This window comes from Lolium perenne, chromosome 5, assembly GCF_019359855.2.
Source record: "Lolium perenne isolate Kyuss_39 chromosome 5, Kyuss_2.0, whole genome shotgun sequence".
Lineage (NCBI taxonomy): Eukaryota > Viridiplantae > Streptophyta > Magnoliopsida > Poales > Poaceae > Lolium > Lolium perenne.
Genome location: NC_067248.2, coordinates 57,691,006 through 57,762,169, shown reverse-complemented (window position 1 = coordinate 57,762,169; position 71,164 = coordinate 57,691,006). Strand labels below are relative to the sequence as shown.

At 44.5% G+C, this 71,164-nt stretch overlaps 4 protein-coding genes across 5 annotated transcripts; 1 reads left to right on the top strand and 3 right to left on the bottom strand.

Moving 5' to 3' along the window:
• The first annotated feature begins 12,513 nt into the window (after positions 1-12,513).
• Positions 12,514-14,858, top strand: LOC127303350 (chaperone protein ClpB1-like). Its single transcript, XM_071820582.1, has 7 exons — positions 12,514-12,802; positions 12,851-13,226; positions 13,316-13,467; positions 13,550-13,887; positions 13,997-14,261; positions 14,342-14,539; positions 14,628-14,858. Exons 1-7 carry the CDS (start codon positions 12,524-12,526, stop codon positions 14,811-14,813), a joined length of 1,794 nt encoding a protein of 597 aa, XP_071676683.1. The 5' UTR covers positions 12,514-12,523; the 3' UTR covers positions 14,814-14,858.
• A 1,167-nt stretch (positions 14,859-16,025) lies between these two features.
• Positions 16,026-19,163, bottom strand: LOC127299239 (uncharacterized). Its single transcript, XM_051329179.2, has 3 exons — positions 19,006-19,163; positions 17,476-17,907; positions 16,026-16,530 (listed from the first exon to the last, which is right to left on the bottom strand). The coding sequence occupies exons 1-3, from the start codon at positions 19,155-19,157 to the stop codon at positions 16,161-16,163; spliced, it is 954 nt and encodes a 317-aa protein (XP_051185139.1). The 5' UTR covers positions 19,158-19,163; the 3' UTR covers positions 16,026-16,160.
• A 1,416-nt stretch (positions 19,164-20,579) lies between these two features.
• On the bottom strand, positions 20,580-27,857 carry LOC127299237 (uncharacterized). Its single transcript, XM_051329178.2, has 13 exons — positions 26,960-27,857; positions 26,227-26,647; positions 25,487-26,093; positions 24,614-24,654; positions 24,456-24,524; positions 23,992-24,092; positions 22,995-23,073; positions 22,705-22,803; positions 22,557-22,625; positions 22,385-22,434; positions 22,208-22,289; positions 21,328-21,422; positions 20,580-21,227 (listed from the first exon to the last, which is right to left on the bottom strand). The coding sequence occupies exons 1-13, from the start codon at positions 27,373-27,375 to the stop codon at positions 21,092-21,094; spliced, it is 2,265 nt and encodes a 754-aa protein (XP_051185138.1). The 5' UTR covers positions 27,376-27,857; the 3' UTR covers positions 20,580-21,091.
• A 2,051-nt stretch (positions 27,858-29,908) lies between these two features.
• Positions 29,909-34,812, bottom strand: LOC127299236 (uncharacterized). Of its 2 annotated transcripts, XM_051329177.2 has the most exons (5): positions 32,813-34,812; positions 31,884-32,097; positions 31,101-31,285; positions 30,671-30,974; positions 29,909-30,557 (listed from the first exon to the last, which is right to left on the bottom strand). In XM_051329177.2, exons 1-4 carry the CDS (start codon positions 34,714-34,716, stop codon positions 30,710-30,712), a joined length of 2,568 nt encoding a protein of 855 aa, XP_051185137.1. In that variant the 5' UTR covers positions 34,717-34,812; the 3' UTR covers positions 29,909-30,557; positions 30,671-30,709. The 2 variants fall into 2 exon arrangements, with proteins under 2 accessions (XP_051185137.1, XP_051185136.1); XM_051329176.2 differs by having other exon boundaries at positions 29,960-30,974.
• Positions 34,813-71,164: the final 36,352 nt, after the last annotated feature.

Below are 71,164 nucleotides of genomic sequence, written 5' to 3'. Positions count from 1 at the left end.
GAGCCTTCCGGGGGCACTTCCCCGTCCTGGCGGCGTGCCGGAACAGAGACTTCTGTCCCCCAGATCTTGCCTTCGCGATGGCGGCGGCTCTGGAAGGTTTCGCGTACCGTGGCTTATTTGTCTCGGGGTTTTAGGTCAGGGAGCTTATATAGGCGAAAGGGGAGCCTCGGAGGGGCTACGGGGGGCCCACACACTAAGGCGGCGCCCCCCCCCCTCTGGCCGCGCCGGCCACATGTGTGGGGCCCCTGGGCCTCCCCTCTGGCAGCTCTCGGGTGTTCTGGAAGCTTCCGGTGAAAATAGGGTACTGGGCGTTGATTTCGTCCGATTCCGAGAATATTTCCTTACTAGGATTTCTGAAACCAAAAACAGCAGAAAACAGCAATGGCCCTTCGGCATCTCGTCAATAGGTTAGTTCCGGAAAACGCATAAATATGACATAAAGTATGCATAAAACATGTAGATATCATCAATAAAGTAGCATGGAACATAAGAAATTATAGATACGTTGGAGACGTATCAGGGCTCAAAAAGGTAACAAAAACAGGTGCAAGTTGTGTGAGGAACTTGGGCATAGAATTGGTTCCCCAAAATGTCGTTACACTCCTGTACAACCAAAGTATGTTAATGTTAATTCTCCAATTTATGTACCTTGTTTCATCTGCTTATTTCAGTATCTAATTTATATCTTTGTTCCAATTTCTATGCTTTTTTAAGGAGGAAGCGTGGAGAAAAAGGCCCACCTCTTGTTGTTGAACAGTGCTGGCCAATGAAAAAGCCAAGACTCAATGGCTATAGAAAGAAAAGAAGCAGTTTGGTCAATGCACCAGTGCCAGATGAACCTGTTTCAGAGCTACTTCTGTTGCCTCAACCAGATTTGACTATTGAGTTGCCAGATGAACCTGTTCTGGAGGTTATGATGAATTCTGAACCTGTTCTAGAGGTTGTGCTGAATTCTGAACCTGTTCTGGAGGTTGTGCTGAATTCTGAAGCTCAGGAGGTTATGCCTATGCCAGATGTGCCTGTGGGTGATGTGCTTTTGCCTGTGCCTGCTGATGTGCTTGTGCTTGTGGCTGATGTGCCAGATGTGCAAAAGATGAGGGGGCCTAGTGGTTGCGGCAAAAAGTTCAGGAGTATGAACAAACTATGCTATGGTACTGCAATGAGAAGTGGTAGGAACAAGCAGAAGAAATAGTTTGATGTAATGGTTTTAAACTTATGTGCTATGATGTGGAAACTTATCATTTGTAATTTGAATAAATTTCAAATTTGAACCAATTTCAAATTTGAACCAAATTTGAAAGTTGACATCATTTTTTGATGTTGCAATGCTATTTGAATGTTCTGCACTAGTTTGTTATAACTTGTTAATCAATTGGAACAATTTTGTGGAGTAAACTCATTTTCATCACTTTAATGAAAGATGTGTTCAAGAACAGCCTCCGGGTGAGGGTAAACGACCCCATTTCTAAGTAACTTTTTTTTCAACCTTGTCTAAATCATCTTATGTTACTTGAGTTGTTGCTACATGACATAAGAAGACAATGTGAGCAGGTTTCATATTTTTTTGAATTTTTTTGAATTTTTTATCCTCATTTCAAATCTGGTCAAAGCTATGGTTTGACTAGCATTTGAACAAGTTCAAAACACAAATTTGAGAAATGAAGCATGGATCCTTCTTACTTACACCAAAATGAACCTATTTCCAAGTTTTGGTTCCATTCCATGATTCAAAGTTCAAACCCTTCTCTCAAATCCTCGACTTCGTACGGCAGAGTTCAAGATATCACATTGTACACATGATTTTTTCTTTACAATGTATCTAGACCATGTTTATCAACTTGAGTTGTTGCTACATAACATAAGAAGACATTGTGAGCAGGTTTCATATTTTTTTGATTTTTTTGAATTTTTTATCCTCATTTCAAATCTGGTCAAAGCTATGGTTTGACTAGCATTTGAACAAGTTCAAAACACAAATTTGAGAAATTAAGCATGGATCCTTCTTACTTACACCAAAATGAACCTATTTCCAAGTTTTGGTTCCATTCCATGATTCAAAGTTCAAACCCTTCTCTCAAATCCTCGACTTCGTACGGCAGAGTTCAAGATATCACATTGTACACATGATTTTTTCGTTACAATGTATCTAGACCATGTTTATCAACTTGAGTTGTTGCTACATGACATAAGAAGACATTGTGAGCAGGTTTCATATTTTTTTGAATTTTTTTTGAATTTTTTATCCTCATTTCAAATCTGGTCAAAGCTATGGTTTGACTAGCATTTGAACAAGTTCAAAACAAAAATTTGAGAAATGAAGCATGGATCCTTCTTACTTACACCAAAATGAACCTATTTCCAAGTTTTGGTTCCATTCCATGATTCAAAGTTCAAACCCTTCTCTCAAATCCTCGACTTAAATGCAGAGTTCAAGATATCACATTGTACACATGATTTTTTCGTTACAATGTATCTAGACCATGTTTATCAACTTGAGTTGTTGCTACATGACATAAGAAGACATTGTGAGCAGGTTTCATATTTTTTTGAATTTTTTTGAATTTTTTATCCTCATTTCAAATCTGGTCAAAGCTATGGTTTGACTAGCATTTGAACAAGTTCAAAACACAAATTTGAGAAATGAAGGATGGATCCTTCTTACTTACACCAAAATGAACCTATTTCCAAGTTTTGGTTCCATTCCATGATTCAAAGTTCAAACCCTTCTCTCAAATCCTCGACTTCGTACGGCAGAGTTCAAGATATCACATTGTACACATGATTTTTTCGTTACAATGTATCTAGACCATGTTTATCAACTTGAGTTGTTGCTACATGACATAAGAAGACATTGTGAGCAGGTTTCATATTTTTTTGAATTTTTTATCCTCATTTCAAATTTGCTGGCCAGCTAACCCTAACGGCAAATCTGGACCGTCAGCTAACCCTAAGGACCAACCGCATTCGTCCGATCTGTGCTTCTAGAAGGATTCCGCGGGCTGGCGAGCGTGATCTGTGGGAGGACTAGTTCTCGAATCTGATTGGCCGCCATCTTTTCTCCCTTTGGGCTGAGCTCACATCCTTTTGTCCGCTGGGCCGAAACGTGTCGCCTCCCGGAGAGCCTGCGCGCCCGACCCAGCCATCGAGCAGAACGCCCACGTCGGCATGCATGCCCCATGCAGCGTCGCAGCAGAGCTATTGTGTTGTAGAGTGCAGCGTCCTCGTCTCAGCCTTGCCACTCCTTTTAAAGCTACACATAAAATACGGGGCCCTAAAATACGAGGCCGGGCAGTGTGTGTCGTCTGTCATTGGCATCTAGAGGAGCAACGGTAAAACCAACGGTAACAAAACTTCTTTATTTTATTCAACAAAACTGATTTTGTGTGCCAAATACAAGAATAACATACTTAGTTTTTGAAAATCAAAATCATGCTTGTGTGTCATTGCCAAATCCAAACATAACATACTCATTTTGATTTATTCAACTCATTTTCTTGTGTCTTTGCCAAATACAAGAATAACATACTTAGTTTTTGAAAATCAAAATCATGCTTGTGTGTCATTGCCAAATCCAAACATAACATACTCATTTTGATTTATTCAACTCATTTTCTTGTGTCTTTGCCAAATACAAGAATAACATACTTAGTTTCTTCAAAATCAAATCATGCTTGTGTGTCATTGCCAAATCCAAACATAACATACTCATTTTGATTTATTCAACTCATTTTCGTGTGTCTTTGCCAAATACAAGAATAACATACTTAGTTTCTTCAAAATCAAATCATGCTTGTGTGTCATTGCCAAATCCAAACATAGCAAAACTCATTTTGATTTTTTCAACACATTTTCATGTGTCTTTCTCAAATCCAAGCATAACAAAACTCATTTTCTTTTATTCAACTCATTTTTCGTGTGTGTTTGCCAAATACAAGCATAACATAGTTTCTTTAAATCAACTCATTTTCGTGTCTATTTTACAAACTCATTTTATTTTAGTCGATTCATTTTCTTAATACTCTACTTTAAGTTCAAACGGTCATGTACAAACATACACAAGCAAATCAGAAGGGCATCTTTTTTCAGCCCTGCCGCGTAGTACGGGAGCTATTTATTGCGTCTCAGGCCCGTGTCGCAGTGCGGGGGGCGGCGTGCTCTCTTTTAAAGTTTTGGTTGTGTGGGGCCCCTGGGCCTCCCCTCTGGCGGCTCTCGGGTGTTCTGGAAGCTTCCGGTGAAAATAGGGTACTGGGCGTTGATTTCGTCCGATTCCGAGAATATTTCCTTACTAGGATTTCTGAAACCAAAAACAGCAGAAAACAGCAATGGCCCTTCGGCATCTCGTCAATAGGTTAGTTCCGGAAAACGCATAAATATGACATAAAGTATGCATAAAACATGTAGATATCATCAATAAAGTAGCATGGAACATAAGAAATTATAGATACGTTGGAGACGTATCAGGGCTCAAAAAGGTAACAAAAACAGGTGCAAGTTGTGTGAGGAACTTGGGCATAGAATTGGTTCCCCAAAATGTCGTTACACTCCTGTACAACCAAAGTATGTTAATGTTAATTCTCCAATTTATGTACCTTGTTTCATCTGCTTATTTCAGTATCTAATTTATATCTTTGTTCCAATTTCTATGCTTTTTTAAGGAGGAAGCGTGGAGAAAAAGGCCCACCTCTTGTTGTTGAACAGTGCTGGCCAATGAAAAAGCCAAGACTCAATGGCTATAGAAAGAAAAGAAGCAGTTTGGTCAATGCACTAGTGCCAGATGAACCTGTTTCAGAGCTACTTCTGTTGCCTCAACCAGATTTGACTATTGAGTTGCCAGATGAACCTGTTCTGGAGGTTATGATGAATTCTGAACCTGTTCTAGAGGTTGTGCTGAATTCTGAACCTGTTCTGGAGGTTGTGCTGAATTCTGAAGCTCAGGAGGTTATGCCTATGCCAGATGTGCCTGTGGGTGATGTGCTTTTGCCTGTGCCTGCTGATGTGCTTGTGCTTGTGGCTGATGTGCCAGATGTGCAAAAGATGAGGGGGCCTAGTGGTTGCGGCAAAAAGTTCAGGAGTATGAACAAACTATGCTATGGTACTGCAATGAGAAGTGGTAGGAACAAGCAGAAGAAATAGTTTGATGTAATGGTTTTAAACTTATGTGCTATGATGTGGAAACTTATCATTTGTAATTTGAATAAATTTCAAATTTGAACCAATTTCAAATTTGAACCAAATTTGAAAGTTGACATCATTTTTTGATGTTGCAATGCTATTTGAATGTTCTGCACTAGTTTGTTATAACTTGTTAATCAATTGGAACAATTTTGTGGAGTAAACTCATTTTCATCACTTTAATGAAAGATGTGTTCAAGAACAGCCTCCGGGTGAGGGTAAACGACCCCATTTCTAAGTAACTTTTTTTTCAACCTTGTCTAAATCATCTTATGTTACTTGAGTTGTTGCTACATGACATAAGAAGACAATGTGAGCAGGTTTCATATTTTTTTGAATTTTTTTGAATTTTTTATCCTCATTTCAAATCTGGTCAAAGCTATGGTTTGACTAGCATTTGAACAAGTTCAAAACACAAATTTGAGAAATGAAGCATGGATCCTTCTTACTTACACCAAAATGAACCTATTTCCAAGTTTTGGTTCCATTCCATGATTCAAAGTTCAAACCCTTCTCTCAAATCCTCGACTTCGTACGGCAGAGTTCAAGATATCACATTGTACACATGATTTTTTCTTTACAATGTATCTAGACCATTTTTATCAACTTGAGTTGTTGCTACATGACATAAGAAGACATTGTGAGCAGGTTTCGTATTTTTTTGAATTTTTTTGAATTTTTTATCCTTATTTCAAATCTGGTCAAAGCTATGGTTTGACTAGCATTTGAACAAGTTCAAAACACAAATTTGAGAAATGAAGCATGGATCCTTCTTACTTACACCAAAATGAACCTATTTCCAAGTTTTGGTTCCATTCCATGATTCAAAGTTCAAACCCTTCTCTCAAATCCTCGACTTCGTACGGCAGAGTTCAAGATATCACATTGTACACATGATTTTTTTGTTACAATGTATCTAGACCATGTTTATCAACTTGAGTTGTTGCTACATGACATAAGAAGACATTGTGAGCAGGTTTCATATTTTTTTGAATTTTTTTGAATTTTTTATCATCATTTCAAATCTGGTCAAAGCTATGGTTTGACTAGCATTTGAACAAGTTCAAAACAAAAATTTGAGAAATGAAGCATGGATCCTTCTTACTTACACCAAAATGAACCTATTTCCAAGTTTTGGTTCCATTCCATGATTCAAAGTTCAAACCCTTCTCTCAAATCCTCGACTTCGTACGGCAGAGTTCAAGATATCACATTGTACACATGATTTTTTCGTTACAATGTATCTAGACCATGTTTATCAACTTGAGTTGTTGCTACATGACATAAGAAGACATTGTGAGCAGGTTTCATATTTTTTTGAATTTTTTTGAATTTTTTATCCTCATTTCAAATCTGGTCAAAGCTATGGTTTGACTAGCATTTGAACAAGTTCAAAACACAAATTTGAGAAATGAAGGATGGATCCTTCTTACTTACACCAAAATGAACCTATTTCCAAGTTTTGGTTCCATTCCATGATTCAAAGTTCAAACCCTTCTCTCAAATCCTCGACTTCGTGCAGCGAGTTCAAGATATCACATTGTACACATGATTTTTTCGTTACAATGTATCTAGACCATGTTTATCAACTTGAGTTGTTGCTACATGACATAAGAAGACATTGTGAGCAGGTTTCATATTTTTTTGAATTTTTTATCCTCATTTCAAATTTGCTGGCCAGCTAACCCTAACGGCAAATCTGGACCGTCAGCTAACCCTGAGGACCAACCGCATTCGTCCGATCTGTGCTTCTAGAAGGATTCCGCGGGCTGGCGAGCGTGATCTGTGGGAGGACTAGTTCTCGAATCTGATTGGCCGCCATCTTTTCTCCCTTTGGGCTGAGCTCACATCCTTTTGTCCGCTGGGCCGAAACGTGTCGCCTCCCGGAGAGCCTGCGCGCCCGACCCAGCCATCGAGCAGAACGTCCACGTCGGCATGCATGCCCCATGCAGCGTCGCAGCAGAGTTATTGTGTTGTAGAGTGCAGCGTCCTCGTCTCAGCCTTGCCACTCCTTTTAAAGCTACACATAAAATACGGGGCCCTAAAATACGAGGCCGGGCAGTGTGTGTCGTCTGTCATTGGCATCTAGAGGAGCAACGGTAAAACCAACGGTAACAAAACTTCTTTATTTTATTCAACAAAACTGATTTTGTGTGCCAAATACAAGAATAACATACTTAGTTTTTGAAAATCAAAATCATGCTTGTGTGTCATTGCCAAATCCAAACATAACATACTCATTTTGATTTATTCAACTCATTTTCTTGTGTCTTTGCCAAATACAAGAATAACATACTTAGTTTTTGAAAATCAAAATCATGCTTGTGTGTCATTGCCAAATCCAAACATAACATACTCATTTTGATTTATTCAACTCATTTTCTTGTGTCTTTGCCAAATACAAGAATAACATACTTAGTTTCTTCAAAATCAAATCATGCTTGTGTGTCATTGCCAAATCCAAACATAACATACTCATTTTGATTTATTCAACTCATTTTCGTGTGTCTTTGCCAAATACAAGAATAACATACTTAGTTTCTTCAAAATCAAATCATGCTTGTGTGTCATTGCCAAATCCAAACATAGCAAAACTCATTTTGATTTTTTCAACACATTTTCATGTGTCTTTCTCAAATCCAAGCATAACAAAACTCATTTTCTTTTATTCAACTCATTTTTCGTGTGTGTTTGCCAAATACAAGCATAACATAGTTTCTTTAAATCAACTCATTTTCGTGTCTATTTTACAAACTCATTTTATTTTAGTCGATTCATTTTCTTAATACTCTACTTTAAGTTCAAACGGTCATGTACAAACATACACAAGCAAATCAGAAGGGCATCTTTTTTCAGCCCTGCCGCGTAGTACCGGAGCTATTTATTGCGTCTCAGGCCCGTGTCGCAGTGCGGGGGGCGGCGTGCTCTCTTTTCAGCCATGGAGCAGCTCACATTGGCGGGCGGGCAGTGCAGACGTGCCATCATTTCAGGAAACGCGGGCATGCAAACGAACACGGGTCATGCTCATCCATTTAAGGGCCCTCCATTTTAATTTTCTCACACGCCCCCTCCCCTTCTCCTTCTCTTTCACACGATGCCCCCGTCCACTCCCATTCTTCCTCTGGCTATTTAAGGGCACCCATCCCCTTCCTTTTCACCACTCACCACTACTGTCCTTCTCTCAAGCCGCAACCGTCCCATCCGTGCCCTAGCCACCATCACCAAGCCCATGGTGTTCACCCACCCAACGTACCGTCTCCCTGCGACCGTCCCAGAGCGCGAGTTCCCGGCGGGAGTGATTGTGGAGAACCAACTCCGTGTGTGGACCATTTCTAGGTGGAGGACTGGTAGGGAACTTGCGGAGGTCTTCCTCTCGCAAGGCTACCGCCACCTCAACCGCCCTCGCGGCGCGCCGCCCATGTTACACCTCGACGCGTACTTCGACGGGGGCAACGGTGAACTCCAGATCGGCCTCACCGTCCGCTTCGTCAACCCCCACGACGCTTTCTTCCTTCTTGGGAGGTGTTTTGGTGTGGATGCGAGTTCATCGCATTCACAACCTACAACATCTTCACCAATTTCCATGCGATCTTCCCCTCTCTCGGAAACATGCACTCCCCTACAACTTCCACTACCCGCCCACCATCGCCATCGAGGAGGAGGAGGAGTGACCACCGGAGGAGCCAAGCCAAGGAGGAGCCAGGCCAAGGAGGAGCCAAGGAGGACGGCGTCGCGTCATCTTTTATTGTTTTCTAGTTTTTATTATCTATTGTCGTTCTGTGTGTTTTTTATCGTGTGAGTTTGCATCGTGTGAGTTTGTACCGTGTGCTTGCTTGGGCATATATGCCCCACTTTATGTATTCTATTTAATTTCCATGTTTTATGAGTATTTTTATTTAATTTCCATGTGGTCAAACATTTATGCATTTGGTAAAACGAAGTGCATCACATTGCTCAATCCTAACCCTTAAACATATGAAACTGAGAAAAGAGTGATATGAAATGAAAAACCCAGGTCATGCTTTACATTTAACTTAACAGGCCGGGCCACAGGGTTAGGTCTCAATCCTAACCCTTTTTTTTCGTTTACAGACGCAGCCCGCTTTACATTTAGCTTAACAGGCCGGGCCAGGCCCAGGCCGCTTCTCTTTTCCTCCACTTCTTTTCATCTATTTCTTTTTTACTTTTTTTCTTTTGCTTCTCATTTTCTGTCCTCAAATTTGAATGTTACTCATTTTATTTACAAAACTTTATACTACAATTTGCTCATTGCCTGATATTGAAGGCTACATAACAATGCACTTTGTTCTTCTATCACAAAAACAGTGCACGTTGAACGGTAATTAACATTGCACAAAAACTAAATTGTAATTCATTCTTGACGGTCATCTAGATGGAAATCAAACAAGACCATGTGCCATGTCATTCATATCTAACTTCATCGTCTATCGACTAATGATCAGCACATAATCAATCCCAAGAGCAATTACACAAAGATAAAAGAATGCAGCCATCATATTATCCTGCTTCTTCAGAACCACGAGTTTCTTCATCTGCTTGTGCATCTGCTTCAGCTCATTCAACTCAGCTGCCTTGAATTCTTCCCCATTCCCAACAGTTGAAGCAAGCCCGCTGGTGGTGGGAGCTACAGATTTGTCCAACATCAGCCCCAGGGATGCGCCTTGACCTTGAATCCTATCGATGTACTCGTCCAACCACTCAAAATGCTTGCAACTGCGTAGATCCTGAAACCAATTCCCAAATCAGAATGATGAACCCTAATTCCCAAATCGGAAATATGAACCCTAATTCCCAAATCAGCTCAAAAATCAGAAATTGGACACACCAAAATGAAATTGGGAGAGGTATAACCAAGATCTGACCTTCCCCAGCTCTGGCTTGCTGTCGCACTTGACATACTCGCGCCCAAGATTGCCGTGCGTGTCGGACATGGTGACACGCCGCTTCAGGGGTGCGGTACGGGGGCAATCCGGGCACCTCGTCATCGGCACTGGACCATACTGCGGCCAGCGGGATTGGGAGGATGAAGCGCTCGACATCTGCCGCCGCGATTTGTCGCCGGAGCCCGAGAAGAAGAGGGGAGAGGGGTGGAAGGTGCGGGCAACGGTCGGAATGGTGGCGTTGGATGGCTCCGGGGAGTGGCGGCTCTGTTTTCAGTTGTTAGTTGTGGGTCCCACGCCGTGACGTGGACAACTGGTGGATCCCGCGCTTGAGGCCCCTCGGCTGATGTGTATAAGTTGTGGGACCCGCGCTTGAGGCCCCTCGGCTGATGTGTATAAGTTGTGGGACCCGCGAGGATCACATAATACTACCACTAACCTGTGTCTGGGCCGACTGTCGCACATAGGCTATTTGGGCCATCTTAGCTGTCGCATGAGAGCTATATCCACCAACAACGTCGCATTCTGGACGCGTTTCTTCAACGACGTCGCATAGGAGCTATTCGCCCTCACGTTGCATTCTGCAGGCCGCGCTTGCATCTCAATCACTAGGTCGTCTCATTGCTTCCTTGCATCCCAATCACTAGATGGCCTTAATTAGTCATCTCATTACTCAAACCTACCTAATTAACGCTACTGACTAATTTATGCGGAATAAATTGTCAACCTTCTTTTTTTAGTTTCCGAGTTCCGAGTGGGCAACAAAGGGCGAACCGTTGTTCGCCTTCTGACTTTATGGAGGCGAGGAAGAAGAAGAATGCATCTCACATTTGGAATGCGATTTTATTTGGAAGAGAGGCACTGACAGACGGCCTAATCAAACGGCCAGGCGATGGTTCAACAATTCGGGTGTGGGACGACCCTTGGATCCCTAGCAACTATAACAAAAAGCCGTTAGCCCAGGCTCCTGGCGCTATGGTTACGATGGTCAGTGAGTTAATGGTCGATCAAGAGGCTAGCTGGAATACTAAAAAGCTTGAGGAGCTCTTTATCCCCTCGGACGTATTTGCCATTCAAGCGATACCCATCGGACGTTTCAGTGAAGATTTCTGGTCCTGGACGTTGGAGAGCTCGGGCAATTTCAGTGTACGATCGTGTTATCGGTCTATTGCTATGAAGTCGAGAGTGATTGCCAACACAGCTTCATCAGGTCAGGATGAGAATAGATACTGGAAAAAGTTGTGGCAACTCGAAGTTCCACCGAAGGTACGCAACTTCTGGTGGCGGGTCATTAATGGATATATACCATGCCGACAACTTCTTAAGAGGAGGCATATGGAGGAAATTGCACATTGTATCACATGTGGAGCGGAGGAAGAATCGATATTTCATGCGTTTTTCCAATGCACCTGGGCGGAACTGTTCTGGAAAGAGCTTAAGGAGGCAGCTCGGATTAAGATCCCAGACTTACACCCTGATTCGTGGGCTATTGATTTAATCGAAGGCTCAAGAATTTGCTCGGAGAGTGCCTCTGTCATTTTATGTGGGTGCTGGGCAATCTGGATGGAACGAAATTCAGTATGGCATGGAGAAAGTTCCCGTTCGGTGGCAGCATCAGTGAAATGGGCATTGGATATTACATATGATCTAGCCCAGCTAGGCAAGACCAAACCGCCGACAGCACCTAAGGAGAAGCCGGTCTGGAAGAAACCGAGAGAAGGAATAGTAAAAATCAATGTGGATGCAGGATTTATCGAGATGGATAGACAAGGTACTACAGGGCTGGTTGTTCGAGATCACATGGGCCAATTGTTATTAGGCCAGGCGTTGTGGTACGAACATGCCGCTAATTCGTTGATCATGGAGGCTCTGGCGGTACGTGATGGGGTGCAACTCGCAATTGATCTTAATCTTGTATCGGTAGAGATTGAAACCGATGCCAAAGTGGTGTTGAACCAGTTGGAAGATCCCGGGGGAAGTAGATCAGAAATTACTTCTATTTGCCCGGAGATAAAGGAGCTTAGTGGGTTTATTTCTAGCATTAATTTTAAGTTTATTGGCAGACTAGCAAATGAGGCAGCTCATCTCTGTGTCAAGAGTGCTAGTAGTAATAGGAGAAGATGTTTGTGGATTAATTATAAGCCACCCTTCTTAGAGAATGTCCTATCGAAGGATTGTAATCCCATTACTTAATCAATGAAGCTCCGTTTGATCGCGAAAAAAATAGAACCCAGGCCGGTTTCGGAGCGAGGTTCGTCGGGTGCACATACATACGGTGCAACATACTATCGGGCGCACCGTACCGCGAAAGCGATCTCCACGGAAAATCTTCCTGCAAATCGTCGCGGTCGTCTTCTTCCTCGAATATGTCGCGGCTCCTGCAGCACGTTGGGTTATCGAAAGACACGGCGCACATAACCCTGCTCGGAATATCGGCCGCTGTTTTGTCAATGGCAGCGTGGAGGCTATACAAGCAAGAGCTGAAGCCTCTTGTCTCCAGGCCGGCCCTCCTCAAGACCCTGGACGCCGGCAAGCTCGACCCGGTCATCGGCCGCGACGACGAGATCGACCGCGTCATCTGCATCCTCTGCCGCCGGACCAAGAACTGCGCCGCGCTCGTCGGGGCCGCGGGCGTCGGCAAGACGGCCGTCGCCGAGGGCCTCGCCCTGCGCATCGCCGCCGGGGACGTCCCGGACGCGCTGGCGGGGGCGCGCGTCGCCGAGCTCGACGTCGGGGCCATGGTCGCGGGCACCCGGTGGCGCGGCATGTTCGAGCAGCGCCTCAAGGACGCCATCGCGCAGGCGGAGGACTCCGACGGGAAGCTCATACTATTCATAGACGAGATGCACATGATCGTCGGCGCCGGAGACCGTGGGGGCACCGGCGACGCCGCCAACATCCTCAAGCCGGCCTTGGCCCGTGGCCGCATCCGCTGCGTAGGCGCCACCACCTCCAAGGAGTACCGCAAGCACATCGAGAAAGATTCCGCGCTCGAGCGCCGGTTCCAAAAGGTTGACGTCGACGAGCCCAGCGTGGAAGCCACCATTGCCATCCTGCGGGGGCTCAAGAAGCGGTACCAGAAGCACCATGGCTTGACAATCGACGATGATGCTCTAGTAGCCGCTGCACGCCTCGCTGACCGTTACATTACAGGTACGTATATATGTTCCTCAAGTCATCAATCAAAGAGTTAGTTCAATTTACTAGTCTCGTGCATGTTGATGGATTCTTGTTCATGTCAGGTCGCCAGTTTCCTGACAAAGCAATCGATCTGATGGACGAGGCATGCACTGCGGTGAAGCTGCGTAAACAAAAACAAGTTGAAAACATTCAAGGTAGCACAATAAGTGAACCCAAGGAGGTTCTTACTGTTGGTCCAGGACATGTCGCACAGGTAAATTAACCTCCCTAATCATATCTGTGTAAGTAGTACTCCCATGTGATATTCATGTCATGCTCCCATGTTTCTGATCAAGGCTGTGAGCCGATGGACCAAAATTCCTATCACCACATTTGATCAAGAGGGGGAGAAGCTGATCAACCTGGCACAGAAGTTGCATGAGCGAGTTGTTGGTCAGAACAAAGCAGTCAATTTAGTTGCACAGGAAGTGCTACGTTCTAGGGCCGGCTTTGGTCAATCTGGCCAACCAGTTGGCTCTTTCCTCTTTTTGGGTCCGGCAGGCGTTGGAAAGACAGAGCTCGCTAAATCACTTGCCGAGAAGCTATTTGACAACGAGAAGGCGTTGATTCGCTTTGACATGTCTGAATATGCTGACAGTGGATCCGTGTTGCGTCTCTTAGGAGGACCTCGAAGGTTTGACTTTCACACCTTTTGCACTCCTACTCCTTTACGACACTTCATTATCATGCATGTCTCCAGGGCCCTGCATGTCTCACACTTCTACTTATTTGAATTTCCATAGCTATGAAGAAGGAGAACTCACCGAGAAAGTCAGGAGCCAACCATTCAGCGTTATTCTTTTTGACGAGGTGGATAAGGCAAACCCCTCAATAGTTAAGATTCTCATTCAAATCCTCGGGGATGGTATGTTGACTGATGGCAAAGGACGGACCGTAGACTTCAAGAATACTATCATCATTATGACCTCAAATCTTGGAGCAGAGAACCTAACGACTAGAATAGCCGGAGAAAACATGAAAACTACACGAGATCTTGTCATGAAAAAGGTATGTGAAAACTCCCAAACTACCAATGGTAAAGTAATCAATGTGCATCTACCGATTGTCATTTATGCATGTTCATGCAGGTTGAGGAATGCTTCAAGCATGAACTTATCAACAAGCTAAGTGAAATTGTGATGTTTGAGCCGCTTTCACATGACGAACTGAGGGAGATCGTGAGAATCCAGATGAAGGGTGTCATTGCCACGGTAGCTGACAAGGGCGTCTCCCTGTTTGCAAGTGACGCCGCCTTGGACATCATTTGCTCAAAGTCACATAATGATGTAAGTATACGTTATTTGAACAAACCAAATACTTAGTTGTGTAGTTGCTTGTATATCATGGTAACGATGTATCAATGGGCTCTTGCAGGTGCATGGCGCAAGGCCAATTAAAAGATGGATGAAGAAAAATGTGACGACAGTTCTTGCGGACATGCTGGTCAATGGAGAAGCCTGTCGAGGCTCGACCATTTCCATCGATGCTGCTGACGATAAAACAGGCCTCAAGTACCAAGTGATGACGAAGCAAGAGGTGACAGATCCATTAGGGATATAAATAAATAGGTGTCAGATCCATGAGACCAGCTATGAGTTCTGAGATTAAGAAGATGCTTAGGCATGTATATAGCGTCAGCTGAAAAATAATCCCCTTTATTTTGGAGTAGTACTGTATTACTATTGGTCTATGTCTCTCTACATTTGTATTATTATAACACAAGTTAGATGTGCTATATATTATGACATTTGACCGCTGGTAATACAAGTTGTTGTGTCTAACTCCCTTTTTGAAAGAAAGAAAGAAAGAAAGAAAGAGAGAAGCTATCAAAATAGTCCGAATATATGTCCGTTAGTACCACTTAAAGGTTTATTGCCTTCAGCGGAAGCAAAAAATTGGCACGATGGAAAGTGCATGTTGATTGGCTAAAATAACTGCAACAAAATCACTAAATGTCTTCAACAACGACAACTAACTTGTGCAATATATGTGCGCAAATATCCCAACTAAATTACCAGATGTACGAAACAACAATAAAGGCACATGCAACACTCAAAAAGCTTGTCAACAAATTGTGGACTCGTCAACAAAAATATCGAATCAATGCAATGAAAAGAAAAGAGACATATAACATAGATTTTTTTTTTTGAGAAACACAGTACAAACGCAAGAGCTCACATACACGCGTATACACTCACCCCTATGAACGCACACACGCACACCCTACCCCTATGAGCGCCTCCGGAAGACTGAGCCGGCAAATTGGATCTTGAAATTGACGAAGTCACCACAGGCGCCTCGCTGTCGACAGGAACGTCGCCTCCCACTGAATGAATATTCCGCCTTTATGAGACACACAGATGTCAAACCCGAGGTTTGAACTCTGGTGGGCTGGAGATACAACCATCCTCCTAACCACCCAACCTCAGGTTGGTTCTCATAACATAGATTTCTTTTCTAGGAACCATTGGGATTTTTCATTGTGATAGCACCTTCTTTGGTTCTGAGAGCTGAGCCCGCAATATGAGAATTAATGTTTCCATCATGAATTTTTTACTATTTGTAATCGGATTTCACTAGAGTTGGAATTGGAAAATTATCAACTCAAAATGAAAAGTATCCATATCACTGAGACAAAACCATACATATTAACTACATCCACGGTAAATGCAGCAACCCAACCATGAGTAACTGGTGCGTGGTAACGTCTCATTGTCTCCCAATACCTAGCACATACAGACATATAAGTAGTAGCATCAGCATCCTAACTGAAACACCTAGAAGTTTTTTCATACAAAAGACCAGCTGAGAACTTGTTTGCAGCCAAAAGGACACTGAACGGCTAAACTCCCTCTTCATCTTAGCAACTCATATGGCTGGTTACGCTCACAACTTTCGGTTCACAGGTTATTTGCTGCTAGCGTCCCTGAGGTAGTCGAGCCGGTACAGCTGGCTGCCCGCATGGTACGCGTAGCCGACCTTCGCCCCGCTTCGGTTCCTCGTGACAGTGCAGCCATGGGGACTGAATGCGACGCTGAAGCCACTGTCGGTGAGCTGGGTCACCGAGATGATGTTCTCAGTAAGACCTGGGACGTAGCTGACGCCAGGGACAGCGAGCTGGGTGGAGCTCAGGGAACCCTTGCCGCACACCTGCAGCATCTCGCCCGTGTGTGTCCGGACTGGGCGTCCTGGGCGTGTGGCGGTGAAGTTTGTCAGGAGGTGCAGGTTGCCAGTCATGTGTTCAGCAGCATTTGAGACGATGTACCAGGGAGTTGCACTGATCACACAAGAGAAAATGTTACTCCAGCACTATTCTCCGTACACACATAAAAACTACTGGTGACAAGTTGATAGAAACCAAATGCAATGACTATTCATAGGTAACCATCAGAGTAGCATGACTGTTTTGTAACTAGCATTGCATGCAGAGTAACTAAATCATACCGTGAACAATAAGCTCCAACCTAGCAAAGCTACAAACCGACAACTGGAAAATAACCATCTGAAGGATATTAGGGTATAACCACTTTAATATGCACCTCTAATTCTGCACTATCTGAAGGATCATATTACCCTTACCTCCAGTAGGGAGGAAAAAGGTTACCAATACCCAAACTGGTTAATATGGATGTACTACTACAAAGGTATACAGGAAACGTAATAAAATGCAAATTTCTTTTACATTTATGTTCCAAATTTTAGTTCTGAATTGTTGCGCATCATACGTGCTGGTCATCACATCATACATGGTGCACATGGTATATGAAGAAATCATTCATCTGATTGTCTATTCTACTGACCATTACACGAATGACAAGACAAATATACAGTTTGTTGTAATTCCATTTAGCCGTCCCGAGTGCCATTATTTGTAATTTTATGCAGAATCAGTTGTAAAAACGTAATCAGGTATCATGGTGAGCCTCTGGTGCTTTGCCTAACACTTTTTTTTTAACATTTGCTTTGCCTAACAATTGATAAGATGAGCATGAACAATACTTCACAAGAAGGTGTGCCTTAGAATGCACCCTATGAGGCAAGGAGTACCATAAGAAGAGCTCAATAAACTGTGTACTGCCTTCGTGCTATTCTTCCATACATGCAAATTACACATTCATGGAGAAAACTTTGCACATCTAAATCAATTTACCACAACCATGATAACTTAGCATACAGAAAAACATAGAAAAACAATAAATCATGAGGCGAGTAATTATTGTACCTAGTGATGTCGAGAAAGTCGAGCTCATACAGGCGGTCCTTACGACGACCTTTGCCAACTACCGTGCCATCAGGGCGCTCAATAGAACAGGCACCTCCTCCCATACTAATTTTAAGTTCTTGATCGCTTAAATGAGCAACCGCCACCACATTCGACGTGACCCCAGGAACATACCATACATCATCAAGCTTGATCCCATTGCAGTTCACAGATCCCCGAGCACAGACTTGCATGGGCGGCCCTGTCCCAAAGAGGGATTTGACCCAACGGTCATACACAGGCATGAGGTCCGTCAGCAGGTTCAGATTGCCAGTAACGTGGCAGCCATTTATGCCGAGATACCAAACAGTATCAGCTACATTTGAACTGTCCTTGGCGGATGGATCATGACGGGGATCAAGGATGGAGGTAAGAGCAGCACTGTTCTTCTTCCTGAGAAATCACAAGTCAACACAGCAGCACAAATAAATAATGGCATACACTGAATGTGAAGCAAAGGATAGGGATCATCTTGAAACACCTTAGATCACAGCGATAATTAATGAAACAAAAAATTTAATAAGCAATAATGAGATATGTAAAAAAGGATAGTGTACATGTGGATAGTTTGCATGTGTAAGAAAAGGCCTATGATCATTTGAGTTTTTCCTAAGAGGAACACTAACGTGCAACAACCAGCATAATATCACCATGAAAGAGCCAAAATTCGTGATCCACGGCTACAAAAGGCAGAAAGTACACTCCAGAATGAAAAACCAGAATAGGTTCATGTTGACTAGGCCCATGAATATACAGCCGCATAAAACCCAGAATATCAGCATTGCTCTGAGGCCCTAAGACGAGCATAGAATGCCTATGCGATGCGCGTGGCAGGTCAAAATAATAAGTAGCAATTGAGTGCACCAAGCATATTTCAATAACAACAAGTGAGTGTATTGGTTCAACATGAAAAGGCGATACCCGAAGACCCCCTATCAAACAAAATGCTTAAATGTCTCATCAATAAAAAAAAGGAGTGCAGTTCACCAACTGTACACAATAACCGACATTTTTTTTTGCGAGAACACAATCACCGACTTGTTTTCAAATTGTCGCTTTAGTACATGATTAATCGTCTACAGATTACACCATTAAGTTCTATTTGACACAGGATTCAGTGCTAGTATAAATCACCCCTTTCTGTGGCCATATCTAATTGCTTTTTGCAATAGTACACTCAACCTATGACAACATCTGAGTAAGTCTGCAACCCAACAAGCAGAGAACCTAAAATCCAAGGCAATTCATCAATTTTACAAAAATCCACAACATTTTTCAGTACGATCCTACGAATATTCGACATTTCAGTTTCTGTGACATGAGCCAGTGCTTGTGTCGACCGCCCCTTTCTCTAACAATTTGCAAATCCAACCCTTTGCACTAGCAGATGCGTTACGCTGCGTCTGAGTCAAGACAGCGTGCTTCATACGCAGTTCCCGGAGCTACATTCTAACGAACTCCGCGAACAATTCCGCGTTTTTCAGTACGTACCTGATGGCGTCGAGGATGGCAGGGTTCTCGGTGGCGGGGTCCACCTCGACCATCGTCAGCACGCGCCCCTCCCCGGAGGCGACGTCGAGGATCGTCGGCACCTCCACCGTCTCCTCCTTCGCCGGCGTCGAGTTCGCCCCCTTCTTCCCCATTGGCGGTGGTGGAGGCGATGGAAAGTTCTGGAAGCTACAGGTGGAGTGGAGTGGAGTGGAGTGCAGCGGCGGACAGTTGCGGCCTTGCGTGGAAGTAGGCTGGAGGCAGGCTTCGTCTTGGGAACCGTGCGTTTGAAATGGCCCGCCGAAATGGGCCGGGCTGGACTGGGCCGTTGAGACGCCATCGAAGGGCTTGAAGGGAGATCCTAAAGAAGAGGCGAGAATTTTCTGTGGCTACATTTAGCCGTGAACGACGCGAAGCAAATGGAGAAGCACATCGACTGGCGCGATCATCGACTACTTTAGATAGTGGTAGGCATGTGTGGTTTGCTCCTCCGAGTCATCTTGGAATTTCTGTAAACGTTCCAATTATTTGAATGAAGCTTCGGTCGTTTGCTCAAAAAAAAAAGAATTATGAACAAAATAACTGCTACTTGGTTTATCTCGGAAAAACTACTATTCCTCGTTGTATTTCCAATGAAGAAGAATCGAGACCCAAAAGATTGAGATAGGAGAACCTCTGTCGCCGGAATATTCAGAACATGGGTACTATTGATCCAACATTAACAGTAGAATGAAAAAAATGTAAATAAAATTTTAAAAATAGGTTTACATGTTGAAAATGTATGCAGGTGCGTACATGCCAGGTTTCGAACTTAAATTGGAAAGTGTAAGTTGGGTAGAAAAAGAAAAGGTATTTGATAAACTAAATAAGTTCCGGAAATTCGCCTTGCAAGTTACATATTCTCTTTTTTTTGTGGAAGCCACATGAGTACGTTTTTTTTTCTTGAAATTTGGCATGCTAACTATGAAGGCTATATGTAAGTGACGATTTATCAAAATTTTCTAAACTTATAAATACAATTTTTGAGCCGGTTTGAAAATTGGGATCATGAGAACCCCTCGAAACCACAACAAACGGATGAAGCATCTGATCTAAAGCTGTTTGCTCCATAGAACCAAAACAAGCTCCTCGACAGCAATCACTAGGTCAGGCCCATCAACACTGAAGCGTGCACGGTAATATAAGTGGGGAGCAGGAAAAATGGTGTTATGTGTACAGTCTTGGACTCTTGGTAACTCCTAGCTGCTTTGACTTGATTTTTTAAAATTCTAGACACATGAAATTGCACATCGTTTAGCCTAAAATCTCAGTACAAGTGTACAGTTAGCAAAACAAAGCTACAATTTCAAAAAAAAAAAAAAAAAAAAAAGTGGTGTTGCAGTGAGAATGGTTGGATTTATAGCCCAGTTTTCTGTTAACCAATGGATGGTTTTGCCTCGTTTAAAAAAAAACAGAATGGTTGGATTTTTTATTTTTTTTGAGAAACACAGTACAAACGCAGGTTAAAAGAAGTCAATCAAAGTTAAAATGGAAAAAAAAAGCAACTCATAAATAGACGATCCTTGTATTGTCAGTACTAAAACAACCAAAAAATAACACCACTCAATTGATGGCTTAACAGCACTGTGAGCAACAACGGTTGATTTCTCTAGTTATGGACTTATGAGGAGGCAGGAGAAAAACAACTAAACAAGTATGAACCTTACAAGGTTCCTGGTGACCCAACTTGATCATCTCTAGAACAATCTACACAGCAGCAGCAGCAGCAGCATCTTCAAGTTACAAATTCAACCAAGATCACTGGACCAAAATGATAGGATGTTAGTGGCGCACCACCATGCAGCAGTGAACCCAAAAGTGCGAGCCTCAACTTACTACTCTAATCTTTGCTGCAGTTCGAGGAAGTTCAGGCCTGTGTCCGGAATTCAGAGAGCACCTCCCTCTGCAATCTTCAGCATTAGCTGTTCCAGTATTAGGCTTGTGCCAGGTACAGATCCTTCTTAGGTACGGATCGTTCTTCAGTTAACACGTCGCTGCACCGACGTTCCCTCACTCACACGCTCACTCGCCTTAGCAAAAGCCCGAACCTTCATTCCTCGATGATGGTGCTGTTCTTCGCAGCAGCTGTTGCGTTTCGCTGCATCTGTGTCTGGACGTTGTACTTCCTTTGCAGTTCCCGGAGCTTCTCTAGAAGCTCTTGGAACGATGGGCGGCTTTGTGGATCACTGCTTGCAGCAAGGGCAGTTGTAGTAAGAACATAAGATGTATCAGAATACAGTGCAATTTTGATGTTTCTGAAGTCTGAAGTCTAAGTATTTTACTTACGTTTCCCAACAACTCAGGATGAGTGATGTCCAGAAAGGATCTGTGTCGGTAGGAATCTCCAATCTTTGGTTCATGAAACCTACTGCACCAATGACCTACATAAGAAAAGAGTTTCAGGAATTAATATACATTGTACATGACTTACCAAAACTCTTAAAAGAAAAACAAGTGATCTAGAAAATGATTAGCGTAATAAAGTTGTATGCTGCACAAGTGAGCACCTATGCTGCTATCACAAGAAAATGTCACACAATTCTTGAGGCATCGCTAGACTAGGAAAAACAGTAGGCTTCTTATAAATCCAGTTGGCATTTCTACGTGACCAGTGATATGGAACAGCCTTTGGCTTCTCGAGGTTATCCCATGCCCAGGAGGTGCCTGTAGCCCGATAAATCCCGCTTGGGCGCCGTGGTCAGTGAAGGTCACGAGGGCAGGAGAAGTAGCGGTGGATTTTTTTTTCGAAATGGGGGAAAAGTAGCGGTGGATTAGGGAGCTTAAGAGATCAAAGTCTGAATCCCTAACACACGCTACTGCTCCTTATAAAGGGGATGACCAACTTCATTTGTAAGGAAAATAAAGACCGAACTGTACACTGACTCTATCCCATGAGAATAAATCCTAACTGGATTCAAACAAACACATCTATGATAACCACCACATATTTTTCACCTGCTCATCTTACTGTGCCAAACTGAAAAATGTAATGCAGCCAACCTAAAAGGAATAAATTACTCGCTAATTTAATTGTTACTTTTGTGAAGCTGCTGAAATAAATATTACTCTTAAGTTTTACAGCATCTGAAGTTCGCAATCTGTCACCAAATGTATGGCAAAAATCATTGGATCCATCACCAGACAAAGCTAGATAAAAGCAATATACCTGCATCGAATTGAGATTTTCCCAGGGTATCTTCTGAGTAACAAGTTCCCATAAGATCACCCCATAACTATACACATCAGACCTATGTATGTAGCACCATTGAAATCATTAGCAATCTAGTACTATTGCAGCTGAGACTACAGAAAATTATGTTCATTAAAATTGTCCAATACTTACTTCTCGTCTGAAGGTTCATTACGCAATACCTCCGGAGCCATCCATTGCGGCTGCATAGGAAAGCATCATCAATAGAGTTAGGAAAATAAAGTAATTATTTATGCTAATCCCATTAATTCCTAGAACCCATGCATGTATATCAAGCAATCAAATAAATTTTGCTTGTACTTACTGTTCCTTTTCCTGTTTTTGTTGTCAGATACGTTTCACGCTTGAGACGTGAAAGACCAAAATCTGCAACCTGATTAGACGAGATGAAATGAGAGGAAGCAAGTACAAATGTGAGAAAAGTTTGGAGACTAAATAAACTGTAACATTACCTTGACAGTCCAGTTCTTATCAACCAACAGATTTGACGATTTTAAATCTCGATGAATGATAGGTGGGCTATAGTGGTGAAGATAATTCATGCCCCTTGCCTGCAAAAATATAAATATTTTTTCAAAACCTAACAGTGACTGGGAATCAATGTCTATACAAACAATAATCTAATAATATTCTCTGCTTTTTTCTATCCTTAACTGCATTTGTTTCAAGACTAAAAGGAATCTGTGATCTCTGAGAAATTCTTTCCTCATGCCATGATGCTAGTAGACAGAAATACACTTACAACATCTAAAGCCATGTGAACACGTCGTCTCCAATCCAACTTGGTCGTGTTTCTTTGAAGTAAGCGAAATAAACTTCCTCTGCATTTGAGAAACAATGAAGAATGAAAACGAGACCCAAACTTTTTTCTGTAGGTAAAAATCATGAAATCTGGGTAGTAGCCATATTATGTTCTAAAAAATGAAACAAAAACCAACTTTTATGTACTAGTGAAGCATATTAACACATATCTTGATGTGTTAACATGGTAGCAAAGAACAAGATCTCTCCTGGTTTATTAGCAGATTTCAAAGGCTATACGTGCAACAGGGGCAATGACCCCATAAGTAGGAAAAACATAATACAATCTGCATACAGTTGAACATCCTATTAAACGGCATGACCCCATAAGTATGCATGTAATAAGAGAAAAAAGGGACAACGACCAGTGTAATTAAACCAAGGCCGTGAGCTTTTGTTTTATCTAGGATTAAGTCCACATTGTTACACACATTCTACTTTCTTTTTCTACTTAGCATTAAAATAATGTTATTAATGGTCCGTAAGAACGCAATGCTAACCATAAGAATTAAGTCATTTTTTTATATATGTGTGTGTGAAATCTAAAGAAAGGTGTTGTTTTACTCTTTAGTATTCCTTAGAAGACTACAGTACATCTGGTCCTAGGTTGTATGATTATGGAGTGGTGTTCTTGGGTGTATTTTAAAATTTTGTTGTCATCTGAACCAATCAACCAGTGGGAAGAAAATGGCACCCTCTCGTGACATCTTTTGAACTCAACTTCAGTACAGAGATGGCATTTGTCATGCCTTAATCAACTGTGTTTTTTGTGGAATAATCAACTGTTTTTTTGCAGAATAATCAACTGTGTTCGTATAATCAACGCGGTAAAACAGGATTTACACAAACAGCTCTGCCCATTCTCCTGTACATTTGAAACAGCGAGCAACAACCAGAGGAAGTACTTCATCTAGGGTTGTAAAACGTAGGGAACATACCGTGGGAGGTACTCTGTTACAATACAGAGGCGGTGTGGAGATGTAACCGCACCCATGAAGAGCAGTATATTAGGATGACGTAGCTTCTTCATAAGGGATACCTTCACATAAGATTGATTGCAATTCATTTAAAAACAAAATTTAAAATGATGTAATGAAATCTAAAGTTAGTGCACACTTTATTTATGTTTTCCCAGAATTAACTTTAAAAACACATGTGAAGATCTAGATCTGTAAGCATGATATTTTTATATTTATTGACATGCATGGTAACAATGGCAATGGACAATTTCGTCGGCATGCTGAAAACACAAATTCTCCGCCAACTTCAAGTGTCTTTTGAGAGGCCCAGACAATCATTAAAGCATCACAATTCTGATGCTAATAAGGCTAAAAATTACTGAAAATCATTTTTCTGATTAGAGGGATGCAGATTCTTGTTATATATTTCATGAATTAACTACCTCTTGTCGAAAGGACTGAATCACTTCATCCGAATATTCCTGACTGGAGAAAACTTTCACACCAACATCCTGCAAGAACATGCCACACAATGATAAAACTATAACAAAAAGTAAACAGAGATAAGTAACAAATGCAATAAAGAAAGGACCGAACATACCGAGCCATACCACAAAGCATGATATACTGTCCCACAAGAGCCTGCACAGTTATAAATTGAGAAGCACAATTAGATGGCTCGACATAATAGAAAACAGTACACCACATTGTGCTTATACGTTTTTTTGCCATGATTGTACTCAGTCAATAAGAACTAATAAAGACTATTACTCGTTGATATAACTTTAGACATTTTGAAATCCAACCCAGTATAGTAACTAAACTCACAGACTATTTAGAACTGGAGAAGTTTGGGCCATAAATGAAAGGGCTAATAAAGAATATTACTCGTTGATATAACTTTAGACATTTTGGAATCCAACCCAAGCTAAACTCACTGACTATTTAGAACTGGAGAAGTTTGGGCCATAAATGCAAGGAAAGGTAGGAGAAGTCAGGAGCATGTCTTATTGGTGTGTTCAGGTCCTAGTGAGAAGCATATGTGTTTGAAGTAGGCCAAAAGTTACATCAAATCAAATTCAGTCAAGAATTTCAAAGGAAATTAAGCTAACCATGTCAAAACCCAAAGGCTTTAGGGTCTCACTAGGAGCTTCAACTAGATGGCCCCACTTGGAAGAAAGTTAGAACCAAAGCTTGGCCGAACTGTGATAAAACAGGTTACAACCTACAACTCACTACATTTGTAGTTGTGATACTATCTAGCTATTTTGAAAAATGGAGGTTGTGCAACTATAAGATGAATATGAGGGAAAAGAACTATTCTGAAGTAATGAAATGCAGATAAAGCCAGTGCTGACAATAACCAATTAGTCAATTACTAAACCTGCTGATAAAAAATTAGAACTATGAAATGGTGCATTCAAGTGATCAAAGAGCTATACAAATAAGAGTTCAGAAAAGTAGAAGCAACTACCTTGACCTACTTGTTCTCCAATGACAAGATCCTCCCATAGGATTTCATAATCCAGACAGTCTGCTTCATGGTCTACTTTGTAAAGAGCGCTGCTATTAGTACTTCCAGTGCTGCTTGCACTACTTGAGCTGTTGTTGTTGAAGGAGGACCAGGAACCTGATGCTTCATTTTTATTAGGTTGGTTGAATTCAGCACCTTGCCTGTCAGAATTTTTCTGATTACTCTGGTCATTCTCTTGCTCACCATGCAAAGATGGCCAGATTACTTCATTCTTTCCATCAGGTCCATCATTCTCCCGCCCTTTCCAAGGCCATGTTATCCCTTTCTTGTTCAACAATGCCTCTGCTTTTGAACTCAAGATCTTGTGAAGACCTATTTTCCCATCTGATTCATCGCTATTCATTTTGTTTGATTTCCCAGGGGAGTTCTCTTCAGTAGAGAATGCACCACATGGTGCATCTCCTCTTGGTGTACCTGGTCCACTAGATGTTGGCTCTTCCTTGTTATCACGATCAGAGCACTGGCTCTCACCACTACCACCTTCCCGTACTATGCCATTCTCATCCATCTTGACCCGAGACCGAACTTTATTTGAAACCTTGGTAGCCTGTGTAATTCCAAATATCAAAAAGGAATGTAGTAGCAAGGAAATTAGAATACATACTAGAGAAACAATATTACATTGCAACTCAATAGAAGATTTATTTCTGCTTCTTGCTAAAAATAGTAACAGAACTCACCAAATTTGTTATCTTGGAGGCTATAGTAGACTGTAGGGGAAGCTGTGAGTCAAATGGACTTTTGTTCAACAAACTAGGTTTCCGGCTGTTGTTACTGCAACTTCCATCACAACAGGTCCTTGCAGAGGTTGAAGGTCCACTGAGTATCTCCTCCAAGGCACGTGAATCACTTGAAACGCAAATAATGCCCACCAAACTGCCATCCTCGTCATAAAAAGGAGTGTTGGCGCCAACAGCTAAAATTCTATCACCTGCCTTGTTCTTAACTGGGAATTTACCAGTCCAACTCTCACCCAAGGAAATACGGCGGAACATATCATTTACCACACTGAGGTCACGGGAATCAACCAGCAGCATGAGGGCATCCTGACCAAGCACTTCTGAAGCAGGGTAACCATAGAGATTCTCTGCAGATCGGTTCCTGCATCATAGTAAATGACAGGTCTTGGTGTTAAGGAAGCATTAACATTTATAGTAAGAAATAAAGAAGAGAAGAAACTGTCCATGCAAAACTACAGACTAGACAGCTATTTTATGATGTAAGTTCCATCATCGCATCGCGTCTAGGATTGGTATGCTTCAAACAGATACAAAACTTGGCTATTGACATGTTTCTTAAGCCGATACATTTCGATCACAACTCCCAGTGGATGCATGGTCACTTCATTGCAGCGTAATAAAAGCAGCACAATCGAAACAAATCAAACAGACATTGAAGAGCTAGAAATCTCACCAGTATATGATCCTTCCATCGAGGTCAAGAATGTGGACGGACTGCCCCAGCGACTGGAGCACCCTGCGGTACTGCCTCTCCGCCAGCCCCGCGCCCGTGGCGCCGCCTTCGGCCGCGGCACGGCCTTCCCGCTGCAGCGGCGACGAGTGCGAGAAGGACGCGGAGCCACGGCCCCACGCCCGCGGGCCTCCATCAAACCCCCCAGAGGCCCGCCTCGAAGGAGGCGGCCCCGGCGCCGGCGCCGGCCCCGGATGCGGCTGCGCGCCGCGGGAGGGCGAGACCGACTGCGAGCGCCGCCGCTCTGCTCCGCTGCCGGTGGGCGGCAGCGCGAACTTGGACATCTCCTGCTTGAGCTGCGCCTGGCCCACCTCCAGCTTCCGGATCTTCTTCAGCAGCTCCTCCCCACTGGACTCCATCGATGGAGGCACGAAGCGAATCAGAGCAGCAGCATCACCACCACGGCCCTCCCGACCGCTCCAAGGCCGCCTCCTCCTCCCTCACCTCCTGGGAGCTCGAAAGGCCGCTGCTTTCGCAGCTCCCGAGGCAGATTCGAGCTCAAATGGAGCAAGCAACAACTCGCACCAAATAAATCCTCCTTCCCCCAAAGAGAGATCCAGCTGAGGCTCGCTGAGAGACAGAAGCAGACCAAATCGAGAGGAAACAATAGCGATCCTTTCTCGGGAGCAGTTCTTGGCTTGTGCTCGGACAAGTAGCAGCCGGGGCGGAATCTATCTACAGCCCACACCCAAATGGGAGAATTAAATAATTAAACAGGCTACTCCTCTGTATGGGGAAATGAAATTGGTGACTTGGTGATGAGTTCTTGAGGGGTCCTCCTCCTGTGATTGGTCAGCTTGCCAATAAAAAACACAGCCTGCTTGCTGGCTTATGCAAGCTGATAGCTCCGGTCTTAGTTTTATTTGGGGTCTTGGAATTTTCCCTAAATGTTTATCTATTTATCTAGTATGATTTTTTATTTATATCATTTTTTTGTAAGTGTGTGTTGTGATGATCCACCCATCCATCCACACACACAGGAAGGAGAGGGGTCCTTGTCCCTATCCATCTACCTTGCTGCCAATGCCAACCTGTGTCGTCATCTTGTTAGAGGGAGAGAGGGAAAATGGCAAGCCTGTTGGTCCACTTTATCAATGCCTTTCCTACTTGGTGTTGCCACAATTGGGTTAGGGTTTGGCTTCTAACTGCCTGTTTGGTGTTTTGTTGTGTGTTTGTATTTGTGCTGCACTCTTTCAGCTTTGATGCTCCCTTTTTGTGGTGGTTGATTTGTTGAGGTTAATGTTTGTATGCACATGTTGATCTCTCTTCGTCAAGAGCTCGAATGGTTTCCAGACTTCAACTTCATATCGATCATGAATCTTCAGTGCTACAATGTTGGGCACAAGATGTTGTGAACCCACACATCTAGGTTGTACGGCTCATCGCTATAACAATAAGACGTGCGGCTTCTCCCCTCCTAATCTCATTTATTTCTCTCCCTGGATCAGTTTGTTTTCCGGAGCATGTCAAGGTTAGCCTTGTAAGAAATTTGGGTCACTAATGCTAAAACAAGACAAAATATAAACAGATAAGCATAGTATTGGACATATAAAAACTATAAATATGCTTGGAGCTTATGTTCATAACTGTAGTGAACTTTCCTTAGCTTAAGTACCATGAAACTAGAGACATTTATGTGCAATGTTTGGTCTAATATATTCTTATCGATGTACTATTTGTCAAACACTTTGATACCGATGTTGACAATTGTAGTATACTTCTAAACATTATGATACTTGGAGAAAAATAGGTGTCTATATCTTTGGAATAATAGGAAAAAACATGGAAAGTCAACTATTTATTTATTTATAATAGAATTGTACAAGTTGATTGAGTTGTGGTTTGTCTTTAAGCAGAATCTTTCTCTTTTGAGAAAACAATTTGTCTACTTTATATCTAAGAAATAGGCTAGAATCTTCGTGGAATTGTTGATACTTGGACATTTTCTCCATAATATTATCGGTTTATTGTCAAAGTCCAATTTTGATCGCATTGGTCCGAAACTCTGTATATTTTTGTTGACTTTGCTTATCAACCCTATTTCTTATAACATTATTTTCCACTTCTCACATAATCATCAGGAGTATAATGTGGGGGCTTCCCCACGGTCTGAGTTTATTGTACTCCTTAAATGTTGGTTCTATTTCAATTTGTATTACTGTCTTCTTTTGGAGTATTATAAAATATAATATTAGCTGTGGAAGTGACAATTTTATTGCCTACGGTGCAAAAAAATTACCCTATCTAGTAGTATTTACTATAGCATGTTATTAGTGTTAAAGTAAGTAGTCAACCATCATGTACAGGCACACCCAACCCAACAGTCCACATAGCACTTTTCCCTATCCATTGTTATCCTGATAATAATCCACAAACAGTACTAGTACCAGTAACAGTCGCATGTAGAAACTGTCCACAAATGGCGTGGTGAATCTGCCGCTGGACCAGTCTCTTTCAGCTGTCAAATTTGTCGAGGCTTCCCTTTCCTCTCACTTAGGGGAGCATATCCTCCAAAAAACAAAACAAAAAATAGAACTCCCCCAAATTGCTGGATAACCGTCAGCTTTGCATGGGCCCGAAGCAACCCATCTATTCTGCTGGCCGTGCTCCCACACGCAATCATTCCTCCCTTTTCTCGCAGTGCATCCCATGAGAGGCTTTTCTGCAAGTTGCAGTCCCTGTGAATTTGATGTCTAACGGCACCTAATTATCAGCCATTCTTTGTGGGAAAAGAAGAAAAAGATGGAGCGGAAAAATCAATGTGACAATGAGAATTGAACTTAAACCATTGGTTCTTTGTTTTTCATTGGTGAGATTGTCGCTGTCGTCTCTTTTTCTTTGACTCCGCCCTCGTGTAAGATGTCGCATTTCAGTGACTGGAAAGGATCTAAATTATGATAAAGCCAACCCTGATATAAGTGATAGAGCGTGAGTAAAGTCAAATACAGTGAAGCAACAATTAAGTGGAATGAAAATAGGTCGCTAGTCGGTACACATGCATCACGAATATACATTTGACCCCGTTTTGAATGGTTGATAGTGTCCCTTCTCCAGGTTCCAGTTGTGCAGAAAAGGATCCATGACAAACTGAGTGAATAAGCAGGGTACACATTGCCTTCTTCTACACCACGCCTTTTTCGCGGCGCCTCGTCAGCCAGCCACCACAAGCTGTTTGTTCACCATTCATGGATGGGGAGATGCCATTTGCATCTTGCACAAAGCAGGTGGCATCTTGTAAAGCAGCATCACAGGCCAAAGTGGAGGCGTCAGCATCATCTTCCATGGGCCCTTGACTTGCCCCAGCTCTCATCAAACGATTCCAAAACAGGAACTCAAGACATCTTAATCAGCAGCATCATGGAACTGCTCTAAATGGCAGAAGAGCATCAGCAGCTCAGGAGTAGTGATACCCAGATGAAGCGGCGGGCCCTTGAGGTCCAGGAAATCAGAGCGTCGATCAGCGGGGATTCTGAATAAACTTTGTTTGTTTCACCCTTGATTGTAAGGAGTTGGAACTTGAAAGGCACACTGCCGACTGATTCTGCGAAATTTAACAACAAAACAAGGCCCTACTCGCTCAGCCTATAATACACTACAATCTTCTGAGAGGCAGAAGAGAAACTGGAGAGAGGTGGGGAGGAGCTTAATGCTTACAGACAAGACGATACCCGCCATTCCGTGCCCTAGGGGCTACTACAACTGCAGTGCTTGCAGCCTTGGTACCAGATTGGACGGGCTGGCCTGATGCTGCACACGCTCATTGCTGAGGAGGAGTATGTTGATGGTGCCGGTCTCTTTCAGCCAGGCAGCCACAACAGCGCTGGGCGACACAAACCTCCCAATGTTGAACCGCTCGACCTGGAACGGTGCCCCGATCGAGTTGAGCAATGCCTCGATGACGTAGCGGAGAGTGCTTGCGCCTGCTATCTTGCTGTGCTTTCCCCATCCTGTCAGTATGCTGTAGAGATATACAGAACAGACATGGCTTCAGATCAACTAAACTTAAAGTTCACATCCTACACATTTGCACATCCGGCTACTGTAAATGTTACAAACACAATAAGTAAGTTTTGGCATCAGATACCTTAGAAACTCAGGCATAGCTCGTCCTGCGAAGACAATAGAGCGCACATTCAGAAGCCATGCATGAACCATTGCTTGAGCTGCTCCACACGACATAAGGTGCAGGTCCAAGCAAAATTCACTCCATGTGTTCTCCCAAACACGGCGATTTACCCCTTCCAGCACAACTAGCTGAGCTCCTTGCCTCTGAAAATGGTAAGGAACATCCATATGTCAGGACGGACTAACCCTATATTATATAAAGTTAACTACTTGTCTCTGAAAATGGTAAGGAACGCCAATTGTCAGGATGGATTAACCCTATATATGGAGTTAACTAGGAACATTTTATATACAGGCTTGGTAGCCTACATACGAAGAAGTTTTGGTACAACTCACTCAAATGAGTATAATACCAAGCCATCCAAGCAAGTAACAGTTCAAGGAAGTTTGGCTAGCACTAATCAGGAAAAGAAGTTCCAACAAATCATAAGTGTAAATGGGCTACACCAAAATGTTTTACATGAAACTTTTGAATTCCATTTCAAAAAATGAAACTTTTGAATGACAGTCTATGAAACTCAAGAGAATGGAAGTTATAAACACCCCATGTCCTTATAAGACCTAAATTAAATAACTCGAGCAGTATTATGATGCTATTTCTTCTTCTATAATCGAATAAGTCAATTAGAATAAAATTACCACTAAGCATTGCTTGATTACTGAGGATTACTCAAGGATTTGACCTTTTAACAATATACAATACAATACTTAAATCAAGATGAACACTGGGAGTAGCTCCTACCTGGCCAAAATGCCATAGCACATCAGTAAGAGCATTGTAAAAAGCAGAAGATGTTGATGAATCCATGCGCCCCAACTGACTAAAAAGCGACTGTGCTTGCGACCAAATTTCTTGATGACCCATAAGTAGGCCATGCGCAACACCGTAGACAAAGTTATCAAGAAGGCGAAGTTGTTCCAGTAATAGGGCTGCATCTTCGAAGTTATTACAGCGACTGAAAGAAGAAGATTAAAGTGAAGTGTTACAATTGGACAACATATATATGCAGGGTGGAGCGAAATATAATGTTTACTATGCTGATTCAGATTTATACGACAACATGATTTCACGGATAAATTTGCGGTGTCAGCTCTCATATTATTCCATTTCTATTTAAGGTCATAACGACATCTTCAGCTTACAATCTTCTCTGGAGCCACAGAAAACTGAGGATTTATTCTGTACTCTGCTATTCAGATTTATATAGCAACATGATTTCCCAGTAAAATTTGGAGTGTTAGCTCTCATGTGTTATTCGTTACTATTTTGATCAAGGTCATAACTACATCTTCAGCTTACCGTCTTTTCTAAAACCAAAGAAAGGTGAGAGGTCATAAAATAGATAGTAATCTTCAAATTTACCCAAAACATGTAATGCGAAGGCTAAACTTGTGCAAGTACAAATCGAAGTCGAATTTATCCAAAACATGTCACGCGAAGGCTAAACTTGTGCAAGTACAAATCGAAGTCGAATTTAGCAAATTCAAATTGATATGCAAAAAAACAATTAATTTCCAGTATAATGCAGCACCAATTTTGTAACGTTCAATTATTATGCGAAGTTGCATTGTTCTGGTTAGAAAATGGCTAGGCAGCATATAGTCACAAAATACTAAGAACTAGAATGAAATTAGCACTGAAAGACTTCAACAAAATAAATTAAGATGTACCTGCAAGCATTCAGGATGGCAGAAAATGTAACCACATTTGGCCTTACACCCTGCTGGACCATCTTCTGAAACAATTCTAGAATGAAATACAGTTCCTGTGACCTCCTCATCCGGACATCGATGGCAGACCGTCCTCTTGCAACTGGATTAGCAGCTCTAATGATCTGGCCATTATAAACCCCAACAATTCCCATGTCCCCAACTTCGGGATCCTCCTCAGCCAGAACCTTAGACTTGCCATATGCATCAATTATTGTGTTGTACGTGACCACATTTGGCTTGATACCCATCTCAGTCATATCATTAAGCAGAGATAATGCCCACTCTACCAAGCCATTCTTGGCCAATGTGTCGATGAAAGAGCTGAACAGAACAACATCGGGTTTCAGGCCAGATTCCTTAAAATCTAAGTAGACATTAAATGCATCGACATGCATTCCTGCCTTTGAATAGATATCTATCAAAGTTGAGTATGTGAGTACACTAGGAGCTACTCCCCGTCTCCTCATATCTTGAACGAGGAAAGAGACGATATCCAAGCGTCCCTGCTTTCCATATCCATTAATCAAAGAATTGTAGGTGACAGTATCTTTCTCAATCCCCAAGTCCTCCATCTCGTCACACACAATAGCAATTTCTCCATACTTTCCGGTCTTCACATAAATAGCCAGCACAGTGTTGTAGCAAACTCGGTCCAATTTCATTCCCAAAGACTTCATCTTCTCATACAGCTTGAGCGCCTCATCATACTTCTCCAGCTTGGAGTATCCATCAATCAATGTACTGTATGTAACTACATTTGGCTTGACATTTTTCGCTTCCATATCTGACAAAACCTGCATAGCCAGCTCTATGTTGCCACACTTGCAGATTGCATCAACAAACGTGTTGTACGTGTAAATGTCACGCCCAATGCCGAGATGGATCATTTCATCAAAGACAGCACGGGCATCCTCCAAATGCCCTGAGCGGCTGCAAGCAGACAGGAGTGAATTGAACGTCTTCCGGTCTGGACAGAGCCCATCCCGTAGCATCTGGCGGAAATATCCGAGCGTGAACCTGAGGTCAACACCCCCTTTACCGCACGCATCAATCACCGCATTGTACGTGACGGTGGTAGGCCGCAATCCTGCACCCTTCATCGACTCGAGCACGCCCATTGCCTCGTTCGCAAGACCGCTCCTCGCATATGCCGAGATGAGCGCTGAGTAAGCAAACACCGTTTTTCCATAACCCCCTGCGATGCCGGTTTCGAAAGCTCTTCTTGCAAGGTCTGGCCGCCCCATCTTGCCGAGAGCACCAATGGCGGCGGTCAAAAGCTTGCCCTTATCGACGGAGCCATTGCCAACAAGGGGCAGTGCGGCGTGGAACACCTCAAGCGCACGGGGTGCGGACTTGTCCCTGTCGCCGAGCTCCCGGAGGACATGGCAGTAATCATCGGGCGAAACCAGCTCCCCACGGAAAGAGGACAGCGACACCCCGAGCGCCCGGCGGTCCTCCGGGGCCACGCGGAGCAGCTTGTCAACACAGCGCCCGGCAGCTGCCGAGGAGGCGCGCCCGCCGCGGTCCTGAGAACCTCCGCCGCGGTTGTTGCGCTTGGAGATGTTCTTGGTGGAGCGCGCGCGGCGGAACTCCGGGCCGAGCGCGGACGAGGCGGCGCGCTGGGGCTGCACCGCCCACGGCGCGGCAGGGCCGCTGAATATCGGGTTCTGGACGGGCGGGCACGCCGCGGAGCCCGCGGCGAGGAAGGGCGGGCAGAGCGCCGCCGCCGCGGCCGGCGCGGGCGCCGACGCGTGCAGCCGCGCGGTCGCCGTGGCCGTGGCGGCCGCCGCCGCCGCAGCGGCCGGAGGGTGGTGGGAGGCGGCGTGCGCCTGCGAAGGCGTGAAGTGCGTCGCCGGCGCCATAGCGACCACCGGAAGAAGCAATCACCTTCCTGGACGGACTCCGTGCACCGTACGTATCCGGCACGGAGACTCTCCCGAACTCCTCCGCAAAATCCTTCCACGGAAGCGCAATTCCTTCAATCTCTCTCCCAAACTCCTCCTCAAATTCCTTCCAAGGACCAAACCAAAATCAAGCAAATCCCCGGGAGACAGCGACCAGGGGAAGCTCCGGTAAAGGCTGGATTTTTACGGCCAGGACAAGATCGTTCCCGCGTGCGGCGACGGCTAGGGGGGTTACAGATTCGCCGCGCGCTGGCAGCATGCTAGTAGTTGGGGAATGATTTGGCGATAAGGCTGGATTAGGCGAATTTTGGGGATTGGAGGGGAAGAACGCACCAGGGCTGCGCGGGGGAGGAGATAAGACGCCGGCGCAAGCAAGGAGGAGAGGATTAATTTCTGAAGATTTCTCGACTGGAAAGCTTGACCGGTTGCTTGGTTGTAGACAGTCAATGACTTGTGGGGTCGGTACGGGAGGTGGCCCAGTTGCTGGGAGAGCAGACAATGGTGGAGAAAATGTGTGGCGTGTAAAGCGGATGACATGTGGGACCGGCTGTCTCCAGGTCGGATGGCTCGCCGGCTGCTCAGTTGGGGACACTTTTTTTCGATCTGGTGCTAGTGCCGGCATGGAGAGCGTTACAAAAATTTTAGTTCCAATATTCCATTCATAGACTGCAATGAATATGATGAGAAAACTGGGGTTTGATGAGAGATGGATTTCTCTAATAATGGTCTGTGTTAGTTCAGTTAGGTATCAAGTGAGATTTAATTCTGAGGAAACTGAGATGTTTGAGCCTACGAGGGGTCTCCGGCAGGGGACCTCCTTTCTCCCTACTTATATTCCTTTTATGAGCAAAAGGTTTGTCGAGTCTGTTGTTGTTTGAAGAAGAAGTTGGTGCATCGATGGGGTAAGGGTGTGCATAAATGCGTCGTCAGTATCACACATTCTATTTGCTGATGATTCCTTAATCCTCATGAAAGCGGATATGACTAACGCAACTTCCTTACAAAAGTTTTTGACACGTATTGTGCAAATTCAGGTCAACTAGTGAGTGTATCAAAGTCAAGTATTTTTTATCACCAAATACTAATGTGATTGCAAGAGTAGAAATATGTGAAACCTTGCACATAGACACACAAGCTTTGCCTGAGTATTTGGGGCTGCCTGCGATTGTTGGAGCACACATGAGTGACTGGTTCCTTCATTTTGTTGAGAGGATCTGTTGTGGGTATACTTCATGGGTGTACCATCGACAGTGCCTAGATCCGGCAAGCCCGGGTGGCCCACAGACGGTGATGAGGCATGTGGCCCATCGGGCGGCCCAGTTGTTGTTGATCCTGACGGAAGATGTCCGGCCCAGGAACAGGAAGCCGGATCCGACCGACCTTGGGAGTAACCCGGATCCATGGAGGCCCAGTAGGGACCCGGATCCAGTACGACATGTAAGGAAGGCGGATCCGTGACGTGCACGGCAAGATATTGTACCGTAGTTAGGCTATCTGTAATCCGGTTAGGACTCTCCGTGTAAACCCTAGATCCGTGCGCCTTTATAAGCCGGATCCCGGGAGCCCTAGAGGCACAACCACAACTCATTGTAACAACGCGAAAGCGCCCAGATAATTCCAGACAAGCAGCAGTAGGCCCTGTCATCGTGCAGGTGTTCCGAAGCTGGGTAACTCGCGTACCACCGTCCCGTGTGCACTCCGCCCTATGGCCCCTACTTCTTCTCCCCCTCGTGAGGATCCCTCCTCCGAGGTACCGTCGATTAGGCAACGACAGTTGGCGCCCACCGTGGGGCCGAGGCGTCCGGAGGCCGGAATCGGGAGGGCTCCGCCATGGGAAGCTACGACGACTCGATCGGCGTGGGCGTGTACTCTACGCCGGAATTTTCCGATCGTCCCCGGACGAGTGCGGATTCCGGCTAGGTCAAACCCGTCAAGCTCTCCATCGTCCCAATCGGCGGCATCCACATCTTCATCGGGGAAACCGTCGATTCCGACGGAAACCCACTGGTAAGTAACGCTGACGCGACCGTCGCTGAGCAGGACGGAGTCGCGAAGTTCCGATCTGAGTCGCAGGAGCTTCCTAAGGAAGATTCCGCCTTAGATCTGAAAAATTTCAAACCCACCCAATCCGCCCCTAAGCAGGAAATAACGGTGGAAGACCAATGCAGATCCGCCTGGGTCTCCCAGGTGTTAGAGAAGCAAAGGTGTCACTTCGTACACTTCATAGCCCATACCGCAGGAGCCGCCCCTCAAGAGGACGGAGCTGGTCCTGTGCAGGTTGAGGCGCCGGAAAACGCTGCTCCGGATCAGCAGGAGGCTGTCGGAGAAAGCGGAGCCCCGGTGGAAGAGTCGATTCTGGGAAACTTAAGCCCAATTCCCGGAGATACCCAATCCATGGACACTGAAGAGTTCGATCGCAGGGTGAAGGAATATGGATACGGTGCCCAGCCTGAAGTTGATTCCGCCCAGCCAAAGCAGGTCCTTGCGACCGTCGCTGCGCTGGGAGAAAACGGATCAGAAACAGCAGACACCCAATCTGACCCCCAGCCATCTCGTCGGGGATCCCCAATGTCACGGGAGCGGCCCCGCAGGGATTCTTCCTCAGAGGAACTCCTGTCAACTGAAGATATGATCGCACAAGCAGGCATGGATGCGGCTTATCGCTCGGATATTCTTAACAAACCTATCACTCCCGAAGACGTAGAAGCTTTGGAAGCTAAAAGATTGGAGCTGCTGGCCACAGCCAAAAAGTTTAAGGACACTGCAGCCGCCATGCTTGAAGAACGCCAGCATGCCGCAGTTTTTGTGGAAGGCTTCATCCAGCGTGAGCAGGAAGTGGACGAAGGACTGGCAAAGGTCAAGGAACTCCGAAAGCATTGGGAGGACAAAATCGTTGAAGCTCATCACGAGGTCGAAAGGGTCCGGCGTGATTTGGTAACTCCCCGCAGGATCACCTTCGCAACCCCAACAGAGCAGCAACCGCTTGCCACCCCGAAGGACAATATGACGAAGGCTGCAGAGATCTTGAAGAAAAAGAACGAGGAGATCGATATCGACTACGTTCGCAAGCTCGTCGCGTCAGCAGTGGTACAGCAGAGCAAGGCAGACACTTCGCGCAGGTTAGAATCTAACCCGGAGCTTTGCGTCTCCACTGCGCAGAAGGACGCCCATGACAATCGCCATCGAGATAACGAATCGCGTACCGGATCTTCGGAGCGCAGAAGGCAAGCCAGAGAACACCCAAATTCGATCCCCGTACCATCAAAAACACCTCCATCGGATCCGAGAAGGGGAAAGGATGCAATGTACTCCGGACGAGACAAGTACCGCCACCCCACTCCTCCGCCTAATGGTCACCCGCTTCCCCCTCGCCGCCGTAGTCCAGCCGGAAACACCAGGCCCCAAGGGCATGCTGGCATTGTTATCCGCGACAACGTGCTGCCTTCAAGAAACAGAAACAGGGAGCGCACGCCGGAACCTCGCCGGAATCAGAATAATGATCATGAGCCCGAGCCAAGGAGGAGCCGGAATGAGGAGCGCGACCCGGAACCCCGCCGGAGCCGGAACGACCAGGGCAGCCAGCGCCACGGCGAAGGCAGCCACAGAAGCCGGAGCCAGCACCAGGAAGGGCGGGGAGAATCTGAAGGCGGAAGCAAGAGGTCAGATCGGCCCCCTCGCAGGTCTCCCTCGCCACCACCTAGCGGTGGCGGCGGAGGTGGAGGCGGAGGCAGCGGCCGGAGATCTCGCTCTCGCTCAAAATCCCCCCGCCACGGTTCGCGCGACGCACGGGAACGTCTCAACGAATACAGAACCGACTACATCGGACCAAAGTGCTTTGGCAGGATGATTCAAGAGGAACCAAAGCCAAGGAGCTCCCTCAAGCTACCCGGAAACTTGAAGCATTATGATGGCACCGAAAGGCCGGATACCTGGATTGAGGATTACTATAATGCAGTAACCTTTGCCGGAGGGACCCCTAACATCGCCTGCCGCATGCTCCAATTGTACCTTGTAGGCCCAGCCCGGATCTGGCTCAGTGACCTCGAGAAAAACTCCATCTTTTGCTGGTTTGACCTGAAGACCGCTTTCGAGAAACACTTCAGAGGCACCTACAAAAGACCTGCCACGGCAAGCGACCTACAAGCTTGTATCCAGAAGAAGGGAGAATCCTCACGGAACTTCCTCACGCGATGGTTAGCGTGCAGGAACGAGTGCGAAAACGTCGACCACACCACTGCCATGTACGCCTTCATCGGCGGACTGCAAAGAGGAGGACTGCTGAGGCATAAGCTCACTTGTTTAGCTAATGCAAATAAGTTAACTTTGGATGAGATGATCTCCATTGCCAGTGACCACACTGCCGCCGATGACGACGCAGGCGGTGACATCGCAGCCACAGCAATCCCCCTACACCAACAAAAGAAGAACCGTGACAACGGCAATAGCAGCAGCCATAAGCGCAAAAACCCTGATGACCAGAAGAGTGGCGGATCCGACTTGGTCGCCATGGCGTTCCAACGCGGAGGTTCAGGAGGCGGAAGAGGACGCGGCCGTGGAAGCGGAGCCGGCAGGGGTCAGCAGCATGGCACAGAGGCCACAGCTGGCGGATCCCGCGCCCCGCAAACCTACGAGGAGTATAGGGACATGCCCTGCCTGGCCCACTTGGATCCGGCTACAGGGAAGTCCACTCACACCAACCGCAACTGCAAGTGGGTCAACGACTTAAAGAACGACCCGGAGGAAGGATACAAGCGAGCCCGGAAGCACCGCCCTCGCGGCAAAGGAGGCAAGGGCAAGAACAAAGACAAGGATGAGGACAGCTCCGAGGCAATGGATGAGGATGATAACTCGCCGGATCCCAAGGCAGGGTCCGCAGGTAAATCCAACCCGTTTGAGAAAAAGAGCGTGGGGGCTTACCACACTTTCCTCGGAACCCCAACAGTCCGCGCCACCAAGTCAGCTGCCAGGATCCTGAACGCCATAGTTCCGGCTGTGCCGCAGTATGTCAGGTGGTCGGAAATCCCGTGCACATTTGACAGAGAGGATCATCCTGTCATTGTGCCAAAGGAGTGCTACGCCTTGGTTGTAAGTCCCCGCATAGACGGGTATGACTTCTCCAAGTGCCTTATGGATGGTGGAGCCAGCTTGAACATCATGTACCTGGAAACTCTGGAGCGGATGAACCTCACCAAGGAACAGCTCAAACACAGCACGACTGAGTTTCATGGCGTGGTTCCGGGTAAGAAGGCAAATTCCCTCGGCAGCATCACACTTCCCGTGGCCTTCGGCGATGTTCACAATTTCCGCGAAGAGAGGATCACATTTGAAGTTGTGCCCTTCAAGAGCTCCTATCACGTCATCTTCGGCAGGCCCACCTACCACAAGTTCCACGCAAGGGCGTGCTACATCTACAACAAGCTCAAGATTCCAGGTCCTAAAGGTATGATTACCATATCCGGAGACTACAAAAAGGCTCATGAGTGCGAGTTAGGCGAAGCCGCCTTCGCAGAGTCTGTGATATCTGGAGAGGAGCTGAAAGGCTACAGAGCCGCGGTGGATCCGACTGAGATGCAGACCACCAAGAAGCAAATCTCTGAACAGAAAACGTCCTTCAAGGCCGCGATAGAGACCAAAAAAGTCAACTTCAAGGAAGGCGACGATACCAAGCAAGTCTCAATCGGAGCCAACATGGACCCCAAATAGGAAAGCGCGCTCGTCGAGTTCCTCCGCGCTAACATGGATATCTTCGCATGGCAACCTTCTGACATGTCCGGAGTACCTAGGGAACTCGCCGAGCACTACCTCAACATAAATCCGGGGGCTAAACCGGTGAAGCAAGCTATGCGACGCTTTGGAGATAAGAAGCGCCGCGCCATAGGAATGGAATTAGCTAAGTTACTAGAGGCAGGTTTTGTAATAGAAGTTATCCACACAGATTGGGTCGCAAATCCCGTCCTTGTACCCAAAAAGAACACCGTAATACTAAGAATGTGCATCGATTACTCTGGCCTGAACAAACATTGCCCGAAAGATCCGTTTCCCCTGCCGCGCATTGACCAAGTCATTGATTCGACGGCAGGGGCGGAACTTCTGTGTTTTCTTGATGCGTATTCCGGGTATCACCAGATCCGGATGAAGGAGTCTGACCAAAAGGCGACCTCGTTCATCACCCCATTTGGCACTTACTGCTATGTTACTATGCCCTTTGGCTTGAAAAACGCAGGTGCCACCTACCAACGTACGATGCAGCGGTGCTTGAAGGACCAGATTGGCCGGAACGTACACGCTTACGTCGACGACATCGCAGTCATGACTCGGAAAGGATCCGACTTGATCAGCGACCTCACAGAAACCTTTGAGAATCTCCGTCGGTACAAGATGATGTTGAATCCGCTGAAGTGCGTCTTTGGCGTACCAGCCGGAAAACTCCCTGGCTTCATTGTCTCTAACAGGGGCATTGAAGTAAACCCGGAAAAAATCAAGGCAATTTTGTGCATAAACAGGCCAACTTGTCTCAAAGATGTGCAACGGCTTACTGGTTGTGTCGCAGCAATCAGCAGGTTTGTTAGCCGTCTTGGCGAGAAGGCACTTCCCCTGTACAAGCTATTGAAGAAAACAGACAAGTTTGTCTGGGACGAGGCAGCGGATGCAGCACTACAAGGGTTGAAGGAGATACTTACCTCCCCACCTATCCTAGCAGCTCCAGGAGAGTCAGAGCCTATGCTCCTTTACCTGGCAGCCACCAACAGGGTCATCAGCCTCGTCATCGTGGTGGAACGACAGGAAGAAGGTCACGAATATGGAGTCCAAAGGCCAGTCTACTATATTAGCGAGGTCCTTACGGAATCCAAACAGCGCTACCCTCACTTTCAGAAGTTAGCCTACGGAGTATTCCTGGGCAGTAGGAAGCTGAGACATTACTTCCAAGAACATCCAGTAACAGTCGTGAGCAAAGCTCCGCTGTCAACGATTCTCAACAATGCTGACGCAACAGGACGCACAGCAAAATGGGGCATTGAATTATCCGCCTTCGACATCAGCTATAAAGCCAGGACCGCGGTCAAATCCCAGGTTTTGGCAGATTTCGTCGCAGATTGGACAGAAGCTCCGGACGCAAATTTGGAGCCGGAACCAGAGACATGGGTTATGCACTTCGACGGATCCAAGCAGCATCAAGGCTCAGGAGCCGGAGTCACCCTGAAGTCCCCTACCGGAGAAGAACTGCAGTACGTTCTGCAGATTCACTTCGAAGCTACAAACAACATGGCAGAATACGAGGCTCTACTACACGGACTGCGCATCGCTAAGGAAATAGGGATCAAGCACATCATCTGTTGCGGAGATTCCGACCTGGTGGCACAGCAAGTAGCCGGAACCTGGAACGCCAGAAATTCCGTCATGGCGGCTTACAGAGACGAAGTTGACGAGATCGCCAAGTGCTTTCTAGGATACGAAGTCAAGTATGTCCGGAGAGACGACAACGCAGCGGCAGACATGCTGTCCAAGCTCGGATCCGGTAGGAAGCCAATTCCGCCTGGAATTTTCCTGGAGCATCTCCGGATACCTTCGGTGAAGGGCGCTAACCCGGAAAACCCAGAGGTGGCAGTATCTCCGGCCAAAGAGGTGATGGCTATCATTCCGGCTTGGACACAGCCTTTCCTGGACTACCTCATCGATCAGAAGTTGCCGGAGGACGAGGTCCTCGCACGACAGATCATCAGACGAGCAAGATCCTACACAATTGTTGATGGACAGCTCTACAAACGAAGTGCAACAGGGGTATTTCTCAAATGCGTCTCTAATCAAGATGGCATTGAAATCCTCAGAGAGATCCACGCAGGGGATTGCGGGCATCACGCCGCCCCCAGGTCACTCGTTGCAAAAGCTTTTCGGCTAGGTTTTTATTGGCTTACAGCTAAAGAAGACGCTGACAAAATAGTCAAAACCTGCCGGGGTTGCCAGTACTACGCTACTCAACCAAACGCTCCAGCTCAAGAGCTGAAGACCATACCTATCACTTGGCCATTTGCGGTCTGGGGGCTTGATATGGTTGGTAAGTTAAAAAGATCATCTCCTGGTGGTTTTGAATACGTCTTGGTCGCTGTTGACAAATTCAGCAAGTGGATAGATGCAAAGCCAGTGAGAAAGGCCGACGGTGCCACGGCACTAAAATTTGTCTGCAGCCTCGTGATGAGATTCGGCATCCCACACAGCATCATAACAGACAATGGCACAAACTTCGCTCAGGGAGAATTGAAGGATTATTGTGAGACAATGGGGATCCGGTTGGACCTTGCATCTGTGGCTCACCCACAATCCAATGGTCAAGTCGAAAGGGCTAACGGTTTAATATTATCAGGAATCAAGCCACGCCTTGAAGAACCGCTGCGACGAGCAGCTGGAGCTTGGGCTGACGAACTGGATGCTGTCTTGTGGAGTTTGCGAACTACCCCTAACAGGTCAACAGGGTTTACACCTTTTTTCCTGGTATACGGATCCGAAGCCGTGATTCCCTCCGACATCATCCACGATTCACCGCGAGTTTCCGCCTACAATGAAGAAACAGCTGACGAGGCCAGACAGCTATCTGTGGACCTGATCGAGGAAGCTCGGAATTTAGCTGACCAGCGCTCCGCCATCTATCAGCAGAAGCTCCGACGCTATCACAGTCGTCGAGTACGGAACCGCTCTTTTATGGCAGGAGACCTAGTCCTCCGCCTTCGGCAGGTGAAAGACCATAAGTTGCAGTCTCCATGGGAAGGACCCTTCGTCGTTAGCAAAGTGCTCCATAACGGGTCGTACTACCTTGTGGATTTCCGAGAGCTGAGAGACAGACCTGCTAATTGGCACCGGAAACGCAAGCGTGAGGATTCGGATGACATTTACGACGAAACAGATCGCCCCTGGAACATCGCACAGCTACGTCCTTTCCACACTTAGCATATTTTTTCCGAGTTACAAACTCTGTAATAGTTATACATGATCAATGAAATAAAGCTTTTGGTTCACTCTCTTGAGTCTTTTACCTCATTTACTTGTTCATTTTTCGATCGTGTATGTTTTCCGACTAAAACCGCAGAGCTGGATATTCCCGCCTAGGCGTGTATGAAAGTTGTGGTTTTCAAAAATCGTCCTTCAGGACGTAAGCTTAAGTTTTCTGATTAAATTGTTATCTGTTGCGAACTCGTGGATTCCTAGTAGCGATTTCCGGCATCTATGCTTGGGGGCTTGTTTCCGCGGTTATTGACGGATTACCATTGGGTTTCGTCGCCGCTGGCGAGCATTTCCGGCTAAGGTCTTCCGGCTCGCGGAAGGTCAAGCGAGCAAGCCGGAAAACAACGACATCAGCACTTGCTTTACGACATAAAAACGAAACATGCAGAATAATATTAAAGGATAGTAGGATAAGTTGTTTCCGCCCACGCATAGTTGTTTCGTACCTAGCTACTTAAGAATTTAAGTATTATTACAAACCCACTCTGGGGCCAAAATGATGCAACTTGTTTCATTGTTCTAAACAGGAGCTCTACTCGGAGTCTTCCTCTTCAGATTGCTGGTAGTTGGAGCCGTCATCACTGTCACCAGATCCGGCTTTGGAGCCGTCACCAGAGCTTTCTCCGGAATGCTCGCCGCTTGACCCGGATCCTTCCCCGTAATACTCCGGCTCACCTGCTTCTTCCTCAGCATCGGAAAATCCTTCGGGTAGATCGTGCTTGTTATACCAGAACGAGTGATCCACTCGCCTGACAAACAGCTGTTCATATCCTTCGGTTTCCGCGAGGAGGGCGCCCATGTCGGAACCCTTGGGGGCTCCGCGTGCAACAGTCGCCAGGTTGAGCGAGGGGAAGTGAGCCTTGCAGGTGGCCAAGACTAGGGAGGCGACTCCGCGTGCTGAAGACTTCTGCCAGTCCTTGATGAAATCCGGCACCAATCCCATAAGTTTGGTCATCGTATCGATGACTGTGGTTTTGGCCTTCTTCAGAGACAGAGCCGTGGCGATTCCGCGACAGGCTTCAATTAACTTGTCAATTGATATACGCGCTTCATCGTATGCCTCCGTCCTCGTAAGGTTTGACTCTTTTGTCCATTCGAAGCCAAGGCTCGCTGTGGAAGAAGCAACAGTTCCGTTAGAGATAAAGCTTGCGAGATAGTCGGAGCAACAACACGGAAAACGCTTACGGAAGATAAGTTTGTCAATGGCCTCCGCCTCCGCTTCCAGAACTTTGTTCTTGGATATCACGGAAATCACGCGGCCCTGGCTTTTCTCTAGTTTTTCATTCAGCTCCGCCAGGTCGCGGGCATGTTTTTCGGACAGCTCCTTCCTCGCTTGATTTTCCTGGGAGGCGGATGTCTTCACAAAGTTCTTGAGGGATTCATTCTCCGCCTCAAGCACCTGGATCTGGGCGGACAGCTCGTCAAACTTGGAGTGCTTGGCAGTCTCTTCTGTACGTAGACAGAATTGCGCATATTATGCATCCTGAACAGCTATATCAAAACAAGAGTAAGACCCGGATCTTGTACCTTGAAGGCGGTTCTCAAGCAGCTGGATAGCCTTTTGGCTATTTTCCGCGTTCTGGCGCAGCCCCTCGATCTCCGCGATCTGCTCCAGCACATGCACGCGCAGGTCTTCGTGCAGTTTACGCGTGGTCTGTGCAGAGGAGTTAGTCGGATATTTAAAATCTTGGGGGCTAGCGAGGAATTCAAAGTCTTGGTACAAAAAATTTAAATTTCCGCCTCAGGTACATTTTTCGGAAAGCATCGGCTAATACATGTTACACGGAAATATATCACCCAATGCTTGGGGGCTAGTATTACCTGCCGCACTTCCCTGTGCTTGGCGAAAAAATCCTTCAGGCTGACCTCCAGGTCGGCGAGTTCACGCACCTCTTCGTCCGGTTTACCCCACACTTTGTTCAGCATGGCGGAAACTTCCGCGTGACGCTGTGCAAGGGTGAGCTTTTGAAAGGACGGAGTTGGTTGGAGGTGGACTCGAGTCGCGTTGGTTACTTGAAGGAGCTTAGCCTTTTGCTCCTGTTCCTCTTCAGTAGGCCCCGCGAACGCGGAGCTTGGTTGATCTGGCGGAGGAATTGGTGAGGAGGTCCCCTTGGCGGAGTCGCCATGATGAGCGGGGTCTTCAGGAAGGTCATCAATGTTGATAATATCCTTTGGATCCGGCTTGGAGGTGGATGAAGCTTTAGGCGGAACTTCAACCTCAGGAGTAATGGGAAAAGAAGCCGGAGATGGCTTGGTTCTCTTCTTAAAGGTCTTTGGGGCCTTGGGGGGCTGGCTTCCGGAGCTTCAGTAAAAAACATACAAGTATAAGAGCGAGCGTTGAATCAGGACTTGGGTCTCGGAAGTGGACGTTTACCCGGAAGGTTTGAAGAAGTGCTGGAAAGCAGGCTGCCCTCTGTTGCTGGTATTAATTAGCGAGAGGCGCTTCTTTTCCGCCTCCAATTTCCGGGTAGCCGCAATGCTGAGCACTTCGCGGGCGCGTTTCGCACGGGGGCTGGAAGGTGCTGGCTTCTTCCTCTTAGCGGGGCGGGAAGCCTCGGGAGCTTCCGCCTCCGATGCGGCTTCCGGGTCCGCGTTGCTGGTGGATGGGACTCGGAGGAGAGTTCCGAGTTCATTTTCCTCAAGCGCCTCGAGCTAGTACAAAGTTAAACACTTAGATGAAAAAAGTGAAGAAAAACAATAGACCAAAGTCAAGGCGACGTACCGCGGTTCCGGATCCATTTGTGTGGATGTCTTTGTTGCATACGTGAACATGGAGTTCACGTGAAATCTTGATGAGGACCCGGATCCTTTTGTCGAGGGCGTCGGCAGAAAGATTATCTTTGGTGGCGCGCATTGGATCGTCGCGCCCTGTGTACTCAAACATCAGGCGGTCCCTGTGTTGCAGCGGTTGGATCCGCTTGGTGAACCAGGAAAGGGTTAAGTCTTTCCCCGTCAGCCCTTCCTCCGTGAGCTTGCAGATCCGCCTGACAGCGCGGGTCAGCTGAGGCGAGTCGGAGAAGTGGGGGCAGTGCGTCCATGACGGAAGCTCGTTGGCGGGGCAGTTTTTAAAAGCCGGAAGTTTCTTTTCGCTCGCAGGGTCGGAGACGTCCTTCAGATAGAAGAAACCCGCGGACCAGTACCTCGCGGATTCGTGGCGGTCGGTTGGGGGGTAGACGTGGCCCGGGCGGAGCATAAAAGTGATGGATCCGCATGTGGCGAGTTCGCCGGATTGCCGGATCTTCTTGACAGAGAAAAAATATTGGAACAGAGAGATCTCAGGGGTTACCCGGAGATGGCCTTCGCAGAGGGCGACGTGGTTGCTGATGGCGAGCACGCTGTTTGGAGATATGTTGTGGGGTTGGAGTCCATACGTCTTCAGAATCTCCAAGAAAAAGTCTGAAGGCGGAAATGAAAATCCGCGCTCCACCAGTGCCTTCGTCAGCACCATCTCATCGTCCCTCGGAGCCGGAGCAAGTTCATCCGGAACTGACCTCCAGCTTCCGGGTTGCAGAAAGCCCTCCGACTCGAGGTTCTTCAGCTCCATCTCGGTGGTAGTACAGGGCCACCATTTTCCTTTAGCTTCAGAATCTCGCTTCCGAGCTTTCGACTTCTTTGTGACCTCTTCCGTTTGGTGCTCCGTCTGACCCGCCCCGGAGGTTTTCTCCGGGTGAGCAGAGGTCCCCTCCGCCTCCTTGCCGGAATCCTTTGAAGGATCCAGCCTGATTGGAATGAAGGGAGGAGGGGCGGAGGAGATTGGGGTCGCCATGATTGGTTCCGAGGTCGGAGGCGGAGTCGTTGAAGACATCTGAAGAAAAAGGGTTTGGCGGAAACTTTCTTTAGTCGGATCCCACGTCGTCTTCCCAAAATTCACCCCTACCAACTACGGCGTAAGAGTGAAGCTCGAAGACTTACCGTAATGGCGAATGCGGTGGCCTGAGCTGCCGGCGGCGAGTTTTCCGCGCGGTGGCTCGCCGGAGTTAAGAACACGAAGAACACTGCGGTGGTGGATTCGCTCCGGTGAAGCTCCGGCGACTATTCCGGCAGGATCCGGCGCGGCGGAGGAAGAGCTCACGGGCGGCGCTCGGCAGAGAGGTGAGAAGGGGGGTGAATGAGGGTAAGGGGCCTCGACGGTGGATATTTATAGGCTGAAGGGATAAGATTCGTGCTCCACATCCTGTGGTCGGAACGCAAGCGTTGCGCCGTTGGATGCGTGACACGTGTCCCAAACCCTAACGGTAAAAATGGCTAGAGATAAGTTACCGCAGAAATCGCGCGAAAATGGCGCCAGAATTGGCGGAACCGTTTGAGTCTTTTAAGATTCCGGGTAATTGCGTGAGAGTAAGTTAGCTTCCATTCGCGAGCAGGGAGTAACCCGGAAATGTTCTTTGGAATGTCGATGGATGAAGTCCCGCAGGATGGGAGCATTTTTCGACTGAAAGTTGGGAAAAGAAGAAAATGCAAAGTTGGAGCTCTTCAAGTTTCTCCGCGTTACCAACGATGCCGGAAACTTACGGCAGAAGCATGGCGGAAACTGCAGGCGAAACTCAGAGAACTCTGGGGGCTACTGTTGTGGGTATACTTCATGGGTGTACCATCGACAGTGCCTAGATCCGGCAAGCCCGGGTGGCCCACAGACGGTGATGAGGCATGTGGCCCATCGGGCGGCCCAGTTGCTGTTGATCCTGACGGAAGATGTCCGGCCCAGGAACAGGAAGCCGGATCCGACCGACCTTGGGAGTAACCCGGATCCATGGAGGCCCAGTAGGGACCCGGATCCAGTACGACATGTAAGGAAGGCGGATCCGTGACGTGCACGGCAAGATATTGTACCGTAGTTAGGCTATCTGTAATCCGGCTAGGACTCTCCGTGTAAACCCTAGATCCGTGCGCCTTTATAAGCCGGATCCCGGGAGCCCTAGAGGCACAACCACAACTCATTGTAACAACGCGAAAGCGCCCAGATAATTCTAGACAAGCAGCAGTAGGCCCTGTCATCGTGCAGGTGTTCCGAAGCTGGGTAACTCGCGTACCACCGTCCCGTGTGCACTCCGCCCTATGGCCCCTACTTCTTCTCCCCCTCGTGAGGATCCCTCCTCCGAGGTACCGTCGATTAGGCAACGACAGGATCATTGAGAGGATAAATGGCTGGAAAGAAAAGCTACTATCAATTAGTGGTAAAGAAATCTTGTTAAAGCCAGTTGTGCAAGCGATTCTGGTGTTTGCTATGTCAGTTTTTCAGATCCCTAAAGGCGTGTGTAAGAGAATGATGGACGCCATTTCAAAATTCTGGTGGGGAGATGATGACAATAGTAATAAAATGCATTGCCTAGCTTGGTGGAAATTGTGTGGATCGAGAAAAATGGCGGAGGCCTTGGCATTGAAAGAAGGTATGGCGATGGCAAACTAAATGGGAGTCTCAAATCTTGTAGCTGAATCCGATTCTCTGGAGACGGTCCAGGCTTGTTCTGGGGTCAACAATGGCACAACGAGTCAGCTGCTATTTTTTACGATTGTGTAGATCCGGTGGCTCCATTGGTAATGTGTCGTTTACCCACCGTCCTTGGGAAGCAAATATGGTGGCACATAATTTAGCTAGGGAATGTTTTTCGGCTATGTCAAAATGTAACTGGGTCGATGAACCCCTTAGCTTCATCCTTGAATCTCTTGTAAACGATGTAACCATTTTGTGACCCTCAGGTAGCAAGTTCCAGATGCACTCTTTTCCTTCCAGGGTACCGAAGGGGACTGGAAGGTTTTTAATTAGGTGGCTTGCTGACTTAATATAATTATGTTCCACCTCTGGACTACGGGTTTGTGGCAGTAGCTTGATCTATTTCTCTCATGTTCTTTATATTTCTTAGTGCCATATGAGCTGCCCTACATGATTATGGCCATATTTGAAATACATGTGTGGAGGATCCTTATTCTATGATATTGTGCTATGAGATTTGATCATAATATGTGCAAGATGTATTGATAGATGCATATTATATACCCCGTTTTTAAGTATTTGTTCTAATCCAACTTATATGCAAGAGCGTGTGTGGGGTGATGTGTGTATTAGATGGGCTAGCATGGTTCTAATGATTGGATAGTGACAACAAATTCATGATCTATTATGTTTTTGCCTTTTCTTTTGCTACCTCGAGTCACCATTGTGGAAAAAATTGCTTCCTGGACTGCACACTCTGCACTTGGAGTCCCAACGCCATCAGATATGTGTGTTATGCTTCCAATCATTTCAAAATATTCATTTTTGTGTAATTTAAAGCTCATAGGAAAATAAGGTATGAAAGGAAAACACCACGCATGTTATGGGTTTGAATAATTATGAGTAATGAGCTAGGTTGGAACCATGTCGACATGGGGAATGCCTTTCAACATTGCACTTACCCTTGAGTTATCATCATTTGCTTTGGATTACTGGTTAGCCATATCGTGTAAAGTAAAGGGGTTATCAAATAAAGCCTAGATTATGCAAATATGTTAGAGAAGTGCATTGGGGCACTGATACGCGTAGATGTACACGTCCGTTGGGAACCCCAAGAGGAAGGTCTGATGCGTGAAAGATCGAGATGTCGCCTAGAGGGGGGGGGGTGAATAGGCAATTACAAACTCTTGCGGATTTGTCTTGTATGAATGCGGAATTAAACTATCGTTTAGTTTACAAGCACAAACCCTAAATATGCTAAGCTCAACTAAGTGTAACAATAGCAACTAGAGCTAAGCAAGATAGGCACAAGATATATGTAGCACAAGTGATAGCAAGATATATGTACTTCAAGCACGATGGCTATCACAAGGAAAGAGAGCTCGGGTATAGAAATAACCGAGGCACGCGGAGACGAGGATGTATTCCCGTGTTCCCTTGCTTTGCAACAAGGTACGTCACGTTTGGAGGAGTGGAGGTCCCACGAAGGATTCCCCGCGCCACGAAGGCTCACCCTATTCTCCGAACCACACCCACGAAGGATAATGGCCCTTTCCTTATGGTTAGCTTTTCCTCCGCTCCAGAGATGGCAAGCTCCACAACCACTTCACAAGCTCCACGAAGGAGAAGCCCGGGCCTCTTCACAATCTTCTTGAAGAGATCACCGGAGCACCAATCACCAAGCCAACTAGGAGGTCACCCTCCAAGAGTAACAAGCTCACGGTCTCTCACTCGAACAAATCGTGGTGGAGAGCTCAACACTATGCAATGATGCAAAGCAAGAACACCGGAGGTGTTCAAGTCCTTCACACTCAAATCCCACCAAAGCAACGAATGCTAGGATGAGATTGGAGAGGAAGAACAAGGGGGAAAGTCAACCAAAGACTCCAAGATCTAGATCCCAAGAGATTCCCTCACTTAGAGAAGAAACGGTTTGGTGGAAGTGTAGATCTAGATCTCCTCTCCCAAATCCTCAAATATGAGCAAGAATGGTTGGAGGAATCAAGGGGGAGAACAAGTTCTTCAAATGGTAGCAATGGAGGAGAGAGAATGGGAAGAACTAGTTGCTCAAGGTGGAAGAAGGGTCTATTTATAGCTAAGGGGGAAAAATAGCTGTTGGGGGAAAAAGACAGAAAATCGGGCAGAAAAAATAGTCAGAAAAACGCGGCCAGCCAGCCGGCCGGCCGGATTTCCTGATGCGGCCGGTGGCCCATCCGGCCGGACGGCCAAAGCAGCCGGGCGGCTGCACATGCGGGCGGCAGATAAGGGGAGGAGCTCAGTCCGGAGCAGGCCCAGTCGGGCCGGGGAGGTGGCCGGGCGGTCGAGGCAAACCGGCCTGGGCCGGAGTGGACCGGCAGGCCCACTGGACCTGCCCCGGATGGCACAAGCGCCCGGGCCGGTTTCGGCCGGGTGGGCCGGCGAGGCCGGCAGGCCGGCCGACCGGCCGGCTGCTCCTCCTCCTTTTTTCTTTTTCTTTTCTTTTTATTCTTTTCTCTTTTCCCTTTTCTTTAATAACTTTTGCTCCCGAACCCCGATTCGAATGAAACCAGTTTTGTTTGGAAGACAACAACAAATGCTATCCTATGGAAAGTGAAAACACAAGAATCTATAGGAGGGGATTTTATCATGAATATAAAAGGTAGAACCTTATATCATGAATAACCGGTAAAATCACCCAACATCGAAAACGCAATAGAAGATGCATGTGAACTCCGTTTTCGATGAACTTGGGCTTGTTGTAAAGCTAGCAACAAGCTCAAGAACCTCACACCGAGAAATACCAAGAAGCAATAAGAATATGCAACGCATGCAAGGATTGAGCTCCCTAAGACGATGTGATCAAGTTACCCAACCGAAAGCCCCTCTTAATAGTGCGGCTATCTATCCTATAATCCGGTCTCCCAACATCCACCTTGAGACCGGTAAAAAAGGAAAACCTAGCAAGGCCATACCTTTGCCTTGGGCATCCCGCTTGATCTTGATGATAACTCTTCAAGCTTCACTCAAGCCGGAATGCCTCTCTTGATCAATGTTGCTTTGTGAAGACTCACAAATGCTCCCCCATACACTATGATGGGAAAGCTCCATTGATACACATCTTCACATGTCCATTATCACCGAATGGACGACAAGCTTCAAGCATGTGATCCACTCAAGATGCTCATCTTGAACTTGCCCAACTCAACCTTGTATCTTCTCATACTCACTTAAGATAGAGCATGGCTAATATTGAGTTCCACATAAGAACTCCATCTTCATTTCTTCTTCTTGATCATATCACATATATATCTTCATACCGATGATCTTGATGCCAATACACAAGGTATACCTTTATCTTCATGGCATCCATACTTGAATCCAACACATGGAGTACAAGTAGTACCTATGGAATATTCCTTCATATAAACTCAATGAAAACATTAGTCCATAGGGGTTGTCATTAATTACCAAAACCACACATAGGGGCAATGTACCCTTACAATCTCCCCCATTTTGGTAATTGATGACAACCATAATAAGAGGGTTTATATAATGAATATTAGTGACAAGTACGCAACTTATCCGAGAATAAGTTGTATACAAGAGGTTGTATTTGATATGGTCAAGTAACACAAAGCAACTAGTCCATATCAAAACCGACTCTACTCACACAACTACAACAAATGCAATGGATGTGAGTAGAACCAATATATATAGAGAAAACTCCCCCACAATGTATGCACGTGTGATGAATATGAATTCATTGCATACATTGTCAAGATTAACCTTTGGGATAGTTTCCACTATATATATACAACCATGCAAGACATATAAATATGGAATGCATGAGAGGCAAAACACTTAAGCACAAACCAAGCTTAAGTATAAAACCATTCCCTTAAACCCTCTAAACTTCTCCCCCATTGGCATCGAGTGCCAAAATGGGTGAAAAATTTAGAAAGCCAATATAATGTGAGTTCCTCCCCAAGGTGTGCACTTCTCATAATTTGAGTGGAATCAAATGCACATATCCAATGATGAGTACTTGAAGGAAGTCAAACTATATTGAGAATCAAGATTGCACAAGGATAACATGGTGAAGTAAGTTTTAACAAATAAAGCAAGCAATCAAAGATCCAATTGGACAAACAAAGATATCATGATAAGAAAGATATAGTGCTTCTAAAAATAAGAAAGCTCCCCAAGGTTCGTGCACAATTTATAATGTTTGCATTTGAATACAATATGCACAAACATGGAATCCTCACTCCCTCTATATCATTTAGAACACACCCAAGATAAAAATAATATGCTTATCAAGAATAACTTGAGTCCAACAATTACGAGATATGAGTGCATGAAGAAAAACAAGTAAACCAAGCACTCATAAATCTTCTTTACCAACACCACTAAAAGCAAAAGGGTAAAAGATGGTTGGCAAGGAACAAGGATATCAAGTTGATGGATTAACGCTCTCATGTATATAAGTTTCTAAAGTGGACATAGTGATCCATAAAGAAACATGCACACACAAGAGGTTAACAAAATAAATAAGACATGATATCCAAGATGAAGTCATAAAATATACCAAGGATGTTTGCTTAAAAAGCATATATAGCCTATGGCTCCAATTTACACACTTGCGGTATATGAATGAGCTTCAACCAAGAAAATCTCAAAAACATCACAACTAACAATAAGGGAAGTAAAGCTAGTTGGAATGTTTTGAGAGAGGCAACAAGTATCACAAATATGGATTTATTTCACGATTTCATCAATATTGTACACAAGAGCTCTTTGAGGAATTGATATGCAATAAATTGCTAGAGGGCATATTTGTGATAGGTGAATCATAAATATGATATATATATATATATATAACCTATCATATGCATCTTCTCAAATTACTCAAATGTACAATAAGAAGTTTTTCTTTTAAAAGTATTTTTCAAGAATCGCAATTCGAAATAAAGAATTTCATGCCAAGATGCAACCTACAAGAGGTTGGATGCTATATGAGTATGCATGAATAAGATACTTGTTACCGAGATAGCAATGGCATGATGTAGTAGATACGAGTTCATCGAACATCCTAGCTTGACTCCAATTATCATATGGTGACAACACCTTCCTTATAAATGAGACAAGCCTCCATTGCATCTCCAATGTACCTAAAACATCATTCAAGTACATCTTGGTCCCCAAACTCATTGGGTCCAACATGGTTAGACTAACCACAATATATAGGACACACTCCATATAAACATGTGCATATTTAGATGAAGTTTGAATTTCATGCACGTCTTAGCCATTTAGGATTTGATGGAGTATATCCTACATAATGGATCGAAAGAAAGCAAGCATGCTACAAGTATAAACAAATTACATATAAGCATGCACCAAAACTTTTAAAGATCCAAGAACGATATACTTTGGACAAAAACACCAAAGGAATTAAATAAGGCATAGAGGTGTCACAAAACAAATTTGTTGTCCAAATTATATCTAAGAAGCAAATCACAAAAGATTTGTTCAACAAATTTCAACAAGTGAACTAAGAAGAAACCATTGAGCATAAAGGATGAAATAAGGCAAACATGCTCAAAGATTTATCTCATTCAACAAATAAAGCATAGAAGAAGGAATGCGATAGCAAACTCCCAAAAGAGAAAGGTTCAAACAAATAAACCAAACCCTCTACACTTTTCACAATGGCACAATGTACCGCAAGGAAAAGGTTTGTCTTCCAAAACAAACACTTGATATGAATCAAGAGAATTTATCAAAAGATTTTTCAAAGGGACAAGGAAGACACATGAGAGAAACAAAGATTTCTTGGAAATAAAATAAGTAAATAGGAAGCAATCCAAGGTGAGGATGATCCATGAATTCAACCACATAAAAGGTTATCAATTGTCAAAGACAATGAGTATATTGGAAATAATTTCCGGTGGTGAATTGACAATGATAGTAAGGATCAACTTCACAATAAAAGGCATAGGATAAGTATATAGAATTAAGCACTATGCACGGATGAAGATTCTTGATAGCTTCAACTAGTCAAACAATCACGCACGGCAATGATTAGAATAACATGAAGCAAACGGTGTCCCAAATAAGATATAGAAATATGTATTTGAGGAAAAACAGTACCAAGAATTTCTTAATCAAACAAGAGTCCATAAGATGAGCCAATAAAAGCTTTTTAATAGAAGTGGAGCTTGTTTGAGCAAACATGCCACCTAAGAACAAGATAATTAAGAGCATTAACTCTAAGTGGCATAACCTCATATGTTCACATTTTCTAGGCTTGTGATATGTACAAAACATATTACTCCCCCATAATGTGATAAAACATTTCTTCTAAACAAGAGGCAACTTAAAATTCAACTAGAGATGATTAATGGATATTTTAGAATTTGAATTTCTCATGAGTATGACACACCACATAGTGACTAGATAATCTTGCAATATCAATACTAGGTGGTGGTACCCATGTACACACATTTTAAAGAAAGAGAGATGCACAAAGCATATCACTCCCCCAAAATGGGATGTTCCATTAATCACTTCAAAGAGAGCCAAATAAGATATCATCAAAATGCATTAGGATCCAAAACAATACACAAGTATATGATGAGTCAAACAAACATACTTGAATACACAAGATAGGTAAGTAAGACACAACACATACACACAAATATTTGGTACAAAACCAAACATGCAAAGGGGCAAGTAACTTACAATAAATATGATGAGTTGAAGTATAAGTTACCGCAAAGAGGAACATTGGATATAAGATATAGATGATAATCCATATGACTTGACTTGGTCAAAATATAATATATGAAGATCCCTTAATTCTTCATGAAGTAGCCAAGTCTCCAATGACCTCCACATGCACCTATTGATTACGTTTGAGCTTGTTGGTCCCCAACCAAGTTGGGTCCTAAGAGGTTAGTCACAATAGGCTTGGCAACCCAAATGGTCCTTTTCTTGAGACCACTTTGAGTTCCAACAAACTTGGCAAACACATTGCCATCCTTATCCTTCCCTAGAGAATAATCATCATCAACAATTATAGGGTTAGATAAGGTACCATTTAAACATGAAGAAGCAAAGTGCCCCTTCACACGACATAAGTAGCAAGTGTTCCCCTTTCTCTTCTTTATTGATTTCTTCTCTCGGGGAACAACATCTTGATTCTTCTTGGGAAGTGGCCTATCTTCAACTTGAGGTCGAGCATGAGCTTGACCTTGACCTTGTGGCCGTTTCCCTTGTTGTTTCTCACTCAAGTGCTTCTTCTTCTTCTTCGATGGGCATGATCTAACATGATGCCCTTCAACCTTGCACTTGAAGCAAACCAACTTGGCCGGATCCTTGACTTTGTCTTGGCCCTTCTTCTTGTTGTTCTTGCTCTTGGACTTGTTCTTGTTATTGGAGTTGAATCCAAGTCCACTCTTGTCATTGGGGGATTGTTGCACACTCAACATCTTGTCAAGTGCGGATTTCCCTTCATGACACTTTTCCAAATCTTTCTTCAAAGAAAGGACTTGGGCCTCAAGCTCTTTTATTTCCTCTACATGGTTAGTAGAAATACAAGTACTAGAGGAAGTAGAAGCTTCATTATTAGAGCAACAAGGCAAAGTGAGTAATCCAACACAAGGTGTATCACTAGTTTGACTAGATGGATTACAAGGACTAGCACATGGCAATATAACATTTTGGGTAGAGGTTGTGCTAATGTCCACATGAGGCTCACAAGATGTTACCTTAGTGATACTAGCCTCATGAGCTAACTTTAGCTCATCGTAGGAAGTTAGAAGATCCTCAAGAGAGTGTGAGAGCGTTTTATTGCTTTCTTCCAATTCCCTACAATTGCTAGTTAGCAACTCAAGTTGAGCCCTTAGCTCAACATTCTCCTTTAAGGTAGATGCTTCACAAGAAGTAGAGTTAGTAGCACAAGCATCAACAATCGTTCTCTCATTTTCATGCATATAGGATTCAATTTTTTGTGTAAGCATAAAATTAGTATGCTTCTCATCTTTTAGCTCATGCTTGAGGAGAGTGAATCTCTTTTCCCCATTTTCAACATGGGACTCCAACTCCACTATGGTTTCCCTATATTTACTCAAGGTATCCATAGAGTGTTCGAGATTAGCACGAGCTTCTTTATTACCATGAAGAGAAGCATATACCATTGCCATATTATGCACCAAGATATTATATTCTTCATCATTATCATCATCATCACTCTCATCATTAGAGGAAGTGTTAGGAGTCAAAGTAGGAGATACCTTTGATCCATTTGGCATAAGGCACATGTGCATACCGGAGGATGAAGATGAAGAAATTCTTGAATCCTCATTTGAAAACATGTCTTGATCCATAGAGTGTTCGATTTCCTCTACATTGTTAGTCAACAAGCAACTAGAGGAAATAGAAGCATTTTGATTATGGGAGCAAGACAAGACAAGCATATCATCATGGGGTTTATGTGAGCAATTTACACATGATATGCGAGGACTATCAACACAAGCATGTAGATTATTTTCAATGCTAGATGTGTTTAAGTCCAAAGAGGAAGCATCGCAATGGGATAGAGATGAAGAATCATCACTATTGAGCACAATATCAACATTGCAATTTTCCTCACCACTCACCATATCATTACCTCGTGTCTTGCTACACGTTGGTGAAGTGGAAGAAGATGAGAACTCATCACGGCCGGAGGTGGAAGCAACTTGGAGCTCTTCATGATGTGAAGGGGAAGAGAGCTCCTCGGAGACACCACCAACCAAATGAGAAGTGGATCCACCAAACATTTCCTTAAGCTTGATCCACATCTCATGAGACGATTTTCGCTTTATGTATATCAAGAACCTATGAAAATCTGGTCTCAAAGAGAGTACAAGCTCATTAGATACTTGAGCTTCAAGATGTAAGTTTTTCTCATCCTCTAAAGATAGATTTTGAGGATCCATCGGAGGAGAAAAACCTACATCTAGAAATTGCTCTATATGTGGACACAAGGTCCGAAGATTACAAAGCAAGCAATTTCGCCACAAAAGATAATTTGTGCCATTAAAGACAATTGTGTCATTGTGCACTATACTAGCCGACATCTTTACTCTCAAGGCGGTGAAGCCTAAAACAAGGAGAGACCTTGCTCTGATACCAATTGAAAGATCGAGATGTCGCCTAGAGGGGGGGGGGGTGAATAGGCAATTACAAACTCTTGCGGATTTGTCTTGTATGAATGCGGAATTAAACTATCGTTTAGTTTACAAGCGCAAACCCTAAATATGCTAAGCTCAACTAAGTGTAACAATAGCAACTAGAGCTAAGCAAGATAGGCACAAGATATATGTAGCACAAGTGATAGCAAGATATATGTACTTCAAGCACGATGGCTATCACAAGGAAAGAGAGCTCGGGTATAGAAATAACCGAGGCACGCGGAGACGAGGATGTATTCCCGTGTTCCCTTGCTTTGCAACAAGGTACGTCACGTTTGGAGGAGTGGAGGTCCCACGAAGGATTCCCCGCGCCACGAAGGCTCACCCTATTCTCCGAACCACACCCACGAAGGATAATGGCCCTTTCCTTATGGTTAGCTTTTCCTCCGCTCCGGAGATGGCAAGCTCCACAACCACTTCACAAGCTCCACGAAGGAGAAGCCCGGGCCTCTTCACAATCTTCTTGAAGAGATCACCGGAGCACCAATAACCAAGCCAACTAGGAGGTCACCCTCCAAGAGTAACAAGATCACGGTCTCTCACTCGAACAAATCGTGGTGGAGAGCTCAACACTATGCAATGATGCAAAGCAAGAACACCGGAGGTGTTCAAGTCCTTCACACTCAAATCCCACCAAAGCAACGAATGCTAGGATGAGATTGGAGAGGAAGAACAAGGGGGAAAGTCAACCAAAGACTCCAAGATCTAGATCCTGTAATATCCCAGGTTTAGAGGCTATAAAATGAGAGAACACCAAAGTGTGCATTGCATTCATGCATAGAAAATCCGGGGAATTTTCGCGCTTTCAAATAAAACTTACCACAGTAACTGAAGTTTCACTTGACTTGCTGGAATTGAAGTAGATCATCAAGTCAAGCGCTATAAACTTCACTGTGATCTTTGTTAAAACCTTGTTTTGGGTAGAGATGATTTGATCTATGGATTAGATCAAATGGAATTATATTTACAACAACACATTCTTTAAGAATCAAACCCTAACTTATTAACACTTAAAAGCTAGCAACTACCTTTGTGTGTAAATTAATTCACTTCTAAACTTATTACCAAATAAGGTAAACCACAGGGTCTAAAGTGCATAAAAGCCACACATTCTTATTTAAATCATAACTTATTAAATATATGGAATATCATAAAACTGAATCCATTTACATTACAAATTATAGTTCAAACTATTTGAATAAAACTACTCATGAGTATTTTGAAACTCATATGATCATGCCTTGGTGCAATCAAACACCAACTATTCAAAATTGAGGAATAACCTTCAACCTTGACTTTTTGACCAATATTATAATATAAATCCAATCAAATATGATATAGTGACTCATCCACAATAATAAAACCATCCACAAGATATTTAGTAACAAATGCCACTTGGCTATCCAAATATAATTCATATGAGAGGATAATGATCTTGCCACATAGGATGAAAATATCTACATGACTTGCTTTCCAAGCTATGCCACCTCATGCTCAAAGGATTGCTATGGATGAGGGCATGACACCCAAGCACCTTACTCATCAAACCAACACAAGAGTCACCACCTATGTGTCATGATACTAGAGCTTGCCCAAGCCTATAAAAGGAGCCACACCCTTCATCCATATGATCACCTTGTAGCATGATACAAGGAAACCAAACACTTGATACCTTCCATATGAATTAGCTAGGATCAAGATGAAGAAGCTAGGAGGTGGAGGCATGCCACAAGATGCAGGTTTATCAGATTTCCAGAAGAACAAGCTACATAAGATACCAAGGTAGAATTCCTAGGCAAGCCATATATTTAGAGGAGCATATCATCATCTCTTGAGTAGGACCATAGGATTTTTCCAAGACATTTAGAAGTGAGAGAGATTATAGATGCTAACCATAGCCATGTCTATCCTAGAGAATACTAGAGTAGTATTAAATCTTACTTGTTCAAACCAACCTTTAATCTTGGAGGTGAGAGCCATGCTCTATTAGTGAAACATAACCAAAGCTTATGCTCATATACTAATCTTAGTTGTGTATCACATGGGTGATCACCACTAAAACCCTAGTCCACATCTGACTTCCAATCCAAGGATCACTTTGGATCATAAATAGAACCCTGCCATACCTCATGCCTATTTATACTTAAATTTAGTGAAGCTTATGCAAAACCCTAAACCTTTCACATAGGATTAACTCCACATACAATATTAAGCCCTAACTTGTGCATCATGGATCACAAGTATAAATCAAGCAAGTTATAATTAAGCTTAAATGATTTTTAAGTGATTAGAATGAAACCAATATCCAATTCTATTTTGTCTTCCAAGTAATTTATTTAGTTGACCAATAGAAATCATATATTATAGTTTGGACCATAACCTTAGCAAGTGAATAAACCATGATGAGCTTGGGATTTATCTTAAGTAATCCAAGCTAGAATTTGCTAAGCAAGATTATTAAAGATAGAGTTTATCAAACTATCTTCTTAAACCCTAAGAACTATCATACACATAAAATCATGAACCAATTTCATACCCTTTTCCATTTGTTAAACCCTAGCCATAATTTAACTATATGTGAGTAATCACTATGGTTAAGAAATAGAAAAGTATAATATGTTCACCATGCACATGTTCTAAATTTCAAATCATTTAAACAGATTTGATTCTAAAATTAAAAGCAATTGGGTTGAACCCTAAAATTTATCTATTTTTAATTTTAACTTGTGCCTCATAAGAACCCCAAATTAATCATTTATAAAATGGTTGTTTATAAACAAAACAATACAGTAGGTAGCATTATCAAATTGTTTTGATATTAAAATATTTTAGAACCTGCAAAAATAAACAGAATTCAAATTTGAATTCAACTAACAAATTCAAAACAGAAAATAAAAAGAGAAAATAGAAAAGAGAAGAGAGAGGGAAAGCTCACCTGGCTTACCTGGCCGTGCAGCCCATCACCACCACGTCGACGAAGCCCAGCACCAGCCCAGCCCACCAAAGAAAACGACCCAACCCACCTTACCAATTCGTCGAGGAAGAAAAGGAGCATCGTCGTCTTCCTCAACGACGACAGCGCACAGGGGCACCCCGGCCACCTCACCGTGATGGATAGGGACGCCCTGGACGTTGTCAGACATCTCAGAACCGCGCCCAACTCCTCTCGCGTCCGAACCTATCTAAAAGCATCTCGATTCGTGCTCGTTTGCAGTACCAATGTCACCGCCACATCTCGGCCGTCGCCGGCGGTGAACTTCCTAATTTGACCTCCTCTGGCCCTATAAATACCTCCGTAGCATCGCCGTGATCTCCTTGTTCTTCGCCGCCCTTCCATTCTCTCTCTAGCCCTCTCTATCTCTCACTAGAACCACCGCCATGGCCGGCCAGTTCTCCGGCTAGCCGTCGACAGAGGCCACCCCGAGCTCGATTGAGCGGTCCAGGAGGAGTGCCTGGACCTCAGGAGCACACTGGAGGAGCAGAGCATCAAGGGGAGCAAGGAATCGACACAATCTCGACGTTCCCTTCTGCAGCACATCGCCGGGAAAGCTCCAATCGCCGTCGTCTCCGTCGACCATCGCCGGAGCCGACCACACCTTGAGCTTCAGGGTGAGCATACGCGTCTATCGCACCTACTCTCGCTTCCTGGCATCGCCTGTAGCCCTAATTCGCATGTTGGCCGGAGTAGCACCGCCGCAGTACCCATCGCCGGCGAAGCTCCGGTGATCCCCTTGCCAAACCAACACCACCAGTCGCTTCGTCTCGTTGTACTCGTTCGATAGAGCCTAGCCGCGCATCCCGGGAGGCCGTAAATCGGCGGCGCCACCATCTGCTGACCGCCGGCGTTTAACCGCCGGTGAGGTCAAAGGTCCTAGTCAACTTTGACCGGTCCTTGCTTGCGTGGCAGCCGACGTGGACACAAGCCCCACTAGTCAGTGTCTAGGGCTAGATCTGAATCGGTATGTTTAGTATTTGTTGTTTAATTTTAAATACCAGTAAATTGCTGAAACTTTGCAAAATCATAGAAAATTCATTTCAACTCAGAAAAATATAAATAATATATCAAAATGCTCAAAAAAATAAACTCTATTCAAATAAAATATAAAACAAAAATGTGTGTCAAAATAAAAATTCATTTATTTTTAACTTCTTTATTAATTATGCCATTTAAATTATTTAAAATACAATTTGAATTCAATAAATAGTTAAGTTTAAAAATTAAATTTGAACTATTCAGTAACTAAGTAAAATGTTAAGATTAATTTTATTTATCATATTTGCATTAACTTAATTATTAGTGATAATTCATAAACCCTAATTTGAAAATTCTAAATTTCTATAATAATAAATCAAGAAAATATTAAAAACCAATATTAATGTGGTAACTTAAATATTGTGAGCTCAAACATTTTTAATTAGAAAGTTATTATTTTAAAACCTAACAATAATTAGGAAAACCTGATTTCTAGATTAAACCCTAAGTAGTGTTTCTCTTAATTATTAAATCACTTAAAAATAACTAAAGTGCTAATACCCTCATTATTTTGTTACAAAGTAATTAGTGACCACAACTATATTGCCAATTAACATTTTAGGAGTTGTATCACAATTTAGAAACCCTAGTTTTACTATAAGTTAGAATCTGGATCCCATTATTTTATATGATCATTTCAAAATGCTTTAACCCTAAAACCCTAGTTGCTTATCACATGTGATCATGTGAATTTCACCTTGCATAGAGAACCTTATTATGTGACCAACAAATACAAGTCATGATCCACCAAAATAGAACCAATTCACATGAGTCATCATTCCATGTCTTTATTATTTTTTAATAAAACTTGTATAACCAATTAGTGCCACCTAGGTATAAACCCTAACTTGTTAATTGGGTTAGTACCAATGATCACTATCCTATATACCATACCATTAAGATCAACCTCAATCATCAAACCCTAGTAGCACCATAATGATAAACCCTAATACCAATCTTGTGTAGTAATGCACATCACATGCTCTTATTCCACTAAACCCTACTTAGGAAATGATAAGCCACCTAGCTTAGAAACCTTAGTGATTACTTAGTGAATCAAATAGGAAGATATAGTAAACCCTACCTCACAACACCACCTTGACAACCATCCTTTGATATGATACCATAATCAACCATAGTAATAAACCTGCTAATACTTGCTACATATAGATCAATTCTATTTAAGAACCCAACTAGTTCCTATTAGAAAACTAAATGAATCCAATAGTAAACCATAGAAACCATAGTTCTTATTTTAAATACTTATTAAATCTTAATCAACATGTTCTTCAAAAGTTATTCTTTTGAAGTTTAAATAAGTAATTATCAACCATGTCCTGTAAAACTTAAAATTGACAACTATTCTTTACATTTTATCCCACTACTATCCTTTGTGTATATGCTTGTTATGTTGCATTATATTACTTGCTTATGATCTTAATATCACCAACCTTAATAAGAATCTTGTTTGAGAACCATTCTAAAAGTGTAACAAACCCCAAAGAAATCTTTACAACTCATCCATCCTAAATCATCGAGATTAGGTTACGCTCGGGACGATTGCATCTCATACTATGCATTATAGCATCTTTGCCAGTTCTTTAAACATTGTCCTTACCGGACAATGATGGTATTTCAGAATTTGGAGTTCTCACGTACCGAAGCTTTTGCCTGCATAATCTTGCAGTCAAGAAAGGCAAGTTCATCGCTTGCTCATGTCATTTGATTATTTTTATCAAATTATATGCAAAGTACTATACTTATCACTCTTGCATTGAAAAGCAAATATTATTTTACAATTATGAATATGACTATGTGGTGGGCAATGGAACCATGGTATGTGTTGATTGGTGGAGGTTCCATTGCACGGGTACTATTCATCTAGGACTAAGTACCAATGCCGTCCAGTGATTCTAGCGCCGTACATACCGCGTTGACCATAAGATCTATAATGGCTCTGGGGAAGTCAGCTGTATCTTTTCCCTCTCGCATGCCAACGGACTGGTAATAAGGGCTGCCCGTATCAGTCTATCTTTGGTAAAGGTGGGGACATGTGGTCCTGCACAGTCTACCATTAGATATAGGAGAGGGTAGACTTAGTATCGGTCTATGAAGGATTGTAAGGGTTGTCCGGATCAGTCTATCTATGGTGTATAGAACAGGGCACATAAGTTGTTCGGATCAGTCTATCTTTGGTAAAGGTGGGGACATGTGGTCCTGCACAGTCTACCATTAGATATAGGAGAGAACAAGTGCCTGTGTTAGTCTACCCATAGATATAGGAGAGGACAGACTTACAAAAGGGTGGGTCTGCGGGGTCGCGGAGAAGGCAGTGATTGGCTTGGATCTTACACCTGGCCCCACACCAAGGAAGTGTGGACGAGAAACGCGTCTCGGTAAGGTATCAAGGATAAGTTCTCTTATGGGAAAAGTAACGCACCTCTGCAGAGGATACTGAATTGTGACTGTCACTCCCTGTTCCGGGAAGGGAACTGCGAACGCGGCAGGAAAGGAACTCCATGAAGTTCTAGTCAACCTGTGAAGACTGACGGGCATAGTTTTCAGAATAAAATAAACCTTTTGAAGAAATGATTATGAAAACTTGCATTCGCCTATGACTTTCTGGTCTGTGGCTGTAGCTAGTGCATGATACACCTATTCCCTAATATGAACTTGCTGAGTACGCTCGTACTCATCCCACTCTTAAATCCCCTGCTTAGCTATGGAGGCATCGGAGGATGAACTACCGTGGAGCTCGAAGACGAAGGAGTCGACTGCAACAAGATGGAGAATCCAAGCAAAGAAGTCAATGAAGTCAACTGCTGCAGCAACTTAAGTGGAAACTTAGACTAGTAATAGAAGGGAGCCTTTCCCTAATCTTAGCACCTAAGTAGCTAGAATTCTATAGCAAGCCCAGTATCTCTGGTGATAGTGTTAGCAATAAGTTAGATTACGAGTCGTTCTTCTGGAGCTTTATTTGAAGTTTTACCTCACTGTAAAGTAGGAGGCTGTGTTGATCTTCTGTAAACAGCTTGTGTATCCTTCTATAGACATATCTTGGACTCGCATATGTTTCTGTTGTACCACTCTGAGGGATGTAATATGAGTGGAACGGTGTTTCACTTGTGTTATGTCAACGACTTGTGTACTACACCATGCAGTGGTACGCTGGGTCACCACAGCTGGTATCAGAGCAAATGCTTTGACCCTAGGATTAAAACCCTTTAAAGGAGACCTATAGGTTTGGTAGTGTCTATAGGAAGTAGCCTTAGCTAAGTCAACTATGCTAAGCCAACTATTCTTTTGACTTGAGATGGGTATTCACTTGAGAATAATCCTGACACACTTGAGTCAATCTTTCTTATCTATCTTTCTTAAGTAGAGTTAGTGAGTTATCTTGCTTCATTCCCAACTAACTAGAACACCACTGGAGCTTAAGATAATTGGGTGGTAGTAGACCACAATTGGTATACAATACATGGTAGTCCAAAGAGAGGATACAACCACAAGGAAGATATCCTATTGGAAGAAGTATACCAATGCAAGTTATGGTTCAGTAGGAGTCATTTAAATGTTAAATGACTGGTGTTAAGTAATGTAGATAAGTAATATGAGGTAGTATATACCTATGATGAGTCAATCATAGGAGGTAAGGAAGAGTGATAGGAGTTATACAAGTCTACTTTTCATGGTAGAGTTGGTAATCATATATGATTCACTTGAGAGTCATGATGTGATGGAGTAGAACATCATAAATACGATAACAGAAGTATGATAAGGAGTAGGATTTAAGGAATAGTTCGAAAGCTTAGGCCTTAAAATCCTAATAACGGTACTAAGTATGCTAGAACCATAGTCCTTAGTTTAAAGAAGGCTTATTTAGAGCATACCACATAGAGAAATCCTGGAGTCATAGGTAGTATAATAGCCTCGAGATATCATGTGAGGTTAGTTTTCAATTAAATAGAAGGTAAGTTAGCACTTTCCAAGGAAATTAGGTCAACCACAACTGTTCTGGACCAATTTGCTCAATTTTATTTGATTGCAAGTGAGCAATCGAGGTAAATATTGAGGCAAATAGTAGAAATCCATATATATATGTGCTAAGTATCACAACCTAAACCTATCTTATGTGGTGTTATATACTACACATCTGAGCCTGATGTTTAGGGATGTCTTACCCAACTTTTATATTCAGGCATATAAGGGTGTGTATTATAAGCACAAAGCTGGATTTTCTTGGATATTATTGGATTTTTGTTGTTTGACTAGATCCATACATGAAGTTTGACTTTGATATGCAAATGCATGTTGCAATATCAAGCTCTTACTTGATGTTATAGGTCTAGAGGGTAAAGGTATTCGTGTAAGGAAGTGACGAATTCTGAAGATTTTGAAGACAAGATGAAGGTTCACTAGATGAAGGAAGTAAAATTGTGGGAAGTAACCACAATACTCTGAAGGAAGGACTAAACAAAACTCACTTTTATCCTCAATTGAGGAGTACTTCAACATGGAAGTACTATGGAAGTGAGAAAAAATAGTGAATATGGAGCAGTAGAAGTGGAGCCATATTCATTATGGAAGAAGGGAATGCTATGAAGTCACTTAAGATACTATTTTCATAGTGTCAACAAGTGGTTTTGTTGCAAAACAAACCCTGGAAAAAGGAAAATAGACAAGTGAAGTCGCAGCTGGTATAATAAGAACGCAGTTGATATAGGATAATCATGAAGAGAAAGTATGTGAAGTGAGGTATATCTTAACTAAAACTATAAAAGTAGCCACAACTGGTAGGTAGATGTTGACTAGAACCATAACATAGCCACAGCTGGTATCCAATAAGCCACATCTTGTGTTAGATAGTCTGCAGCTGGTAACCAATAGTCCACAGCTCAATCGTTCTTTCACTCTAAAGGAAAGAGGGATTCCGTAGCTGGTATTCCGTAGCTAATAAATATTTAGTCGGAGGATTCACATCGGATACCCACAATTGTGTGGATACACCGTAAAGAATTCTTCGTGAGACTCTAGAAAATTACAAACTCTAAACCAGACATAGACCAATTACTTAACCTTGGAGTTTAATGATTAGAAGAAAGTAAGTTTGAAGATCATTAAGTAAACTCCAAGGGGGAGAGGAAGGCTGAAGGAGAAGTATTATGATATGATTTGGAGTATGAAAGACGAAGAAAAAAGCCTGAACTGAGAGGAAATCCGATCTTATTTTCATAAGGTTGTTGAGAAGTATCCATATAATAGTACTCTCAGGAGGATGTCAGACCAGAAGCCGAGGTTCATATCTCGAGGAAGTAAGGGTTATACCTTAACTTGAGTGGGTAATTGATAATTACTCAGAAGCAGAAGAGCTCAAGTAAGTCTAAGCTAATGAAGTTAAATGAAGAAGATGTCGGAGGACAATCAAAGTCTAAGAAAACAAAAGACCGAAGGGTTTGACCATACCAAAACTAATGATTACTAGAAAGATTCATTTCATGGAACCTAAAGAAACCAAAAGGAAGATAACTAGTATGAACTAGAAGCCATGATTGGATGGACTAAATGAGTCTAATCCATTCATAGGACTAAACAACCAGGACCATGCCTATTATAAATACCTTACGAAGTACCCATTACATTTGTTATGGTAGTAAGGGAAAAACAATACCTTACTTTAAACCAATCCTTTAGACTAAAGGTTTGGGCACCGCAGCTGGATTACCGCAGCTGGTAGAACCAAGCTTTGAGTACCCAAATAGGAAGCTGTCCTCACAACCAATAGTAAAGTCCATTAGCATAAGAAAATGTCCTAATCCAAGAATTTTTGGGAGAGTAAGACTATAAGCTTCGAGTGTTGGAAGAAAGCATAGAATCGAAGAAAGTATCAGTGCCAGACATCAGAAGACTTCAGGAAGGATCTGGACAAGGGATATATCCAATTATATCTAATGAGATCACCATGGAGTTTGAAGGATTGTGATTTGTTCAAGTCAGTTCCACATTCCTGTTATCACCAGAATTTGACCAAGCTAGAGGTGGGCCGCGATCAAGATGGACTTGAAGATATACATATAGAAGAGATATGTGAATCGGCCTTATTTACCAAGTTTGGGCTAGTTAGCCCGTGTATCTTAGTTTAGAAATTAGAGTTTGTCTCGTGCACGGTTTAGTGCACGCCCACATTAGAAAGTCCCCTGGACTATAAATATGTACCTAGGGTTTATGGAATAAACAACAACCAACGTTCAACACAAACCAATCTCGGCGCATCGCCAACTCCTTCGTCTCGAGGGTTCCTCCGGTAAGCACCATGCTGCCTAGATCGCATCTCGCGATCTAGGCAGCACGAGCCTGCCTAGTTGTTCATGCGGTGCTCGTACTGAAGCCTTTTTGATGGCGAGCAACGTAGTTATCGTAGACGCGTTAGGGTTAGCATCGTTCTTAGCATCATATGCTTGCGTAGTGCAACCCTTGCGCGTCTAGCCGTCCTTGTGCCTCATCATGGGTGCAGGGGCGGCACCCCGCTTGATCTTTATTTAGTAGATCTGATCCGTTATGGTCGCTCCTTGATTCATCAAGGATTAGTTTAATATCTGCAATAGTTAGGCCTTACAAAGGGTTGGAGGATCCAGCGGCATGCAGGGTGTAGTTTGCTGCCCCTAGACAGGACGTTCCGAGGATCAACCTAGTGTTGGTTTTTAGGCCTTGCCTAGGGCTGGCTTACGTTTACCGTGCGTGAGCGCGAGGCCCAATCGTGAGTAGGATGATCCGATTATGCGGTGAAAACCCTAGATCGTCGTGGATCTCATATGCTTTATCTTGATCAAGCAGGACCACCATATATTCGGCCACCTTGGACGAATCATGGGTGGATCGGCTCCATGAGCCGATTCACAGGATAACCTGAGAGCCGATCGAGGCTCGTATTTAACGTGTACGTGTGTGCCGTGCGGGAAACTAAGCGAGGCATCATCCACACCTTCCTGACCAGGTATAGGTCAGGTGGCACGCCCTTGCGACCCGCATCGGCGCGCGACCAGGAGGCTTTGCGGGCCGTCGCTCTGAGGGACTGGGGCCAGCCGCAGCCCTAGTCATTCCCGGCTCTACGGTGTTGGCCAGTCACTGCCCGCCGGTGGGTTTCTGACGTCAACACATTCTGGCACGCCCGGTGGGACAATCTTCAACGACAATCTTCAACGACAACCATCTCGCCATCCACATCAGAGATGGCGAAAGACACCATACCATCTTCATCAGAAGTGGCAGAAGAAACTCCGGTCACGTACGGGGATCTCACTGGCGAGCTCAAGAAGAAGTACGACGAGATCAAGTGCGCCTCGAAGCCGACCTAATCGGCTCTTTCCACAGACCCGCTCCCATGGCATCGATGGAAGGGGTTCACACCGAAGGCGCGCTTGATGGAGTGGACCTGTCCACCCGTCGAGGAACGTACCAGGTCGCTGCGTCAGGAGATAAACTTCATGGTGGCTCATTCGCTGCACCGCCATTCTGAGAGCCTGGTGAACACGTTGGAGCGCGTCGCGCTGCGCGTGATCCAGGAGATCATGAGCCATCAGTACTCTCCGTCAGGACCAGCCCTAGGGACTCATCAAGGGGAATTGCTACTCCAGTCCCGTCCACCGCTGCCATTCGCGTTGGCAGCGCCCGAAGCGCCGAACTCATCGGCCTATGTCGTCTACAAGATTGGTGGTGACCCCAGTGACTACCAGTTCCTACAGGACGCGCCCAAGGAGATCCCGCACGGATACGCATGTGCATACGTGCCAGACTGCAGCACCTGGGCACCCTCGAACCAGGTTGCTATAGCAGGGACTTCTGGGGCAACGGGAGGAACGTCGGAGGCAGACCCTGAGAAGCAAACGTGGCTAGCTAAATACGCCACCCCGACGAAGCTCCCGAGCCCAGCTCCTGCAGTTGGCTCAGAACCAGAGAAACAGGCATGGCTGGTTAAGTACGCCACTCCGACGAATCTTCAGGGTTCGGCACCTGCAGCCATCACCGCGGATCAAATTTGTACGATCCTGAAAGATCAGTTCGGCATGATGCCGAAAAGAAAGGCGATCGGCTATACCAAGCCGTACCCCAACGAGTACGAATTGATCCCGCTACCACCCAAGTATCGGCTCCCGGACTTCACAAAGTTCAGCGGATCAGATGGCTCCAGCTCCATCGAGCACGTGAGCCGATATTTGGCACAGCTGGGCATGATCTCAGCGTCAGACGAGCTGCGCGTGAGGTACTTCTCGCAGTCCCTCACAGGATCGGCTTTCGGATGGTACACGTCTCTGCCGCCGAACTCAATCCAGACCTGGAAGCAGCTGGAAGAACGGTTCCATGAGCAATACCACTCAGAGGCTTCCGAGGCTGGCATTGCCGATCTAGCACAAGTACGACAGAAGCGCGGAGAAACAGTGTCAGAATACATCCAGCGCTTCAGGACGGTTAGGAACCGATGCTATTCGGTTCACGTGAGCGAAAAAGAAGCAGTCGAATTGGCGGTGGTGGGTCTATCATCATCGATCAAGGAAGTGGCCTCCCAGGCGGACTATCCTTCATTAGCACACATGGTGCAGAAGTTGTCAGCATATGAACAACGCCACCCGGATATCTACCAAGATAAATTCAAGCGCGTGGTTACCATGGTTGACGCAGGCGAAGATGAAGGTCCTACGGGAGAGCGAGAGGTCGCAGTAGCTGAGTGGACTCGAG

What these genes read in the sequence shown, in the direction of transcription:
- LOC127303350 (XM_071820582.1), top strand. Translation starts at nt 12,524, where the DNA reads ATGGCAGCGTGGAGGCTATACAAGCAAGAGCTGAAGCCTCTTGTCTCC. An exon ending in GAGATCTTGTCATGAAAAAG is followed by an intron (nt 14,262 to 14,341) that starts GTATGTGAAAAC and finishes ATGTTCATGCAG; the next exon opens with GTTGAGGAATGCTTCAAGCA. An exon ending in GCTCAAAGTCACATAATGAT is followed by an intron (nt 14,540 to 14,627) that starts GTAAGTATACGT and finishes GGGCTCTTGCAG; the next exon opens with GTGCATGGCGCAAGGCCAAT.
- LOC127299239 (XM_051329179.2), bottom strand. Translation starts at nt 19,157, where the DNA reads ATGGGGAAGAAGGGGGCGAACTCGACGCCGGCGAAGGAGGAGACGGTG. An exon ending in GCCATCCTCGACGCCATCAG is followed by an intron (nt 17,908 to 19,005) that starts GTACGTACTGAA and finishes GTGATTTCTCAG; the next exon opens with GAAGAAGAACAGTGCTGCTC. An exon ending in GACTTTCTCGACATCACTAG is followed by an intron (nt 16,531 to 17,475) that starts GTACAATAATTA and finishes TTGTGTGATCAG; the next exon opens with TGCAACTCCCTGGTACATCG.
- LOC127299237 (XM_051329178.2), bottom strand. Translation starts at nt 27,375, where the DNA reads ATGGAGTCCAGTGGGGAGGAGCTGCTGAAGAAGATCCGGAAGCTGGAG. An exon ending in TTCACATGGCTTTAGATGTT is followed by an intron (nt 22,804 to 22,994) that starts GTAAGTGTATTT and finishes ATATTTTTGCAG; the next exon opens with GCAAGGGGCATGAATTATCT. An exon ending in ATCCTGAGTTGTTGGGAAAC is followed by an intron (nt 21,228 to 21,327) that starts GTAAGTAAAATA and finishes TGCTGCAAGCAG; the next exon opens with TGATCCACAAAGCCGCCCAT.
- LOC127299236 (XM_051329177.2), bottom strand. Translation starts at nt 34,716, where the DNA reads ATGGCGCCGGCGACGCACTTCACGCCTTCGCAGGCGCACGCCGCCTCC. An exon ending in GCCATCCTGAATGCTTGCAG is followed by an intron (nt 32,098 to 32,812) that starts GTACATCTTAAT and finishes TTCTTCTTTCAG; the next exon opens with TCGCTGTAATAACTTCGAAG. An exon ending in TGCTATGGCATTTTGGCCAG is followed by an intron (nt 31,286 to 31,883) that starts GTAGGAGCTACT and finishes TACCATTTTCAG; the next exon opens with AGGCAAGGAGCTCAGCTAGT.